General features: G+C 42.0%; 3 protein-coding genes across 4 annotated transcripts; 2 read left to right on the top strand and 1 right to left on the bottom strand.

Moving 5' to 3' along the window:
* Positions 1–17,691: 17,691 nt before the first annotated feature.
* Positions 17,692–32,941, bottom strand: LOC311129888 (insulin-induced gene 2 protein). 2 transcript variants are annotated; one of them, XM_084162412.1, is made up of 7 exons: positions 30,247–32,941; positions 21,619–21,896; positions 21,416–21,509; positions 20,666–20,790; positions 20,102–20,268; positions 19,026–19,125; positions 17,692–18,880 (listed from the first exon to the last, which is right to left on the bottom strand). In XM_084162412.1, the coding sequence occupies exons 2-7, from the start codon at positions 21,790–21,792 to the stop codon at positions 18,839–18,841; spliced, it is 702 nt and encodes a 233-aa protein (XP_084018538.1). In that variant the 5' UTR covers positions 21,793–21,896; positions 30,247–32,941; the 3' UTR covers positions 17,692–18,838. The 2 variants fall into 2 exon arrangements, with proteins under 2 accessions (XP_084018538.1, XP_084018539.1); XM_084162413.1 differs by lacking the exon at positions 21,619–21,896 and having other exon boundaries at positions 30,247–31,269.
* Positions 32,942–37,783: 4,842 nt separating this feature from the next.
* Positions 37,784–46,414, top strand: LOC311129879 (coiled-coil domain-containing protein 93-like). The gene is made up of 22 exons (XM_084162399.1): positions 37,784–38,114; positions 38,286–38,399; positions 38,554–38,648; positions 38,745–38,856; positions 38,952–39,050; positions 39,197–39,253; positions 39,390–39,490; positions 39,926–39,962; positions 40,215–40,316; positions 40,433–40,483; positions 42,167–42,253; positions 42,378–42,494; positions 42,620–42,756; positions 42,876–42,957; positions 43,099–43,173; positions 43,267–43,338; positions 43,488–43,596; positions 44,777–44,859; positions 44,970–45,007; positions 45,121–45,205; positions 45,364–45,477; positions 45,653–46,414. The coding sequence occupies exons 1-22, from the start codon at positions 37,992–37,994 to the stop codon at positions 45,707–45,709; spliced, it is 1,947 nt and encodes a 648-aa protein (XP_084018525.1). The 5' UTR covers positions 37,784–37,991; the 3' UTR covers positions 45,710–46,414.
* A 158-nt stretch (positions 46,415–46,572) lies between these two features.
* LOC311129877 (uncharacterized protein) lies at positions 46,573–55,884 on the top strand. Its single transcript, XM_084162397.1, has 13 exons — positions 46,573–46,715; positions 47,647–47,792; positions 47,951–48,032; positions 48,130–48,265; positions 48,394–48,596; positions 48,705–48,841; positions 48,958–49,099; positions 49,234–49,515; positions 49,767–51,089; positions 51,202–51,971; positions 52,179–52,604; positions 53,667–54,655; positions 55,091–55,884. The coding sequence occupies exons 1-13, from the start codon at positions 46,593–46,595 to the stop codon at positions 55,093–55,095; spliced, it is 4,764 nt and encodes a 1,587-aa protein (XP_084018523.1). The 5' UTR covers positions 46,573–46,592; the 3' UTR covers positions 55,096–55,884.
* The last annotated feature ends 16,205 nt before the right edge of the window (positions 55,885–72,089 follow it).

Here is a 72,089-nt window from a genome sequence, read left to right as displayed (position 1 = left end):
ATCTGAAGTTTGGGGCGCTAACATGTCTGCCAATATGGCTGCTATGGCCGAAGCAGTGTTGGTGTAACCAATGTCCTGCTGTCCACTGACTGGCTGAACATAAAATCAAATCAAATCAAATTGTATTTGTCACATACACATGTTTAGCAGATATTATTGCGGGTGTAGCGACAGTATATCTAACAATTCACAACAATACACACAATTCAAACAACCTAAAAGGAAAATAATGGAATTAAGGAATATATCAATATTACAAATATTCGGATGAGCAATGTTGGAGTGGAATAGACTAAAATACAGTAGAATAGAATACAGTATATACTTATGAGATGAGTAAATATGTAAACATTATTAATGACTAGTGTTCCATTATTAAAGTGGCCAGTGATTTGAAGTCTATGTATATGGGGCAGCAGCCAGAAGCAGCATTAACAAGACAGAGAATACTTAGAACTCGAAATGAACAGTTCAAAAACATACCTCACTCATTTCTAAACAGAGACCTTGTCATAGACAATATTGTAAAGAATAAATCGCAACTAAATCAAATAAAAAAAGTAAGATTAAGATTATTGATGCACAAGAATGTGTAGATAAATTAAACTCAATATAATTGTGGATGGAATTTATGAATTAAAAAAAGAATGTAATTCCAGAAATGTAGAATGGCTCCAACTATATTTGTCCACGCAAATCAAGACTTGTGCCACTGTCCCAGTCTTTTTCCTTGGGTATAGTCGTCCTCATGGGGAAGACCTCCCAACACACTGAAAGAGAGAGCGAGAGAGAGGGAGAGAGAGAGAGAGAGAGAGAGAGAGAGAGAGAGAGAGAGAGAGAGATTTTCAGCTGCTATGAGCGACGCTGTGCCAATCCGATAAAACAGTACACATCTGCTAATTACACAGACTGCTTCTGTTCACCAGCTCTCAGATTAATATAGCTTGTAAGTGCTTACAAGGAGCAACAAATCAATGAAGGGATACAAGTATTTTCTGTACAAAGAAAACATTTTTGTTGTTGTTGAAAAAGTCCAAATGTATTGTAGAAAATTCTAAATCACTTTTGTCCTTTCAAGGTTATGATCATGTGCTTATTGTGTCATATGTGTCCTATATGTGTGCAGAGAATACTTTTAGATATTAGACTAGAATGACGTAAACATCTGGAGCTGCAACATTAATATACAGTGGGTACATTGTCTGTGTTACATGCTGTCATATATATTTTTATATAATATTTTATTTTACTTTCTTTCTTTTTTACATTCCAAAAATAAACGTATACATATGAACGACAACTTACAGACACATACAAACAATGACTACATCTCATCTGCCCAGACGCGCCTGCTCACACCCCCATCCAATGACTACATCTCATCTGCCCAGACGCGCCTGCTCACACCCCCATCCCTACTGTTGTCATATTTATGAAAGATCTTTAACCATGCATTGTGAAATTATAATTTAACTCAATTCATATGGTTGGATAGTGACAGCATTTCATTTTTCACCAACGAACAGTCTCATAGATCTGGGAGGATTAAATATGTGGAAGCAGCATGGTGACATTTCTACCAAGCCAATCAGAAGGTAAAATGAAGCTATTACTATAATGTTGATCTAAAGTAGTGCCTATGGGCGTAAGGGCCGAGGAACGGTTTGGAATTTAGCACTAGGCATCTATGACGTGGCAGTGTCTTTTCTTTATATTATTATAGGAAAAAACGTGACTTGAGTAATTACCTTGATGCACTAGCAGACTGACTGTCATATTTCTATGTATTGCGTGTCAGTATATTTAGGACAAATCTTCAGATATGCTTCCTTGTATGGCACCCAGCTATTTACTCTTATTTCTAAAGGAAGCTCTGGAAATGAAGTAACACTGTTTGCCTGTCAGCCTGTACATTGTTCCTCCTCAGGTAGTCATGTAAACAACCTCCACCACGGGCCCCATAACAAGAGAGCTGTGTTTCCACCTCACAGCACACACACACACACACACACACACACACACACACACACACACACACACACACACACACACACACACACACACACACACACACACACACACACACACACACTGTTCCAGTTAGAGATGCATTCTCTCCACGCAGGTTTGCCTTCTAATCGGGGGTGTCAGAAAAAGTGAGAGCATCTCACAGGAGACGCAGGCTGCACACCACACCTCGTGTTCACAGCTTTAACTCTATATATGAGCAGCCGAGTGTCGCAGAGACGAGCTACCTGTCAATCTGGAGGCATCCGCCTGTGTAAGGCTGGCTGTGCTGGAGGAGGAAAAGACAATGTGCTCTGAGATCATTTACACACTCCAGTGAGAGAGACTGGTACGTCTGCAGCTGGAACAGATTGTTATATGTGTGTTCTGAAGGGTAGGAATTATTTGCTGTAGGAATATCTGTTACCTACGCAGCAGTAGCAGCCACGGTTGGTCTAGTTCAGACCCTGTTCTGAATCAGCTAGCTAGGCCATGGCATCTGTGGTTCACACAAAGGGTTGGTCTAATGCAGAGGTCCTTCATGGTTCAATGTTACCAGACTTCTAAATAAAGTAGAAACATAACAAGAGAGAACAGTTAAAGTTGGATGGAGAGCTTCACCACTTCTCCTCAGTTCTCATCAAGACTGAAATTAACAACGCAATAATTAGATAGGCTTACATTTAAATCAATAGTTGTCGTGTGGACAATCTCCAAGCTCTACACACACAATCACGATTTTTCAATTACCCATGGTTTTATAAGTGTGTTTCAGTCATCATTCATCACCCAAAAAGACAGCACCAGTATAACTATATTATGTTGTTGTTCAAAACAACGTGCGAATCAAAGCTCTTGAGTGGTCGGCCATTTTCTACAAATTATCTGATCTAATACCTCGTTATTGGCAACATCTGTTGAAGGGTGTATGTCTTAAGTTTGATCAGGCAGAAAGACTGGCCGATTTGTTTTTAAATTTAGGCTACCTCATTGTAATCATCTGTACTGTGAGTCAAGGTACAGATCAAGCCTAGTTAGCAGACAGAGATCTCCCCATCCATCCATCCTTGCATCCATCCATCCATCCATATCTGGAGAAAATGATTGACAGGTTGGGTCTTTATTTCCCTAGGGGTACCCCTCCAATCCCCCTCTAACCCCCCATCCTCCTCTCCACTCTTTATGTCTCCCTCTCATTACAGCCTTATCTCATCTCTGTGCCCTGCTCATAAGGTTTATCTTTTTAATTATGTCAACGCTAACCGGCTGAAGAGGCTTGCTGAGGGCCTATCAGGCCTATCAGTGGCCTGGTCTCTGACCTCTCTGTCTGGTCTCACCCCCAGTCCCCTGGCGCTGCTGTTTTTACACATACAGAGCAGCACCTTTGTTTTTGGAGATCTATTGACTGGAGATGATCACCTGTCTCTGTCACAACCTCAATTATACAGATTATCTCTCTCCTATCTCACCAAACATTCTTAATTGTTCATTTCTCAGAGGGGTGTAGACAGCGTTTCAACCAACGAGGTGCGGTCAAGGTGCAGCCAAAAATCACAAGAACATCAGAAAAGATTGGCAGGACTCTCAGGCACACAATTAGAAGCTGTTGATTTCATTACACGTTTTATTACACAAGTGCGTGCTACTTGAGGCATTGGGGGGTTTCACAGCTCACAGCTCATAGTTCAACATCAGTCAATCTGTTCTCTTCAGATACCTCACATTTATGTGGACAAGTTCTGGCTGTGGTGGCACCTGGTTGGTGTGAGGGGGATCTAGAGAAGGCGCTGCAGCTCCAGACGATTAGGAACTCTGACTCAGACCCTGTAAATGTGGGCCGTCCCACACATACAGAACATACGTTACCAAAGCAAACACACCCAAACAACAACTAGTTCCTGGAAAACATTACCTATTTTGACCCTGTGATAATTTCCCTCTCCACCTGATGATATGTGGGACCTGCAAAAGGTGTTTGGGCGCCAAGTGAGAGTTGAAGCCAAACTGCTTGCCCATATGTTCAGATTCAAGGCCTTTTGCACTCACTGGCTCAATGTTTTATTGCCCTCAGCTTCCTTGAAATACTCACAATACTGAAAACGGTGTGATATGACATCACTGTTGAACCGGTGCTCTCAGGGCAGCCAGGGTCAATTGCCATAGATGCAAACGGAACAGTGGATCTCCTGAGGGTACAGAGGCATCCATGGGGCTTAATGTCCGGGGTTTAGAAAAACTGCATGGGGCTTCAAGAAGAACACAAATCACCACCTACTCTATAGCCCTGTCTGCCACAGAGTTCCTACAATCCTCTTTAGACAATATCAATAGATAATATAAAAATAATTATGTTAATTTTGATATATATATATATATATATATATATATATATATATATACATACACTACCGTTCAAAAGTTTGGGGTCACTTAGAAATGTCCTTGTTTTCCATGAAAACATACATGAAATGAGTTTGAATAGGAAATATAGTAAAATGAATAGGAAATGTAGTCATTGGCAAGGTAGAAATAATGATTTTTAATTTAAATAATAATTGTGTCCTTCAAACTTTGCTTTCGTCAAATATTCCTCCATTTGCAGCAATTACAGCCTTGCAGACCTTTGGCATTCTAGTTGTCAATTTGTTGAGGTAATCTGAAGAGATTTCACCCCGTGCTTCCTGAAGCACCTCCCACAGGTTGGATTGGCTTGATGGGCACTTCTTACATACCATACGGTCAAGCTGCTCCCACAACAGCTCAATAGGGTTGAGATCACGTGACTGTGCTGGCCACTCCATTATAGACAGAATACCAGCTGACTGCTTCTTCCCTAAATAGTTATTGCATAGTTTGGAGCTGTGCTTTGGGTCATTGTCCTGTTGTAGGAGGAAATTGGCTCCAATCAAGCGCCGTCCACAGGGTATGGCATGGCGTTGCAAAATGGAGTGATATCCTTCCTTCTTCAAGATCCCTTTTACCCTGTACAAATCTCCCAGACCATCACATTGCCTCCACCATGCTTGACAGATGGCATCAAGCACTCCTCCAGCATCTTTTCATTTGGTCTGCATCTCACAAATGTCATTCTTTGTGATCCGAACACCTCAAACTTCGATTCGTCTGTCCATAACACTATTTTCCTATCTTCCTCTGTCCAGTGTCTGTGTTCTTTTGCCCATCTTAATCTTTTCTTTTTATTGGCCAGTCTGAGATATGGCTTTTTCTTTGCAACTCTGCCTAGAAGGTCAGCATCCCGGAGTCGCCTCTTCACTGTTGATGTTGAAACTGGTGTTTTGTGGGTACTATTTAATGAAGCTGCCAGTTGAGGACCTGTGAGGCGTCTGTTTCTCAAACTAGACACTCTAATGTATTTGTCCTCTTGCTCAGTTGTGCATCGGGGCCTCCCACTCCTATTTCTATTCGGGTTAGAGACAGTTTGCGCTGTTCTGTGAAGGGAGTAGTACACAGCGTTATACGAGATCTTCAGTTTCTTGGCAATTTCTCGCATGGAATAGCCTTCATTTCTCAGAACAAGAATAGACTGACGACTTTCAGAAGAAAGTTATTTGTTTCTGGCCATTTTGAGCCTGTAATCGAACCCACAATTGCTGATGCTCAAGATAATCAACTAGTCTCAAGAAGGCCAGTTTTATTGCTTCTTTAATCAGCACAACAGTTTTCAGCTGTGCTAACATAATTGCAAAAGGGTTTTCTAATGATCAATTAGCCTTTTAAAATGATAAAACTGGAATAGCAAACACAACGTGCCATTGGAACACAGGACTGATGGTTGCTGATAATTGGCCTCTGTACGCCTATGTAGATATTCCATTAAAAATCAGCCATTTCCAGCTACAATAGCCATTTACAACATTAACAATGTCTACATTGTATTTCTGATCAATGTTATTTTAATGGACAAAAAAATTGCTTTTCTTTCGAAATTTCTAAGTGACCCCAAACTTTTGAACGGTAGTGTATATACAGTTGAAGTCAGAAGTTTACATAAACTTAGGTTGGAGTCATTAAAACTCGTTTTTCAACCACTCCACAAATTTCATGTTAACAAACTATAGTTTTGGCAAGTTGGTTAGGACATCTACTTTGTGCATGACACAAGTAATTTTTCCAACAATTGTTTACAGACAGATTATTTTACTTATAATTCACTGTATCACAATTCCAGTGTGTCAGAAGTTTACATACACTAAATTGACTGTGCCTTTAAACAGCTTGGAAAATTCCAGAAAATCATGTCATGGCTTTAGAAGCTTCTGATAGGCTAATTGACATCATTTGAGTCAATTGGAGGTGTACCTGTGGATGTATTTCAAGGCCTACATTCAAACTCAGTGCCTCTTTGCTTGACATCATGGGAAAATCAAAAGAAATCAGGCAAGACCTCAGAAAAGAAATTGTAGACCTCCAAAAGTCTGGTTCATCCTTGGGAGCAATTTCAAAATGCCTGAAGGTACCACGTTCATCTGTACAAACAATAGTACACAAGTATAAACACCATGGGACCACATCATACCACTCAGGAAGGAGACGCGTTCTGTCTCATAGAGATGAACGTACTTTGGTGCGAAAAATGCAAATCAATCCCAGAACAACAGCAAAGGACCTTGTGAAGATGCTGGAGGAAACAGGTACAAAAGTATCTATATCCACAGTAAAAATGAGTCCTATATCGACATAACCTGAAAGGCCGCTCAGCAAGGAAGAAGCCACTGCTCCAAAACCGCCATAAAAAAGCCAGACTATGGTTTGCAACTGCACATGGGGACAAAGATCGTACTTTTTGGAGAAATGTCCTCTGGTCTGATTAAACAAAAATAGAACTGTTTGGCCATAATGACCATCGTTATGTTTGGAGGAAAAAGGGGGTGGCTTGCAAGCCGAAGAACACCATCCCAACCGTGAAGCACGGGGGTGGCAGCATTATGCTGTGGGGGTGCTTTCCTGCAGGAGGGACTGGTGCACTTCACAAAATAGATGGCATCATGAGGAAGGAAAATTATGTGGATATATTGAAGCAACATCTCAAGACATCAGTCAGGAAGTTAAAGCTTGGTCGCAAATGGGTCTTCCAAATCGACAATGACCCCCAGCATACTTCCAAAGTTGTGGCAAAATGGCTTAAGGACATCAAAGTCAAGGTATTGGAGTGGCCATCACAAAGCCCTGACCTCAATCCTATAGAAAATGTGTGGGCAGAACTGAAAAAGCATGTCCGAGCAAGGAGGCCTACAAACCTGACTCAGTTACACCAGCTCTGTCAGGAGGAATGGGCCATAATTCAGCCAACTTATTGTGGGAAGCTTGTGGAAGACTACCCAAAACGTTTGACCCAAGTTAAACAATTTAAAGGCAATGCTACCAAATACAAATTGAGTGTATGCAAACTTCTGACCCACTGGGAATGTGATGAAAGAAATAAAAGCTGAAATAAATAATTCTCTCTACTATTATTCTGACATTTCACATTCTTAAAATATAGTGGTGATCCTAACTGACCTAAAACAGGGAATTATTACTAGGATTAAATGTCAGGAATTGTGAAAAACTGACTGTAAATGTATTTGGCTAAGGTGTATGTAAACTTCCAACTTCAACTATACATATACAGTATATACATACAGTACCAGTCAAAAGTTTGGACACACCTACTCATTCAAGGGTTTTTCTTTATTTGTACTATTTTTTACATTGTAGAATAATAGTGAAGACATCAAAACCATGAAATAACACAAATGGAATCATGTAGTAACCCAAAAAATGTTAAACAAATAGATTTTATATTCTTAAAATTAGCCACCCTTTGCCATGATGACAGCTTTGCACACTCTTGGCATTCTCTCAACCAGCTTCACCTGGAATGCTTTTCCAACAGTCTTGAAGGAGTTCCCACATATGCTGAGCACTTGTTGGCTGCTTTTCCTTCACTCTGTGGTCCAACTCATCCCAAACCATCTCAATTGCGTTGAGGTCAGGTGATTGTGGAGGCCAGGTCATCTGATGCAGCACTCCATCACTCTCCTTCTTGGTCAAAATAACCCTTACACAACCTGGAGGTGTGTTGGGTCATTGTCCTGTTGAAAAACAAATGATAGTCCCACTAAGCGCAAACCAGATGGGATGGCGTATCGCTGCAGAATGCTGTGGTAGCCATGCCGGTTAAGTGTGCCTTGAATTCTAAATAAATCACTGACAGTGTCACCAGCAAAGCACCCCCACACCATCACACCTCCTCCTCCAAGCTTCATGGTGGGAACCACACATGTGGAGATCATCCGTTCACCTTCTCTGCGTCTCACAAAGACACGGCAGTTGGAACCAAAAATCTCAAATTTGGACTGATTTACACTGGTCTAATGTCCATTGCTCGTGTTTCTTAGCCCAAGCAAGTATTTTCTTCTCATTGGTGTCCTTTAGTAGTGGTTTATTTGCAGCAACTCGACCATGAAGGCCTGATTCACGCAGTCTCCTCTGAACAGTTGATGTTGAGATGTGTCTGTTACTTGAACTCTGTGAAGCATTTATTTGGGCTGCAATTCCTGAGGCTCGTAACTCTAATGAACTTATTATCTGCAGTAGAGGTAACTCTAGGTCTTCCTTTCCTGTGGCGGACCTCATGAGAGCCAGTTTCAACATAGCGCTTGATGGTTTTTGCGACTGCACTTGAAAAAACTTTCAAAGTTCTTGAAACCTCATGAAGCTGGTTGAGAGAATGCCAAGAGTGTGCAAAGCTGTCATCAAGGTAAAGGGTGACTACTTTGAAGAATCTCAAATATAAAATATATCTTGATTTGTTTAACACTTTTTTGGTTACTACATGATTCCATATGTGTTTTTCATAGTTTTGATGTCTTCACTATTATTCTACAATGTGGAAAATAGTAAAAATAAAGAAAAACCCTTGAATGAGTAGGTGTTCTAAAGCTTTTGACTGGTACTGTATATATATAGCACTTTTCCACCAGATGCTCAAAGTGCTTTACATTTTATGGGGGAAACTCCCCTCATCCCTTCCCAACGTGTAGCCCATAATCTACCCATGAACATATGGTCATGACTCCATGGCTATAACATTTGTTTATAATAGAATATGATCTTTCAAAGTCCACTATAAACCACCTTTCAGCACATTTCTTTACCTTCATTATTTTGTGTACCATATCTGTAGTCGACAGCACAGCGCACCATAGTTACACACAATAGAAGAGGTGAATGTGGAAAATTATTGATTTGACTTTGGCAGCGAGAGATACCAGAGGTTTGAACCTGAACAGAGGAGGAGCAGCCATGGGGTATGTAATCACAAAAAAAACTCTTAATAACCCTAATCTCCATTATCAGAGGGTCTGTCTGTCTCTCTGTGTGTGTGTGTGTGTGTGTGTGTGTGTGTGTGTGTGTGTGTGTGTGTGTGTGGACAGCTCTTTTATAGAAGCCAAATAGTTTTTTTCTGGAGGATTATGGGAGATTAAGCAGTGTTAAAGGTTGACTCAGCGATATGACGTAGATGCAGAAAGTAAACAGCATAGTGGGTCAATTTCCGCAACAACTAAGAGCGTTGAAGAGCGAGGCTCAACTTCTCCACTGTTTTGGTCCCGTGGCTACCACGCTGTAACAGCGTGAAGCGAACCTGTGCACATGAGCAGATACTGTGTTTGACCGTGTGAGAGCGCAGTCTAGCATCTCACTCATCTCAATATCTGTGGTGCTGCTCGTGGCAACGTCATTTCACTGAGTCTACATTTAAAAGTTCCGGAATTTATATTCATGAATGCAGGACATACCCACACACTTAGGTAACACTAAGTGAGAAAGAAGACCACTACTGCAATATTAACATCGTCCATATTTTTCATTTAAAGCTATTAAGAAAATATAACTAGGAATTTGTTAACAAGTGTTGCACTGTAAGTTGCAGCAGGCCTCTGAGCTCAAGTGCTAGTGTGGACCCTGACTGCTCCTCTCTGCTGTGGGTTAGCTCATCCCATGACCTACAGCCCACACACCACCGCCGCTCATGTATGGCTGCTTTAGTACTTCTGCTAGGCTGTGATATGTCGGACCACACACACAGTCTCACACACAGCTAAGTGGATTACACACTGATGATTTGTGTTTGACCAAAAGCATTTAGTCACGGAGCGCACAGCAATTCAAACCCAGGATTAGGATTCTAGCATGTCATCCGTTTGGTCAGCGACCATGGCTAATGGTGGGGGTGATTTACTATGTCATATGTGTCTGTCAGCATGTAAACTAACAGGATGGGATATATAGAGACTGTAATGTATGAGAGAGAGAAATATGAAGAGAAATATGAACTCAATCTGAGGGAGGTTGAATTGAAGTGCTCTGCTCTGGTCTTCAGTTCAAATTGACACCAGATGCAATGACGTGCCGTAAAGACAGAGTCAGTATGAAAAACTCATATACGTGTACACTCTTAGAAAAAAAGGTGCTATCTAGAACCGAAAAGGGTTCTTCGGCTGTCCCCATAGGATAATCCTTTGAAGAACCCTTTTGGGTTCCATGTAGAACCCTCTGTGGAAAGGGTTCTACATGGAACCCAAAATAGTTCTACCTGGAACCAAAAAGGGTTATCCTATGGGGACAGCCAAAGAACCCTTTTGGGACCCTTTTATAAAGCATGTAGGCTACTGATAGTAGGCTACACCTAAGACAGTTAGCAATGCCAATCCATGATGAAAGCCTATACCTGAAGGCTGTGCTAATTACTAACTGAAGAAAAGTCAAAGATGGAATGAAAGCAACAACATTTTGTCAGATGAAGTTAGAAATAGAAAACTATTTACAGGATAAACTAAGTGTCTGGGGTGGAAAAAATAATAATTTGAAATGGTGTTGTAATTCTAGTTTGTCATGTGTGGTTGCAATATCCCTTCTCATGTGGACCTATTGGGCTTGAAGACTCGTTTTGTAACCACTACCCTGCATGCTCCCCATGCCTTTCATACAATGGAGAGCTTTATTTTCCTTTGAAACGTAGTTTGGATCTTTCCTGAGGGAGATGTCATATCACCAAGGGGACCATGACAGTGGTTTGAATCTTCTGAAAATTCTGTTTGACCCCGTGACAGAATCACTGTAGAGTCTGTGTAAGTGCAGGAAATCACTGTATGATGACAACGCCATATGTGATTAGAAATAAACTCTCTGAGCTACAGAATACAGCCTTTGTCCTCAGACAGTAACATTATTGACTGTTATAATTGGTAGTATGCCTCCCTAGAAAAGGTGATTTTAGTAATATATTTAAATCATTATAACTATAAATAATAATCATTAGTGTTAGTGTGAATGTTTGGATTGTAAATTTCCCAAAGAGTATGACTGGTTTCCCCATCTTAAATGCATTCAATAAAAACATACATGTTCTGATAATTATTTATATTCTGTGTGTGTACGTGTGTGTGTGTGTGTGTGTGTAAATGTGTGTACATGTGTGAACCAAGTGTGGCTGGACAGCCACTTCCCCCCAGACTGTTAACCTTGGTCTTGATCTTAGTCAAAGTGTACCTGCCTGTTAGCCTCTAGCAACTGGGTTTCCGTGGAGACTCAGGGATTCACATCCTGCACAATACACAGCCCCCCATGTGTGACTCCGATATTGTTCCTCTCACACAAAGTGCTCACTTTGATGTGCGGTCCTCTCTGCTCAGTGTCCATCTCAAAACCAACTGGGTTCTCCATGCTATGCTGAGACCCAGTTGAACTTACCTTAATAAAGGTAATTCAATGGATATTAAGGGCTGCTTCTCTGTGAAATATTAGGGAGGATTTTAAAAAACACACCAAAGAGCTACCCAACTTTGATTATCATCTATGTTGATTTGTGTTGGGCATTCAATTCATTCAAATACCTCTGATTGGTTTCAGCTATAGGGGTGGAGTAGCTAGGGCCCCCTTTTCCCTACATCGTTCCAGATGCTGCCTGGTTGCCATGACAACATGGTGCCATATACAGGAAAGCCTTTGATTGACAGACATGCTCCCTGCCAACGGCAGTTAGCAGCCACAAAACAATACAGGGAGGAAGACAGCCATTAGTCTGGTTACAAGTCTTTAACCTCTCCTTGATCTCTCCAGGGATGCAATGTTTAGGTCTAGCTATGCGTGTGTGTGTGTGTGTGTGTGTGTGTGTGTGTGTGTGTCAAGAGCAACACATTTTGGTAAGCTATATTATACGACAGCAGCCCATTCACCAGAGTCGTTGTGTAATTTATTGATAATGTTGATGACAGTGAGAGGAAAGAGAGGGAGGAGGGGGAGGATGCAGTGGTGTAAAGTACTTAAGGAAAAATACTTTAAGTACTACTTAAGTAGTTTTTTGGGGTATCTGTACTTTACTTTACTATTTATAGTTTTGGCTACTTTTACTTCACTACACTCACAAAGAAAATAATGTACTTTTTACTCCATACATTTTCCCTGACACCCAAAAGTACTCGTTACATTTTGACATGAAAATTGTCCAATTCACACACTTATCAAGAGAACATCCCTGGTCATCCCTACTGCCTCTGATCTGGCAGACTCACTAAAAACAAATGCTTCGTTTGTAAATTATGTCTGAGTGTTGGAGTGTGCCCCTGGCTATCCGTCAATAAAAATAAAATAAAAATGGTGTTGTCTTGTTTGCTTAATATAAGGAAGTTGAAATGATTTATACTTTTACTTTTGATACTTAAGTACATTTTAGCAATTCCATTTACTTTTGATACTTAAGTATATTTAAAACCAAATACTTTTAGACTTTTACTCAAATAGGATTTTACTGGGTGACTTTCACTTTTACTTGAGTCATTTCTATTAAGGTATCTTTACCTTTACTCAAGTATGACAATTTAGTACTTTTTCCACCACTGGGAGGATGAATTTATTCAATCCACACCATTGGAAATTGTTATTCTCAATATGTTTTCAATATGCGTTTTATTATTTAATATATTTACGGAAGAATATGTAAAAAGTGGAACAGGGTAGTATGGTTTTCATCTAAGCTCATATTGTTTAGATATTTTTTTACCAAGGTAAAGATTGTGTAGCCCTGAACAATTGTGACATTTTAAAACAAATTAAATTACCTTTCTATACATCGGCCTATATAAAACAATAATAAAAACTAGATCTACACTACCAGTCAAAAGTTTGGACACACCTACTCATTCAAGGGTTTTTCTTTATTTTTTTACTATTTTTATATTGTAGAATAATAGTGAAGACATCAAAACTATGAAATAACACATATGGAATCATGTAGTAACCAAAAAGGTGATAAACAAATCAAAATATATTTTATATTTGAGGGGTGCTATGATGAAACTGGCTCTCATGAGGACCACCACAGGAATGGAAGACACAGAGTTACCTCTGCTACAGAGGATAAGTTCATTAGAGTTACCAGCCTCAGAAATTGCAGCCCAAATAAATGCTTCACAGAGTTCAAGTAACAGACATCTCAACATCAACTGTTCAGAGGAGACTGTGTGAATCAGGCCTTCATGGTCGAATTGCTGCAAATAAACCACTATTAAAGGACACCAATAATAAGAAGAGACTTGTTTGGGCCAAGAAACACGAGCAATGGACATTAGACCGGTGGAAATGCGTCCTTTGGTCTAGGGTCCAAATTTGAGATTTTTGGTTCCAACCGCTGTGTCTTTGTGAGACACGGTGTGGGTGAACGGATGATCTTTGCATGTTTATTTCCCACCGTAAAGCATGGAGGAGGAGGTGTTATGGTGTAGGGGTGCTTTGCTGGTGACACTGTCAGTGATTTATTTAGAATTCAAGGCACACTTAACCAGCATTGGCTACCACAGCATTCTGCAGCGATACACCATCCCATCTGGTTTGGGCTTAGTGGGACTATCATTTGTTTTTTAACAGGACAATCACCCAACACACCTCCAGGCTGTGTAAGGGCTATTTGACCAAGAAGGAGAGTGATGGAGTGCTGCATCAGATGACCTGGTCTCCACAATCCCCCGACCTCAACCCAATTGAGAGGGTTTGGGATGAGTCGGACCGCAGAGTGAAGGAAAAGCAGCCAACAAGTGCTCAGAATATGTGGGAACTCCTTCAAGACTGTTGGAAAATTATTCCAGGTGAAGCTGGTTGAGAGAATACCAAGACTGTGCAAAGTTGTCATCAAGGCAAAGGGTGGCTATTTGAAGAATCTCAAATATAAAATATATTTTGATTTGTTTACTATATGACTCCATATGTGTTATTTCATAATATTGATGTCTTCACTATTATTCTATAATGTAGAAAATAGTAAAAAAATAAATAAAAACCCTGGAATGAGTAGGTGTGTCCAAACTTTTGACTGGTACTGTACATGGAAACAATAATACATACACAAACTCGACCACAGAGCAATTGAGTATGATACAGATCAAGGTTGGTGTAATAGTCCTGTAGTTTTGTGCCCCCTTCTGGTCATCCAGGTCCCATTCACAAAACACAGTGATAGCAAAAAATAAATCACTATAATACTCATGGAAGACCATAAAATCTATCAACAGATGTGGAATATTGTAAGACAACCACACTAGTATCATCCCAACGTGTTAATTTTATGCACAGATGTTTTTGCAGTTGACTTAAAAGCGCTTGCATCCACAGCATAATGAAACCAAAACAATTAGTTGCATTCAGCACTAAACATCCACCTATAACATCCCACTTGACAAGGCCAGTTTTCATAATTTCACTCCCTTGGTTCAAGGCCTCCTATGAGTCTTTCTTTCACTGCCTTTTCTGATACCTTGTTGAAGAGAAGCTGACTAAGCAACGCCGTTAAATTCCTTAGCTGTAAATATGATAGGCCACAAAACTCCATTATTACCTGTGCTGTCCCTGCTACAGTGCTGGTAGGTAGATGGGAAGAGTGGATCGAGACACTGGTGGAATAGTGTGATTGTGATTGATGGCTTCCCATTAGATAGTGTGTTATCGCTGCGGGTGGAGAGAACTATCCAGCCACTGGGTTGTAACACAACACATTACCTGCTGCAGTCTCCAGCAGCCACAGACGTTTAAATAAAATGTAGACCCTTTCACGAGCTTCAGGCACTCTCACGTCAGCCTTGATTTGCTAAGCATTCCCACTCGATAAACACATTTAGTATTCACATTATCTAGCTGGAGTTTCAGTTCCCTGCCGGAGCTCTCAGCAGTGTACTGTAGCTCTCTCTTCAATCATCTCAGTCGTGGATATTATCTGGTGTAGCCTACCAATTGTCCGATTTTTTGCTCTTCCTGGTGCTCCCGGTCAAAGTGATGGACTGTGACTGGTATACGGTGTCCTGCATTACCTCAACAAATGATCTGGCCCTCGATGGCAGACCTTGACAACAGAGAAATCAATATCTCACCATTAAAATCTATCAGAGAGTTAGGGCAGCGGATGTCGGAGGTTCCACTATCACGCGGCCACAACATTAAAACCTTACACTGGCCGTACATGAGTAATCAATATAGTGGTTCACAGATCATTTGTGGTCACCTTTGCAGCTGTGATGGATGTCTGTGGAGGCCGTGATTCATGTTGTGACACCGTTTAACAGGATTTCGCTCCGATTTAGATGGTCATTCCTCAGAGACATTCAGGCGACGTGGCAGTGGAGCGCACACACTTTCAATTTCACTGAGACGTTATGGATTTTGTGCCCTGCCATGTGTGAAAACACTTCAGTGCGCAAGGTTAAATCTTGTCCTACAGTTTTCATGTGATGAGCTAATGCAATGACCATAGTTAACAGCAGCCTTGCTTTGAGGGGTGTTGGACACAACTGTACCATACTGGATCAGTGTAATAGGGTACTACTGGGTTCAAAACCAGCTACACTGGTGTCAGAAGTGGGAATAGTTTTGGGAATAGCTAACATGTGGGCAACGCAAGGTGAATGTTCCAAAGGAATGTGTTATGACAACAGCTATCTCTCTCTATTACTCAGTATCCACGACCATGCTAAGGAGCCTGTTGAATGGTTGGGGAAAGAGCCATCTTAGTTTTTTCTTGCAGTGCATCTGATTGCTCTCAAACTTGCCTCCTGACCCTCAGTCTCTGAGAGGAGATAATTACTTGTCAGGAAGAAATAGAGATGAATGAATTCATTAGCAGGAGGGAGTTCAGCTTTCACAGCACCACTTTCTGCTATGACACATCACGCCTATTGTTTTAGCTAGTTAGCCTTGAACAATAACATTCACACAGTAAATTGCCTCATACAGGACTGTAAAACCAAATTATAAAAACATCCATATATCCTGGAATTTAGCAAAGATGCAAACGAACGAGCCTCAACTCCAGATTATTAATTTTGTTTGTCTATATAAGCCTGTTACTGTGGGAGGCTGGTGAAGATGGGTGACATTAATCCACATTAGTAGAATACACCAGTTAGATTGGCCAGCCTTGCCATAGCAGGCACTGCATATTTGGACTGCAGCACTGGTAAAGTATATTCATGTCAATACACATTCATCTAACCATTTAGAATAGCCTAAGCATCAGGATCACAGACAAAAGATACTTTGCCCAAATGTTCCTAAAATCTTTCAGAGCTGTTTGCGTGTGTGACCAGGGAGAAAAAAAAAAGAGATTGCACATGTTCAAGTTCAAGTGTTTCTGTTAGTGAGATGAAAACATCCCAGTTCAACCCTCAACTTCCTGAAGAGATGAATTAAATAAAGCCTGTTCATCATATTTCTAGAATAATTCACCATAGCTATAATGCTGACATGCTAGGATATTCAAGTTAGTTATTTTTATATTGAGCGCGTTCTTCCCTCTGCAGTCATTGGCGGTTTGTTTGCATTATCATGCCAAGTAAAATTAATATTTTACAAAAACACTGTTGAGATATTTATTTCTAAAAACATTGAGTTTCCTCTAATTCAACCCGTTATGTTAAATGGCAAATGATAAGGTTTTACTAAAGTATTATGAAAAACAAACAAATTTGGGAAAAAATCCCTTCACAAAGCAGTCTTGCCACAATTTCTAGATATAGGAAGCCATTCCTTATTCTTCTTAACACTAACATATCCTTATAGTATATCCGTTAAAAAAAATGTCAATGCATAAGTCTGTTTAATTATTTTCTGTGAGCTCAATGCGCAGTTTCTATAGAGCGAAATCTGATCAAGCACGTGTGAGATGTAGTAGGGAGTTGTAGTTTCCAACAGGCCAATATTCTACATAGTTTAGTGCAGAAAACTTGGTAATTAACTACAATGATCCATTGCACGCCTACTTGTCCGGTATGTGTGTTTATTTTACGCCTGCTATGTTATGTTAGTGTAAGGCAGACACGGAGGGAGAATGGCGATCGAGAGGGATAGATAGCAGTTGCTTCAGGAGGTATCTCTACCTGAAAATACATGATTTAAGTGATTGATAGTTGGTATTCAGCATCATAAAAGTATGCCTTATTTACTTTCAACAACTACTAAAATAGTGATTGTGTTAGACCGCATAGGCAGCAGCTCTATAAAGTTGAGATGATGACTTGGAATGAAATAATAAAGTCATCAAATAAAACAAATGTAATATACACAACTGAAATATTTTAGTAAAGTTATGTGAATAAATTATGGTTAATAAGTGATAAACAGTAATGGGCAGCCATCATGGAACATTTATTAATTGTTTTATTCTGTGTTGTTACACAATTCAACCCACAATGCATTTATTGTTTAAAAATAATAATGAAAACCGAAAACGTGAGATTCTTTTAAATAAATCGAACCGAACTCAAAAAGCACTTATCGCTTATCAGCACTACCTCTGACCCAAGAACCCACTGATGATGTGGACACGTGTGTGCACCTGCTGGTTGGACAATGAAATGGGAAGCATGGTCTCTGATTGGATTTCATCAGGGTTTGGGTCAATTCAATTTTCAATTCAGGAAGTGAACACAAGTGAAATTTGCCCATAAACTTTTATGAGCATTTTTCTTTTAACAAAATAGCTATTTTAATTGAAATTAAACATTGAATGCAGGGGCAGGTAAGGCTGGTTGAAATACCAACTGGACCCAGTATGCTGGTTGCTTTGATATAACTCTAGGATGTCATAAATAAGTGCAACAATAAACACTTCACCCCTTCTCATGACTGCCAGCAAATAGACATTATCGACATGTAACTCCCCCCAACAAAAGTACTATAAGTGTGTATATAATTGTACATTTTAAAATCAAGGAATAAATGTATCTATACATATTATATGGGCTATATAGGTTCTACTAATATATCAAGGATATAAAGAATGGATGAATAAAGAAAATAATTCAGATAATCCTGTGTGTAAGTCTGTTTGGCACGATGGAGCCAAAGGTGTCACACCACTTGTGCTGAGGTGCCCTGAACAACAGCAGAGCAACACTAATATTGGTGCCTGTTGAGTTGCAATCACAGATTGCGTTGTAGATTGGGCCTACCTACCACACATGACATCAGCAATTCTTGTTATTCCTCTCATTAGGCCAGCCATCGAATGCTTATAATAAAGCTAGCTGTTGTCCGTCCACCTAGGCCCTGAATAGGCACATAGGAACCAACCAATCAAAACACAGTCTTGTCCTACAGCACAGCACTCCTCAGCAAAACAGAAGCACATAATTGGTTGCCTGTGCATGACTGCCCCGTCTCCGCCAAGGTTGACCAATCCCCATCAACGCTGCATACAGACGTCCTTTAACATCCTCCTTTTGGCTTTTTTGTTGCTAAAAAAAGTTATATTTTGAGCAAAAGTTTGATATAGCCAGAAGTTCTTTCAGTCTTGATGAGTCTTTCCTGACATTCGTTTGCATTCATACTGGAAACAAGAACAGAGATAATGTAATGTGCCAGTTGAATATTCAGAGTAAAAAGCTCTGGTGTGAATGAATGTATACATGTATATAGGACATTTATAAACCTATGACAAACTTCTTAATTCAGCATTTAAAAAATATCCTCACCAGGGCTAGCTGCCGTCCTATGTTCCCCATGGTTATCACACCAGCGAAGAAGATGCAAGGCAACCAGGAGCGAATGTACAGGAAATCTGGAGAGGTATACCTGAAACAAAAACGGGTATTAAAAACATAGGATAATCCCAAAATGAGCATGAAAATCAACAGAAATATCTCCTGTATCTTGAAAAACAAAATAATGAATTGCAATTCTGGCCCTAAAGAAAGATTTTTCCATTTAAAAAGCAGTGCATTGAGTTACAGGCATACCATGCTTTGATTGTAAGGGAGGAAACAAAATGCTCCCAATGTTTAAGTAGGTCTACTCACTCTTATCAATGTTCTTGAAGTTTAACACTTGCACGCACACACACACTTAAAGCTTCAGGCATTCTAAATGACTGTTCTCCCAATTTCTGATTGGAGAGGTTGACTACAGGGAAACAAATAACTGGCTCTATGGATACAAAGACCATTTAAACTTATCCAACAATTTTATGAATTCAACAGAAGACAATATCTCAGCCAGGTTTGAGTTCATGTAATACAGCTATTAGATCTAGCCTACTTGAACATGAACTAGTCACAAGCTGCTACTACTAGACTTGGGATCATTTGCTTAAATCTGTAGACCTGTGAACTAAAACAAAAACAGTAGCTAAATGGAATGGTTGTCCTAGTCTGATTAAAATCATTGTGGGAAGTTAGCTAGTTATATCAAAAGGCATTCAGCCATTGCATTATAAAAATTAATTTGGTTAGCTAGCTACTTCTGTACAAATGATGTTTTTGCTGTTATGTAAAGAAATGCCTGGGAATGTGTTTATGGTTGAACTTTCTGTACGTTTTCCTTCAAAATTATTTCTCGAAGCTGGATGTTTAAGAGACAGACAGCGATACATAAGATCAGCTGCCACCGAGTGCAGTGTCCGTGCGGAATAGGGTCCGTGCAGAAACACTTGTGATTAAAAAGAGTCTGAGGTAAAGAAATGGATTAACGGCGTCACATTTTTTACAGCATTAACATTATAATATATGTATGTCCTGTAAATTGTATTGTAAGGTATTGTAGTAGTACTCACTGAAAGACTCCGTTATAGACCAGGAGCTGAGTGGACAGAGTGGCCAGCAGGGCGATGACCACCCCCAGGCCAAAACCGGAGCGAGACCGGTCAAACGTCCACCACAGACCGATGGACAGGGCCGCCAGTGTCAGGGACAGCTGTACGTTGTTCGCAAAGTCCACTTTCTGAGGGGGCCTGGGTTAAGGACAGTTGAGCATGTTGTAGGATAGTCCACACAGGAACCATGGTTTCTACTCAGAGTAAGGTGCTTTCTTGTAAACAGACCATCACGTTTAAAACCCCCACCTTTTTAGCTTGGTAATCTTATTGTTTTACACACCCTTTGTGTTTTATGCACTTTTATTCATCCCTTTTATTGCTTCATTTGATTTTACTTCTTTCCTTTTATTGTTTTATTGTAAAGTATGTTGCAATAATAAATACACTCAAAGTTTCATTTGAATGTGGAAATGTAATGGGAAGATTTTGCCCCATGGTTAACAGGTTTTTATGCACATCTTGTATTATGGTATGCACGTAAATACAGTGAGTGTCAGACAGGCAGGCAGGCCTAGAGGATACAGCGCTGGCATGGTTGATGCCTACGAACACCGCCACACAGCGCATCACACTGGACCACTCCCGCTTGAACTTGTGGGGCTCGCCGAGCCGACTGTCAATGCACGGATACAACAGACCGATCATTGCTGGGAGATAGAGGTAGATGGAGAGAGCGGTAAATGGAGAGAGAGGTAGGGGATTGCAGGGTGAGAGGGTGCAGAAATAGGGAGAGAGGATCAGAGATCAACTATCAGCTTTACTGCTGCTGCAGCAGCACAGTCCATGCCATACATTCCTGTTAGTATTGTTGTGGAGAGAAAGGCTGCCATGCCAGCCCACCACATTGCATCAATGCTATTCTGATGATAAAAAATTAAATAAACACTTGTTGAGGTTGGCCCCCTTTGAAAGTTATAGTTTCAATACTACACAAGAACTGTACAGACAAGTTAAAGTAACTATGTACAGTAAACATGAAGTGCTGCTCTGGTCTTGACTAGTCAATAAAACCCAATAGCTACTGCATGATGCAAACAGCCCAGTGTGCAGTAACAGTGGAAACCTCAATCTCCCCAAGGCTGAGCAGTAGAGCACGGGAGTCTCAGTCTCAGGGGGAAACAGGCCTGGGCTGTTGTGCCTTTCTACTGGTCCACTAGGGAACAGCAGCTACATCTACTCTCTGTGCTGCAGACCCAGGGGACAACGATTTAATAATTATAGTAGTCAAGTCTGGCGGGTAAAAACCTGTGTGTGTTTGTGTGTTCGTCCTACCCGAGGCGGTCCCACAGCAGGGCGGCACCCACCAGGCTGATGAGAAGATGCTACTGATGACATCAGGGGGGAACAGAGTGACGTTCCTCTGTACCTGCAGCGAGAGAAAACAAAGATGAGCTACTTTAGTACTCTCCGTCACCTTCAATGTTTTCCTGCTCAAGTGATGTATCATTAAAAGTCAAAAGACAAACATCGTCCACCTGAAGCAGATTGAGCACCAGAGCCAGGAACACTCCTATAGAGAACAGCATGAACCCGCGGATCACCAGGTTGGTGTTTCTGTTTGTGATCACCGCGATGTACGGTCCTCTGGAAGGAGCAGTCTCACCGGACCCGGACCGCTGCTGGTTGCTGACCACTGTAGAGTCGGCCATGGCTGCCAGGGCCGGGGCAACCGTGGACGCCAGGACAGGAGGAAAAAGGGAAACGCTAACTTTATCCTCAAGTGATCGCACTGTCCACTGACATCACCGACACCCTGAAACACAAGAACAAATTTATGTATTCAAGTGTGGCTACATGATCCAATAAACAACCACAGAGGTGTGGACTGTGAAATCAGTGGACAAGAACAGTGCAGATGCAAAGTTTGGTAACAGAATGACGGTTTGTGCTGTTTATGCCATCATTCTGTCACCAAACTTTGCATCTGTACTGTTCAAGTAAATGTGTTTTTGTAAAAAAAATTGTGGAAAATGATAAAAGTAGTCCTTGTGCAAAGAGTTGTATGGTTTGTTGTCCCCCACAACGAAATCGGGGATGGAACAGTGCATCTGTCTCCGTCCAGCCGTACGTTAGTCACACGCAATCTCATAGCACTGGCATGATTTTGACGAAACTTGGCTGAATGATGCATCTTGCCATAGAGATCCAGCAATTACAAAATTACACTGATTGCCCAAATGGTGGCGCTCTAACAAGTTTGAAAATGCAAACTTTGAAAGGTCACCCCCATCACCCTGATTGACCTAAGTCATAAAATTTGGTACATAGGTCCCTCTCACAATGAACAAATTTGCCTCCAGGACCTCGCCATGACAGTTTTTCCACCATTTTGAATGACCAATCTGCACGAAAGTTGATATGTTGTATCTAGGTACAAAGATCTCAATGCAATTTTTTCTAGACTAGTACCTAAAACAACATGTCTTCTATTGACCAATAAACATTCACATGGGTGTGGTCTGGCACATTAATGCATATAAATCAGTTAAGGAAATTTGGTACACGTCGCAAACACTGTCAAGACTCAACATATGCAAGAACATTCATATCAACCAACCGGTGGCACTATTACATTTACATCATTTAGCAGATGCTCTTATCCAGAGCGACTTACAAATTGGTGCATTCAACTTATGATAGCCAGTGGGATAACCACCTTTATTTATTTTTTATTGGGGGGTGGGGGAAGAAGGATTACTTTATACCATTCCAGGTATTCCTTAAAGAGGTAGGGTTTCAAGTGTCTCCGGAAGGTGATCAGTAACTCCGCTGTCCTGGCATCGTGGGGGAGCTTGTTCCACCATTGGGGTGCCAGAGCAGCGAATAGCTTTGACTGGGCTGAGCGGGAACTGTGCTTCCGTAGAGGTAGGGGAGCTAGCAGGCCAGAGGTGGATGAACGTAGTGCCCTTGTTTGGGTGTAGGGTCTGATCAGAGCCTGAAGGTAAGGAGGTGCCGTTCCCCTCACAGTTCTGTAGGCAAGCACCATGGTCTTGTAATAGATGCAAGCCTCAACTGGAAGCCAGTGGAGTGTGCGGAGGAGTGGGGTGACATGAGAGAACTTGGGAAGGTTGAACACCAGACGGGCTGCAGCGTTCTGGATAAGTTGAAGGGGTTTAATGGCACAGGCAGGGAGCCCAGCCAACAGCGAGTTGCAGTAATCCAGAGGGGAGATGACAAGTGACTATAACGGGCACATGTTTATATCTCTTGATCTGTTTGACTCAGAGTGCTGAAATGTGGCACACAAGCTCAGGGATGAGTCTATTTAACCCACTCGATATCAGACACCACTGTCCTGATTTTGACTAAACTTGGGTGAATGATGTGTCTTGCCATAAAGAGCCGGTATTTACCAAATTTCATTGATTGACCTAAGGGTGCCTTCAGAAAGTATTCACACTCCTTGACTTTTCCACATTTTGTTGTGTTACAGCCTGAATATAAAATCAATTAAAATTGAGATTGTGTCACTGGCCTACATAATACCCCATAATGTCAAAGTGGAATTATGTTTTTAGAAATGTTTAGAAATTAATTAAAAATGAAAAACTTAAATGTCTTGAGTCAATAAGTATTCAACCCCTAAAATGTGCTTAACAAGTCACGATAAGTTGCATGGACTCACTGTGTGCAATAATAGTGTTCAACATTATTTTTGAATGACTACCATCTCTATACCCCACACATGTAATTATCTGTAAGGTCCCACAGTGGAGCAGTGAATTTCAAACACATATTCAACCACAAAGACCAGGGAGGTTTTCCAATGCCTCGCAAAGAAGGACACCTACTGGTAGATAGGTAAAAAAAAAAGCAGACATTGAATTTCCCTTTGTGCATGGTGAAGTTATTAATTACACTTTGGATGGTGCATCAATACACCCAGTCACTTCAAAGATACAGGCATCCTTCCTAACTCAGTTGCCGGAGAGGAAGGAAACCCCTCAGGGGTTTCACCATGAGGCCAATGGTGACTTTAAAACAGTTACAGAGTTTAATGGCTGTGATAGGAGAAAACTGAGGATGGATCAACAACATTGAGTACGTTTACATGCGCAGGAATAATTCTATATATAGTCATGTAAACTCCTTACTCTGCTTATCTTAAAATCGGAGTAAGGTCAAAATCAAAGTAAGCATATGCCGATTTAAACACCTGGTTTTCTGAGCAATCTTTCAAATTATTAAGACATGTAAACAACTTAAAATCGGCATTCCAGCTGTGTATTTGATCTGCAAATGTGCCAGCACCGGTAGCGCAAACCTCCCTCTTTAGCGCGAGTGAAGTGAGTTTGGAACAACTGAATATATCCATCTTAGAAGTAATTTTCACATACAAATGTTATATGTCCTAACTCAGAATCAAATATGCTCCCTGAAAATAGCATGGTTGCTGTGGTAGAACGTTTATTATGAGGAGCGATTTTCTGCATTTATTAGAGTGCCATCAGGTAGCCGGATTTCAGATGTGTCCATATAAAAACAGGATTATTAGGGAAATCGTTCTTCTTGCCAAAATCTGACTATCCACAATAATCACATTATTATGTGCATGTAACCATACTCAGTGTAGTTACTCCACAATACCAACCTAAATGATAGAGTGAAAAGGCCTGAACAGAATAAAAAATATTCCAAAACATGCATCCTGTTTGCATTAAAGTAAAACTGCAAAAAATGTGGCAAAGAAATTAACTTTATGTCCTGAATACAAAGAGTTATGTTTGGGGCAAATCCAACAACACATCACTGAGTACTACTCTTCATAATTTCAAGCATAGTGGTGGCTGCATCATGTCATGGGTATGCTTGTCATCGGCAAGGAGTAGGGAGTTTTTTAGGATAAAACGAAACAGAATAGAGCTAAGCACAAGCAAAATCCTAGAAGAAAACCTGGTTCAGTCTGCTTTCCAACAGACACTGGGAGACAAATTCAACTTTCAGCAGGACAATAACCTAAAACACAATGCCAAATCTACACTGGAGTTGCTTACCAAGACGACATTGAATGTTCCCGAGTGGCCTAGTTACAGTTTTGACTTAAATCGGCTTCAAAATCTATGTCATGTCTAGAAAATGGCTGATTAGCAATGATCAACAACCAACTTGACAGAGCTCGAATAATTTTTAAAAGAATAATGTGCAAATATTGTACAATCCAGGTGTGCAAAGCTCTTAGAGACTTACCCAGAAAGACTCACAGCGGTAATTGCTGCCAAAGGTGATTCTAACATGTATTGACTCAGGGGTGTGAATACTTATGTAGATTAGGTATTTTTGTTGAGAAAATAAATATCTATTTAATCCATTTTGAATTCGGGCTGTAACACAACAAAATGTGGAATAAGGTACTGTACGTTAGTCACACGCGATCTCAGACACCACTAGCCCGATTTTGACGAAACCTGGGTGAATAATGCATCTTGCCCTAGAGATGTAATTTACAAAATTACACTGATTGGCCCAAGGGGGGCGCTACATCATTCGTGGGGGACTACATGTTTACTGTTGCATTTATTTATTTTTAATATCATGGTTAGTGATACAACCAGCAGTCATATGACACAGAACTTACTTACCAAGCTGTCACCAAGCTCTCCTCTCTCTTGCAAGACTGATTGTAGAGGTCGTGTGCAGGGCTCTGTCCTTTTTCTTTCGTTTATTTATTTCTTATTTCTATTTTCACCGTGGAGTGCTAAAACATAGTTATTGTCCCCACGATGAAATTGGAGGGGGGACTACGGATCTGTCTCCGTCCGTTCGTATGTTAGTCACACGCAATATCTCAGACATCACTGGCCCGATTTTTACAAAACTAGGGTGAATGATGCGTCTTGCCATAGTGATCCAGCATTTACAAAATTACACTGATTAGGCCCAAGGGGGGCGCTATAGTAATCAACTGAAATTCCAAACTTTGAACAAGCTTATCTCTTGGGGGCCAACATGCTGCACATTCATTTACTGTTTCCTTGTTTAACTTTGCAATCTTTGATTTTTGTTTTAACAAACATTTTAAAGTGAAAAATCTTACAGTGGAATTTTCCCTAGCTAGTCAACAGAGCCCCACAGTGGAGGTGTCATAATACCCATAAAACCTAGCGGTCAAACAGAGAAATGGTTCCAATCCTTTTTTCCACCATTCATTTTTTCCATAGGGGATTTTAGAAACACTTAAAATACGGCCTGTGTTTCGTGTAGGCTTACCCTGGCGTGACGTTTTAATAACCATGTAACTTTCTCCGAAAAAGTGACTTATGAATATTTCGGCTTTATTTACTCTGAGATTTGAAAATGCTAATTACCATCAAAGTAGACATCATGAAAGACTACAAATCCCTGTAAGCTCCAGCACACCATCTCTAGCTGACAGCTTTGCTAACAGGTAGTGTCAATTTAAAACTTCCCCAAGACAGTTAACAGAAATGTCAATTTAAAGAAATGTACTACATTTGGCTAACAGATAGTTAATCCAGAGATTCTTACCTTTGCCTCAATTCTTCAGTCTCGTACAGATCATCATGGCATTTGTAGTTCTTTATGATAGTCACATTAGCAGCTAATTAGCATTTCATTTTTGGGGGGTAAATACAGGTGAATATATTGATAAGTAATCTTGTCCTAGAGATTTACACGGTTATCAAAACGTCACGCCAGGGTAAGCTTACACGGAACACAGCCCTTATTTTACATCATTCCAAGCCGCGTCCTCAGAGCATGCGCAGACCAGCTGGCTGGTGTGTTTATAGACATATTCAATCTCTCCCTTTCCCAGTCTGCTGTTCCCACATGCTTCAAGATGGCCACCATTGTTCCTGTACCCAAGAAAGCAAAGGTAACTGAACTAAATGACTATCGCCCTGTAGCACTCACCTCTGTCATCATGAAGTGCTTTGAGAGACTAGCCAAGGATCATATCACCTCTACCTTACCTGTCACCCTAGACCCACTTCCATCTGCTTACCGCCCCAATAGATCCACAGACGATGCAATCGCCATCACACTGCACACTGCCCTATCCCATCTGGACAAGAGGAATACCTATGTAAGAATGCCGTTCATTGACTATAGCTCAGCATTCAAGACCATAGTACCCTCTAAGCTCATCATTAACCTCAAGGCCCTGAGTCTGAACCCCGCCCTGTGCAACTGGGTCCTGGACTTCCTGACAGGGCGCCCCCAGGTGGTGAAGGTAGGAAACAACATCTCCACTTCGCTGATCCTCACTGGGGCCCCACAAGGGTGCGTGCTCTGCCCCCTCCTGTACTCCCTGTTCACCCATGACTGCGTGGCCAAGCACGCCTCCAACTCAAATCATCAAGTTTGCAGACGACACAACAGTAGTAGGCTTGATTACCAACAATGACGTGACCGCCTACAGGGAGGAGGTGAGGGCTCTGGGAGTGTGGTGCCAGGAAAATAACCTCGCACTCAACATCAACAAAACAAAGGAGATGATCGTGGACTTCAGGAAACAGCAGAGGGTGCACCCCCCTATCCACATCGACGGGACTACAGTGGAGAAGGTGGAAAGCTTCAAGTTCCTTGGCGTACACATCACCGACAAACTGAAATGGTCCACCCACGCAGACAGTGTGGTGAAGAAGGTGCAACACAGCCTCTTCACCCTCAGGAGGCTGAAGAAATTCGGCTTGGCACCTAAAACCCTCAAACTTTTACAGATGCACAATTGAGAGCATCCTGTCGGGCTGTATTACCGTCTGGTACAGCAACTGCACCGCCTGCAACAGCAGGACTCTCCAGAGCGTGGTGCGGTCTGTCGAACGTATTACCGGGGGCAAACTACACATACAGCACCCGATGTCACAGGAAGGCAAAAAAGATCATCAAGGACATCAACCACCTGAGCCACTGCCTGTTCACCCCGCTATCATCCAGAAGGCGAGGTCAGTACAAAGCTGGGACCGAGAGAATGAAAAACAGCTTCTATCTCAAGGCCATCAGACTGTTAAATAGCCATCACTAGCACATTAGAGGCTGCTGCTGGCCTATTGAACTCACTGGCCACTTTAAGAAATTGAACACTAGTCACTTTAATAATGTTTACATATCTTGCACTACTCATCTCATATGTATGTACTGCATTCTATTCTATAATATTCTACTGTATCTTAGTCCATGCCGCTCTGTCATTGCTTGTCCATATATGTATATATTCTTAAATCCCATTCCTTACTAGTTTTGTGTGTATATGTTGTGAAATTGTTAGATGTTACTTGTTCGATATTTCTGCACTGTCGGAGCTAGAAGCACAAGCATTTCGCTACACCCGCTATAACATCTGCTAAACACGTGTATGTCACAAATCAAATTTGATTTTTTTTTTAACAATGGGAAAAGTTATGGTGGAAAAAACAACTGGAACCATTTCCCAGTTTGACTGCTATATTTTATGGGTATTATGACTCATAATGTGGTAATCTACGCTAATGCCTTAAAAACACTAGCCAAATAGTCTAACTAAGAATATTCATATTTCTACTGTTGATTTCTTTATAGTCTCAAGAAGATGCAAATCAAATCGTATTGGTCACATGCGCCGAATACAACAGGTATAGACTTTAGTCATTTGGCTTTACACACACCAAACCACATACACAATAGTATGTGGACACCCCTTCAAATTAGTGAATTCGTCTATTTCAGCCACACCAGTTGCTGACAGGTGTATAAAAGTCCCCTGTAGCTCAGTTGGAAGAGCATGGCGCTTGCAACGCCAGGGTTGTGGGTTCGTTTCCCACGGGGGGCCAGTATGAAAATGTATGCACTCACTAACTGTAAGTCGCTCTGGATAAGAGCGTCTGCTAAATGACTAAAATGTAAATGTAAAATCGAGCACACAGCCATGCAATCTCCATAGACAAATATTGGCAGCAAAATGGTCCGTACTGAAGAGCTCAGTGACTTTCAACGTGGCACTGTCATAGGATGGCACCTTTCCAACAAGTCAGTCCGTAAAATTTCTGCCCTGCTACAGCTGCCCCTGTCAACTGTAAGTGCTGTTATTGTGAAGTGGAAACGTCTAGGAGCAACAACGGCTCAGCCGTGAAGTGGTAGACCATACAAGCTCACAGAACGGGCCGCGTAAAAATAATCTGTCCTCGGTTGCAACACTCACTACAGAGTTCCAAACTGCCTCTGAAAGCAACATCAGCACAATAACTGTTCGTCGGGTGCTTCATGAAATTTCCATGGTCGAGCAGCCGCACACAAGCCTAAGATCACCATGTGCAATGCCATTGGGCTCTGGAAACGCGTTCTCTGGAGTGATGAATCATGACTCACCATCTGGTAGTCCGACGGACAAATCTGGGTTGACCTCAACCCCATCGAACACATGAATTGGAAAGGCAACTGTGAGCCAGGCCTAATGTCCCAACATCAGTGCCCGACCTCACTAATGCTCTTGTGGCTGAATGAAAGTCCCCGCAGCAATGTTACAAAATCTAGTGGAAAGCCTTCCCAGAAGAGTAGAGGACGTTATAGCAGCAAAAGGGGGACCAACTCCATATTAATACCCATGATATTGGAATGAGATGTTCAACGAGCAGGTGTCCACATACTTCTGGCCATGTAATGTATGCTCAGCCTCAGAAAATTATTGAATACATCATGTTTGCCAGATGCCTCGCTACTTTAAGACCTAGCTATCTACCTGCATTAACGTTTCATCTACTAAACTGGGATATGATATAACAGTAACGTGTGTTAGTATTTGCACTGTCAGAGCAACGTAACGTTAGTAAGCTACCTAGTTAGCTAAGGTGATTAAAAAGAGCCAACGTTAGTTAATGCTAGAAGATAGCCAGCCAACTACTGTAGCTAGCTAGCATAATACTTTTCAATACACAAGGTTGGATACAAACAATTATTAACTGACGTTAGCTAACTATATCGTAAGATTACATAATAAACGAATTTGCTACTTAGTCATTTGAACATAGTTGACTGATGATAATCAGCAAACACATATTTTGTTGATTAGCATAACTAGCTGACTAGTTAGCTAGCCACCAAGCTTCGTCAGTCAGCTGATATGATATCCACAAGCTATTTGCCTTTAATTAAATAAGAAATCTTACCTTCAATGTTTAAAAAGTATATTTTCTGAAATTGTAAAATACACATTCCACGTTATGTTTTTATGTAGTTAGCAGGAGTTCGAGACCTAGCTTCGAAATTAGCCTTCTCGCTAACTTCCGATTAAAAGGCTTGGCACTGGCTACGTGGCCAACCAATCAGCTTCTAAAACCAGAGATACTTTCAAGGAGATGTGAAACTCAATTGGAATCGTATTAACGCCAATTGTGTACGTTTCTAATGCGTCGTCAATGGGCCGCACAATGCATTCTGGGCTATTCTGGGACAAGGAGAGCTCTCCTTCAAGGTTTGAATGGGAGTCAATTGGGTTTAAGTACTTAAGTACAAATACTTTACTACTTAAGTAGTTTTTTGGAGTATCTGTACTTTACTATTTATATTTTTGACTACTTTTACTTTTACTTCACTACATTCCTAAAGAAAATAATATACTTTTTACTCCATACATTTTCCCTGACACCCAAAAGTACTCATTACATTTTGAATGCTTAGCAGGACAGAAAAATGGACTATTTTATTTTATTTTACTAGGCAAGTCAGTTAAGAAAAAATGCTTATTTACAATGACGGCCTATACCGGTCAAACCCGGACGACGCCGGGCCAATTGTGTGCCGCCCTATGGGACTCCCAATCACGGCCGGTTGTGATACAGCCTGGAATCGAACCAAGTGGTCTGTAGTGACGCCTTAAGCACTGAGATGCAGTGCCTTAGACCACTACGCCACTCGGGAGTTCCGCACTTAACAAGAGAACAACCTTGGTCATCCCTACTGCCTCTGATCTGGTGGACTCACACAAATGCTTTGTTTGTAAATTACGTCTGAGTGTTGGAGTGTGCCCCTGGCTATCGATAAATAAATACTAGACAATTGTGCCATTTGGTTTGCTTAATATAAGTAATTTGAAATGATTTGTGCTTTTACTTTGATACTTAAGTATATTTTAGCAATTACATTTACTTTTGATACTTAAGTATATTTAAAACCAAATACTTTGAGACTTTTACTCAAGTAGTATTTTACTGGGTGACTTTCACTTTTACCCGTGTCATTTTCTATTAAGTTATCTTTACTTTTACTCAAGTATGACAATTGGGTACTTTTTCCACTACTGAAAATGTTGGGAAGGCATAAATTCTTCTTCTTCTTTGGTATTATTGCAAACAAATATTATAGGTGCATGTATTGTCTGTGTATCAGCCTATTATTCTGTAGTATGAATTCATTACACTTTGTGAAAGAAAAACATATTTTAACTCTTCTGCAGTAAAATCTCATACACCCAAGTACTTCTCTGCAGCTACCACCACAACATCTATCCTCTGTGATTTACGTTCCATTCCTGCGGTAAAATTGACAACCATGGCCATGAACGCCAAAAAAAAAAAAAAACTACTGAAGCACTTTACTCCTATCACTCTCCATTGGCCTCTGCCTACTCACACAGGGATCCTCTTATGATCCCTCACCTTGGACCCGTCCTCTACTACTACTCTCTTCAGTGCCTCAGCATATGACACCTTCTGTACTACTCCTATCCTGGGAACCCCAACCTGCTTTTCTCTCACCTGACACCTCTGATCTCCAGGACCATGGGTACCCCTACAGTTTACACACACACACAACTTTTTCAACCGATACTACACATTCCTTTGTCTCATGTCCTCCTGCACACTTCTCACATCTAGGAATCTCCCTCCAACACACTGCTGCCACATGACCATAAGCTTGACACCTAAAACACCGTAATGGTTTCAGGACAAAAGCTCTCACGGGATAACTGACACATCCTAACTTGACTTTATCTGGTTAAGACTCTGCATCAAAATTCAGTAGTTCAGACAGTGTCTTCTCTGTTCCACCATGCTCTCCACCACGTCTGCGTCGCACCAAACGGTGGACGTCACAGACACCGGGAATCTTCAACTTCAGTTGATCCTCCTCAACACATAACGCCACTCCAGTTATCACTCCTTTCAACTGCACCATGCTCTGGAGAGGAAAGCAAGTCACAGTTCATGCTCTGGAGAGGAAAGCAAGTCACAGTTCTTGTCCCCAGTTGCGTGGTGTGGAGCTCATGCTCCCTCTGGACGGCAGAAACGCAAAAAATAATCACGATTCCACTTCGTTTCACTTTCCCCGACCCAACATTTCCCAAACTCTTCTCCACCTAACCTGACACCACATATGGATCTGCCAGAAACAAGGATCCGTTCTCTCCAAAAATCTCACTCCCACTGGGCCAGAATCATCTTTGTCATCACCAGGACGAGGCTCAAACTTGGCGGTATTTACCACACCTGCCACCACAGTTAATTCATCCTCACTCTCGTCACATTCAATTTCCTTCTGTAGCTCTTCCAAAAGTGATGTGTTATCCACCTCTCCATATTGACTGAAAACATGTTCCACTTTTCTCACTTTTTTCCTGTCCGCCATATTCTCCTTTATCAGATCTTCCAGAAGGCTTGTGCATTCCCCCATTCCATATTTGCTTGTATTATGTTCCACTTTTCTCCTTTTTTCCCCCTTCCACCATCTTATCTCCCATCTCATAAAGTGGAAATTATCAGTTGTGAAGCTATAAATACCAGTTGCATGCATGTGCTTTGAACTCGTTGAGAAACGCCGATTGGCTAATGGCCAACAAGCTCCGTCGTCAACCATAAACTAAAAGTACAGCTATCATGTTTGTTGTTGCATTTAACTGCCGAAAATGCTGTTATCGAGGTCATTTCCTGAGTTGGTGACGTCAGAGGTCAGCATGTGACGCTAGTTTGATCTAGGGAAACTCATAAATGTCCAATTTGCTAATTCCTTGAACGCGGTATGTGATTAACTACAACCATTTAGTAAGTCAAACATTTTCAATTTTCCTAGTTCTGACTAGCACGTGAACGCGGCATTAGAGCAGTCGGCACTCAGGGATGATAGACGACTTTCCCACTAGTAGCTAATTACCAGTTGGAGTGGTATTCAAGTGGATTTTTCCCAGTCTTATCTGGTAAATACCACCTTCCCACTTGGTTTTGAAAGCAGGTAGGATAAAAGCAAAGCCTGTCTTTGACATATCACATTATAAAATGGTTTAAATTAAAATACATACATTATTTTATTAATTTATTGAGAAAACGTTTCAATTGTTTAGCTATTGATTGTCAACAGACATAATTCGATTTATATATCAAAGCAGTGTTGATTAAATAATGTATTTAATATAGATCACATCTGACTAGGGCCTATTTACATTTTTGGTCTATCCATTGCATAAAATCCATTGCATGAGATCCAGAGTTGTAGTAATAAACATAACAATAAATCATAATAAACTGAGTGAGTGTGGATGGTCTGTGAGACTTTGAGAAGGCATCATGAGAGCTGTATAATCCTTTAAACCCCAGCATGAGCACTAGGCCCTGAATACTGAATACCAAATTCAAGTGTAAATGGGAATGGGGATTAACTATGATCCACTCCACACTGTGACTGCCTCACCTCCATAGCATAAGCCTATTAGATCACTTGCTGGAGCAAATCGAATGTGTTGACTGAACAGTGATAAGAAACTTGAAAGGAGAAGTCATGCAGCCATCGTGAATGAAAGATGACAGGAGAGAGAAGGGGATCACGTTGCTGTTTGAGTATGCAGTGAGGAGCAGGACAGGGATATTTGGCAGCTATACTTTTGGGGGACACAACAGCCTTTTGACTTATTTGGAACATAGATAGTTGAACTAAGGGATATTTCTTTCTTTTTTTCACATGTAATAGGAAAAGCTGTCACTAAACTACTTTCCAGCACACCAGTGAAAACACTTTCAACATCAACAGTATCTTTTTCCACTGGATGGCTAGGACGTAAAATCACATAGAGGAGAAGAAGAAGACACATGTGGCTAATTAATTAATTTAGAACTGTTATCATCTTGGGTATTCTGGATTCAATTGGCTGACTCTACAAGTCCCATCCACTGCAGTAGTACCAACAATCCCCGGGGAGATGTCCTTAACCCTAATAATCAGAGTGATAGAGGGAGCCTGCTAGGTACAGGCAGGATACGGAGGGGGTTTCAATTAGTTGTCAAGGGCTATTTGTAGGCCCCCTGATGCTGAGAGAAAATGGCTGGGGACCCAATTCATCATCCTGACTGGCTTAATGTTAAGGGCATTTTCATTACCAGTCCTGTGTGTCCCAGTCAGACACAACCCTCGTATAAATGTGACTGATGGTGAAGGTGCAGGGTGGGGTGGGCTCTCGCCTCTCTTTAAAGTCACCCCCTATTGGCCCGTTACAGGTCTCAGCTCACACATAATAGGCCCCCTGACCTTTCTGTTGTCTCTAATTAACCCCTAACCCCCTCCCCTCCCTGACTCACCCACCAATCCCCAGACAGGGATAATAGATGCGTTTTGCAGTGCCACTGTAACTCTCAGCCTCTCAGAGGTGTTATTTAATACTGAAAACCACTGAGGGCAACAAAGGAAAATGGCTGAGTATATGTGTTTCACCAGGGCTGCCTGACCAATAAATACTTGTAACATATTTTATGCCGTTGCGTGTGGGGGACGATGGTGGTTGTCTTCAATCATTTGAAACATAATATTACTAAAGCTGTTGTCTAAATGCCATAGCGAATTGAGAATATAATCAAACATAAACTCAGAAAATTAAGAAATGCCTTATTTGAAATTCCACCTACGCACATCTGTGCCAGAAAAGGTCTATGTTTTTGAAAACAGGTTTGCATGTTCCAGCGTGCCCCCAGGTCCCCAGGGCTTACAGAGTGGATCAGGAATAACTCATAAGGGCTTGACATATTGTCTCTCTCTGTGCCTGACTGACATACTGTGAATCTCCATGAACATCTGTACTGTGTTGTATTCAGAAGACAAGCCAGGAATGAATAGAGAACCGTGCAAGTACCTCCCTCAAAAGGTTTATTGACATTTACAGCAACAATGAAATACTAACCATCACATTTGTGGTATTGCCTAATGAACCAAAGTACTAATCGAAAGTAAAATTGTCCATAGTTGCATGATTAGACATTCTGTGAGGCTTTTAAGGAGCACATATGCAGGCACACAGGGACACACACTGCTGTCTATAATTCTAAATAAATGAGAAAGAAACACTGTATGGGAAAGAATACATACTGGAGCTTTAGAAACAGAGGGTGGTTATTTGTGGTTCCAAGTCTACTAATTCATCATTGTCTAGGAACATTCTTGCAACTATGGGCAAAATGCTAATGCCATTTAGCTGGCAACACAGAAGCACCAACACCAGCATGTGTGTGGCATCTTGATTGATAATGACAAAGCATGCCGTATCCCTTGTGAGCAAGTCTGTGGAATGCTGATTACAGATTGGCAAGTGTGTCCTCACCCCCATGAGGACCAGGATTCTAATGCTAATCACTGTTGGCTCCCATTGAAATATAACGTTTCCGATGTAGCTTTAAAGCAGGGAAATAAAATGAAATACACCAGTTACACTATTGTACAGATCTCTGTGTTTTGTCATTTTTAGCCCTACTGCATTTTGTATCCCACTTGCTCACTGCCAATTTTAGCCAATTGCACCATCTACTGGCACCATCATAGATCTAGCCTGTTTTTGTAAGGAACCAGTCACTGGTCAGAGCTTTCAAGTTGAATGTACATTCTCAGATTCTAACAGGAGGAAAGTTAAGATAATATATGAGGAGTGCTATATGATTATGTTTATTCACACCTATAGTATATTTACCAGTCATCATACAGGTATCATCAGTTCACTCTCAATTTGAAATGGCCTACATGGGATTCATCATCAATTACAAACTGCGAGACACTCCATAAATATCAGACAGCAGACACTTTATTTTCATTCAGGAGAGAGAAACATGTCGGAGCCGAGCCCAGAGATGCTCAGCTGCACATCTAATATAGGTTAATTGAAAGGAGGGAGATTCAGTGCATCTGTTCTCATTGGCTGGCTGTGTGCAGCTCCTCTGTAGCACAAACTGTCTGTGTTAATCAGCAGCCATCTCTTAAACAGCGGCCACGGCTATCAGTGAGGTGAGTCCATTGCTATTCAGGACCGAACAGATGATAAATCATTTGTACATAATTAGTGCTCAGCAAGGTTACAACTGACACAGATTTTCATCTTAATTAGGAGGGAAATTTGTTCCATTAATTTAATTTGCTGCGCATGAGTGGGTTAGCGGCTAACTAAGTTAATCTTACACCTGTCAGGGTGGGCGAAAAGAGACCCTTGGATCACGGGCAAACTGAAATTCTTCTATGAAACAAACTGGCTTGTTTCATTTGTAGGCTACCATTGTGACTGTCGTTTTCACAGTAAGCCATAATATTGTAATCATCCTAAGAAAAACATGTAGCCTATTTTGTTATTCTGTTATAAGTAACTTGCAATATGGCTCCAACTTATAAGAAAAACCTTTGGCTCAAAACCCTGTTTTGAGATGGCTGCAGTCTATACACCTCTTGTCAGGTGATGTACTGTTGTAAGTGTCTTATGTTTGAGTGAGAGACAGTGTCTGTAATGGTCTCAGCCGGGTGGGCATGGGTAAGTCCAAGGACTAGGTTTATTTTCATTGTTGAGGAGGCAGGGGAGTAGAGAGTGTATAAAGCTGTAGTAATTACCTGATAGAAGCAGTTCAATACACATAGAGAGAGAGCGAGAGAGAGAGAGAGAGAGAGAGAGAGAGAGAGAGAGAGAGAGAAATAAAATGACTGATTTAGGAGAGAGAGAGAGAGAGAGAGAGAGAGAGAGAGAGAGAGAGAGAGAGAGAGAGAGAGAGATAAATAAAATGACTGATTTAGAGAGAGAGAGAGAGAGAGAGAGAGAGAGAGAGAGAGAGAGAGAGAGAGAGAGAGAGAGAGAGAGAAAGAAAGAAAGAAAATGACTGATTTAGGAACTGTGGGTCTCTAATGGAATCCTCCACCTGGGCGCTTAACCTGACAACTGTTACCTGCACTGATGCATAGTCCATTATGGGATCCTCCACTTTAATAGTGTCCATCATGTGAAATACAGAGATATCAGGTGCCAAAGCACTCACACATATTTGAAGGTGTAACCCGCTCTGTAATGGTGTTCTTTTAGACAATGCTGCAGTATTACTTACACATATGGTGAATCTATTCTTTGTAACAAAAAGCATACTTGAGACAGAGGCAAAAGGAATTAAAACACAGGTTTTTAAATGTGAGTGTTGTAGTGTTATCTTTCTCTCTCTTTCTCACACACACACACATTTTACATTTATGTGACAAAGCTGATGGTTGCATTGTGTCCTTGGTGGTGCTGCTTCCTTGCACTTCCACAATTGAGGATCATTAATCTCAACTTGCATGATTTCTTTGTCTCCAATAAGATTGACAACCCTGTTCAAGTGAAAGATATATTGACGTTGAAAGGCTTCAGACCAAGAGCTTCATCTTGTCCAGGAGAAGCCTTTTCCACAGAATCTTTAGTGGCATTAGCTCTCCCTCCACTGGACAAAAGTGGTATTGCAACTTTTAGAACAGCTTCATCGCTTCAAATGCACCATTCTTGTGCCCTTTTGTTTGTCTAAATGTAGACTCAATACTCACTTTATCAACTCTCTCATCACTACTGTGGCCGTGGTGCAGTCGATATTTAGGTGAGGTTTGCCTACGTGTTGTGTACAAATAGTGAACACACCATTTCTCACGGAATGCTCAAAGTCATATGCTTTCGTCATGTGACTACACACTACATCAGTTCAACATGGCGGCCACGTCTGTTTTCCAGAGAGTGAGAACAGGGTCGAAAATAGGAGCTCAATATGATCAAGAGGGAAATCTTATTCAGGTAACATAGTTTAATGCTACGCTGTAGTCTTTCGTTTTTCCAAATATGGTGCGGTTTGTGTCATTATAACAAGACAACATTGCAAGGTGAACATGGCTAGGTTTACCAGTTAGCTAGCCAGCTCACTGTTTGCTAGATAAACCAACTGATGTTAGCAACTGTGGCTTGCAGGTTGAAACACGGGAGGACGAGGAGCAGAGTGTCAAGCTAGCAGAAATCCTGGAACTTCTGCTTGCTGCTGGATACTTTAGAGCCCGTATCAAAGGACTGGGACCTTTTGACAAGGTGAGACCCAACAACTTACATAGGGGTGGCCAAGGCCAACCCTCCTCCTTGTTAGCTGCTGACTTTCGATTCATGGTATACCATCTCCTTGCTACCCAGTAGATGACACATCCATGTTTCTAATTCCACTTCCCTGAACCATGTCTTTTAATAGGTGGTTGGAGGGATGACATGGTGCATCACAACATGTAACTTCGACATTGACGTGGATCTGCTGTTCCAGGAAAATTCAACTATTGGACAGAAAATGTAAGTAGTTCACAGCCAGCATTATTGTGTTGACAGTTAGTGATGTTGCTGGACCAGTTTAACTGATGTATATTGACCTTGTGCATCTCCTTGCAGAGCTCTCACAGAGAAGATAGTGTCTGTTCTGCCCAAAATGAAGTGCCCTCACCGCCTGGAGCCCCATCAGATCCAAGGGCTGGATTTCATCCATATATTTCCAGTGATACAGGTGTGCATTCCTAGACTTTTGAGTTTTGTAGTAGAGTACTGCACTTAGTTTGTGACCTCATGTCTGATTCATTGCCTGTGTTGTATGATCTTCAGTGGCTGGTGAAGAGAGCCATAGAGACGAGAGAGGAGATGGGAGACTATGTGAGGGCCTACTCTGTCTCTCAGTTCCAGAAGACACACAGCTTTCCTGAGGTGAGCGCTGTTATTTTAGGGTGGCTCCATGGCAGGGATGTTAAACTCCAGCGCTTCTCATTACATTTCTAAGTGCAACATTCTGAACATTTCACTAAATAAACCCCTGTCTCATGCACCCTGTCTGTGTTGTCCCTCCATCCTAGGATGAAGACTTCCTGCAGAGGAAGGAGAAGGCTGTGAAAGCAGTCCTAGATGTATCGGTGAGTGACTCGCTAACATGCCATTTCTGGGTCAAATTATCCCATGAGCCTTCACAATACAGGCCCCCCTTGTAATAGTATAGAAACATTAAAAGCACATATACAGCATTTTGTTTTTCTCCTATGGTATTGACAGGAAGTGTATAAACCTCAGAGGAAGTACAAGAGACAGGTTGAAGCAGGAGAGCTGCTGGATGAGGAGTCCAGGGTTCACTCCACCCTGCTGGAGTACGGAAGGTAGGCTAGCTCTCTACCTCACTCTTTCTTTCTTTCTCGCTCTCATTCTCCGTATTCAGTCCTTCATATCCAACTTTCTCCACAGTTCATGTTATGTTCACATTGATAATCAGAACCAATGTGATCTCATCCCATTTGATAAATGTGTTCCTTCCATTTTCCTATCCTTTTCCTGCTTATCATCCATCCTTGTATTAGAATGTCAGATTACCTTCTGTAAGTATGTGAATGGACTCGTTCACTGCAAGGAGTGTTTTTCACATAAATGCTTGTTATGTGTGTGTTTGAATACAGAAGAGAGTACAAAACACTTAAAATAAGCATGTAGTTTGTGTGTGGTGCGCATGGATGCATGCATGTGTTAATGTGTTCCTTTTAATGTACCAGTATCCTAACAGTGATTTAATTTAAGCACCTATTTCTCCTTGATTTTAGACGATATGGATTCAGCAAGCAGACAAAACAGGACAAGGTGAGCTTAATTGAAATCGCATCAAGTTACACAAATCTCTTTCATCCCTGACATGTGAAGTTAATTGTAGAATTATATGAATTCAAAGCCTATAACTACAACCTTCTACAGAAAGATAAATACAGGGACAGTAGGTTGATCATTACATCCATTATTACAGGGATGGAGACTGGTGGATCATAGTTGTTCTGTGAGCTGCAGTAGAAAGTGAAACCTTCATAATGAAAGACGGTATCCCCCTGTTCCTTACAGACAGAGGAGCGGAAAGCCTCGTTGACCCCGGGCTCTCAGGCCACACCCCCAGGGATGACAGATGTGTCGCAGGAGGAGGAGGACCTGCAGGAAGCGGAGGAGGTGAGGTCACATCCCACGTGTATCTCTCTAAACCCAACCGTAGCCACATGTCCATTGTCCAATACTTCATGAATGCATCCCTCTGTATGATGATGTCCTGTCATATTTCCTCTCAGCTGCGCATCAAAACACTGATGACCAGCATGGCTGCCATGGCGACTGAGGAGGTAGGCAGGACTTTAGTTATTTTCTTTGCCTGCGCCTTTACGGTGTGGTTAATTTGTGTAAAAGGTTTTTTATTGAATGTGCGACATCTATATATGGTGCCTTGCAAAAGTATTCATCCATCTTGGCGTTTTTCCTATTTTGTTGCATTACAACCTGTAATTTAAATTGATTTTTATTTGTATTTCATGTAATGGACATACACAAAATAGTCCAAATTGGTGAAGTGAATATATATATTTTTTTACAGAAAAGTGGTGCGTGCATAAGTATTCACCCCCTTTGCTATGAAGCCCCTAAATAAGATCTGGTGCAACCAATTACCTTCAGAAGTCACATAATTAGTTAAATAAAGTCCACCTGTGTGCAATCTAAGTGTCACATGATCTGTCAAATGATCTCAGTATGTAAACACCTGTTCTGAAAGGCCCCAGAGTCTGCAACACCACTAAGCAAGGGGCACCATGAAGACCAAGGAGCTCTCCAAACAGGTCAGGGACAAAGTTGTGGAGAAGTACAGATCAGGGTTGGTTTATAAAAAAAATATCAAAAACCTTGAACATCCCATTATAAAAAAATGGAAATAATATGGCACCACAACAAACCAGCCAAGAGAGGGCCGCCCACCAAAACTCACGGACCAGGCAAGGAGGGCATTAATCAGAGAGGCAACAAAGAGACCAAAGATAATTCTGAAGGAGCTGCAAATCTCTGCAGCGAGATTGGAGTATCTGTCCATAGGACCACTAAGCTTTTTGGCCATCAAGGAAAACGCTATATCTGGTGCAAACCCAACACCTCTCATCACCCCGAGAACACCATCCCCACAGTGAAGCATGGTGGTGGCAGCAGCATCATGCTGTGGGGATGTTTTTCATCGACTGGGAAACTGGTCAGAATTGAAGGAATGATGGATGGCGCTAAATACAGGGAAATTCTTGAGGGAAACCTGTTTCAGTCTTCCAGAGATTTGAGACTGGGGTGGAGGTTCACCTTCCAGCAGGACAATGACCCTAAGCATACTGCTAAAGCAACACTTGAGTGGTTTAAGGGGAAACATTTAAATGTCTTGGAATGGCCTAGTCAAAGCCCAGACCTCAATCCAATTGACAATCTGTGGTATGACTTAAAGATTACTGTACACCAGCGGAACCCATCCAACTTGAAGGAGCTGGAGTGGTTTTGCCTTGAAGAATGGGCAAAAATCCCAAGGGCTAGATGTGCCAAGCTTATAGAGACGTACACCAAGAGACTTGCAGCTGTAATTGCTGCAAAAGGTGGCTCTACAAAGTATTGACTTTGGGGGGGTGAATAGTTATGCACACTCAAGTTCAGTTTTTTTAAAATCATTTCTTGTTTATCATTCTATTTTGCATCTTCAAAGTGGTAGGTATGTTGTGTAAATCAAATGATACAAACCCCCCAAAAAATCTATTTTAATTCCAGGTTGTAAGGCAACAAAATAGGAAGAAATGCCAAGGGTGGTGAATACATTCGTAAGCCACTGTATTGTGGTCATGTGTGGCTCAGTCAGTAGAGCATTGCGCTTGCAACGCCAAGGGTTTTGGGTTCAATTCCCAATAGGGCCACCCATACTTTAAAAAAAATATTCACGCATGACTAAGTCTCTTTGGATAAAAGCGTCTGCTTTATGCCATATGTTATTAACTTGTGTTTGCCTGCAGGGGAGGCTAACAGCTAGCACTGTGGGCCAGATAGTTGGGCTACAGTCTGAGGAGATTAAACAGATAGCATCTGAGTACGCTGAGAAGGTAAGCGACTCCCACATCAGGGCTCACCTAAATGGTTAACTGCAATCAACAGGTTTCTGTCATATTTTAAAGGATAAGTCAATGCCACATTGTGTAGTTAATTTGTTCCCACACGCATTTCCAGCAGTCGGAGTTGTCTGCAGAGGATCGTCCAGAGAGGTACGGGCCAGTCCAGCAGCACCGTAGGATGGTGACCTCTCTGAACAAACAGATCCAACAGAAAACCAAGCAATTGGAGGAGGTGAGGACTGGACTCTGAACTTTACTGAACTTTGTGTGAAATAGCCATATTTTTTTAATGGAACGATACAATGCTCTTTCTTTTAATGACAGAAGTAACTAAAAGTATGTATTTTGTATTTTCAGCTACAAGCCAAGCGCTTGGAGGTAAAATCAGGGTGTGAGCAGGCTAAGAGCAAACTGATGGAGGCCACAGAGCAGGCAGAGAGACTGGAGAAAGAGCTGAGTACCCTGGAAGAGGCTGAGAGCCAGGCTGACACTGGGTGAGTGCTGCACATGCAGACCAACCATAGGGCATTCATTCAGCGGTTGATAGTATAGATAAACCCTGAAATTATAAATGTGTTTTGGACATTTCTCATCCTCCCTGTGTGTGCCACAGTCTCTTGGATAAGCTGAGGGCTCTGGTAGGCATGAATGAGAACCTGAAGCACCAGGAGCAGGAGTTCCGGACACACTGTAGAGTGAGGCTGTACACTTTCCCCTAATACGTCATAATAGTCCATATGACTTGTTAGACATACTTCGTAGATGTATTTGTGATGTATTTCACTCATTTCCTAGTAAGAGCACCACAACTAATATGGAGTGCTATTTGTTTCCAGGAGGAGATGGTTCGCCTGCAGCAGAACATTGAGGACCTGAAGATGGAGTCAGGAGATGATACGGAGGACGAGAAGGTAGCACACTGGCCCTGCGAGGAGCCCTCCCAAGACCAGCTAACTCTCCTTCGTCTATGTGTAACACTCTCTCTTTCTCTCTCTCTCTCACAGGAGAGGAGTCAGCTAATAGACAAGCAGTACAACATAGACAGAGAGAAGCTACAGAAAATCAGACTACTGATGGTAAAATCTCCAACGCACACTGCTGTAGCAGGATTCAGTCATGCTTATTCAGTTTGAATTGACTTAGGCATTTTGTTTGGAGCATGCAAATAGTGGTCCTCTTACCACGTCCATTATTTGCTCATGACCTGAGGTCTACTCTCTGATAGGCTCGTAGGAACCGTGAGATCGCCATCCTGCAGAGGAAGATGGACGAGGTGCCGAGCAGGGCAGAACTGACCCAGTATCAGAAGAGGTTCATTGAGCTCTATGGCCAAGGTGGGTGTCTTAGGCTCATCCTCTGTTCTGGGCACAGTGTTTGTTTAACAAATTCTTGCATCAAACATAGTTATACACTGAGTGTACAAAACATTAGGATCACCTTCCTAATATTGAGTTGCACCCCCTTTTGCCCTCAAAACAGTTTCAGTTCGTTGTGGCATGGACTCTACAAGGTGTCTAAAGCGTTCCACAGGGATACTGGCCCATGTTGACTCTAATGCTTCCCACAGTTGTGTCAAGTTGACTGGATGTCTTTTGGGTGGTGGACCATTCTTGATACACACGGGAAACTGTTGAGCATGAAAAACCCAGCAGCGTTGCAGTTCTTGACACACTCAAACCGGTGTGCCTGGCACCTACTACCATACCCTGTTCAAATGCACTTAAATATTTTGTCTTGCCCATTCATCCTCTGAATGGCACACATACACAATCCACGTCTCAATTGTCTCAAGGCTTAAAAAAATAATTATTTAACCTGTCTCCTCCCCTTCATCTACACTGATTTGAAGTGGATTTAACAGGTGACATCAATAAGGGATCATAGCTTTCACCTGGATTCACCTGGTCAGTCTGTCATGTTTTGTACACTCAGTGTATATTTTTTGTGTTTCAAGTTTATTTGTCCAGGATACACATGGTATACACAGTCCAACGAAATGCTTACTTGCAAGTTCCCGCTCGTTAGTGTGACAACAATAAGAAATAATAAAAGATAAGAATAACAAATTCAAAGTAAATGAGCTCAGTAGAATAGAATACCATTTTTGCATAAGTATAAATATAGGAAGGCACTCAACAATTTACAGTACAAAATATTTACACGTGTCTGGGAAGGGGGATTGGAGGGCAAGTGTTTAAATTGTGCAGTATTTAGCAATAATAAGTCTAGTAGCAGCAGTCGTGATGTGTATGTACCATGATTGTATATGTGTGGTTGCATGTGTGCTAAGGTGTGGAGAATCAGTCCAGGTGGTCAGTCCAGTTCAAGTGTTCAGCAGTCTGATGGCTTGTGGATAGAAACTGTCTCTGAGCATGTTGGTTTGAGACCCGATACCGTCTGCCCTGCGGTAAGGGAGTGAACAGTCCGTAGCTCGGGTGTGTGGGGTCCTTAATGAAGCTGTGTTAATAATGTTCTTAATGATGCTGTGTTAATGTTTGCTTTTTCGTCCTCTAGTTTCAGCAACACATAAAGAGACCAAGCAGTTCTTCACCTTGTATAACACATTAGATGACAAGAAGGTTTACCTGGAGAAGGAGGTAAGAGGAGAGGGCATACTATCTCAATCCGTTTCATAGAGCCATTGCAGCTGAAATCAGCTGGTTTACTCATGATAGTCATCCTCCTCTGTCTTGATCTGTTTCTTTAGGTGAACTTGCTGAATTCCATCCATGACAACTTCCAACAGTGAGTATTGTCACAATTAACCCTCTCTAAACCTATCCTGCGTTTGGTATTATGGGTAATGGAGTCCAGCAGATTTACTTCCTGTCTAAGCTGTGGTTTCCTGTCTTGCTCAGGGCGATGGCATCTTCGGGGGCCAAGGAGCAGTTCTTGAGACAGATGGAGCAGATAGTCGAGGGAATCAAACAAAGCCGCATCAAGGTAACCATCTCTTATTATCTTTAATGTCTACTGCCTAATGACAGCATTCACTGAGCATGCCAGGTGCTCACCCCCTGGCCCTAGTGAAAAACCTAAATTAGACAGTGATGTGTAAAAAAAATGAAGCAGCGCATATTGGTAATGTGATGTGTGTACAGATGGAGAAGAAGAAGCAGGAGAACAAGATGAGGAGAGACCAGCTGAACGATGAGTACCTGGAGCTGCTGGATAAACAGAGGCTCTACTTCAAAACTGTCAAGGACTTCAAAGAGGTGAGGCCTGAGAGTAAACAGTGTTCTGGGTCTGTACAGTAAAACATAAAGGAACTAGTTAACTGTTTTATGAATATGTTCTACTGTAGTCTCCCAGAGCTGAATATTGTTTTCTAAACTGATAAAGAAGTGAATCACTGAGGTTGTTTTACTGATCCAATACTCTTTCTTACAGGAGTGTCGGAAGAATGAGATGCTGCTATCCAAGCTGCGAACCAAGGGTGCTTCGTAACCCAAAACACTGCCTCCAAAATAATTTCTTACTGTTTATAAAAACTCATCTCAAAACAAATCTCATCAGTCAACGACTTTGTCTTGCTGTCTGCATTATGTATTCTCCTCTATTGGAGGTCATCTTCATTGTACTAACTGTAAGTCGCTCTGGATAAGAGCGTCTGCTAAATGACAAAAAATGTAAAAAAAAAAATAGTCTTATTCTGCCTATTGTGCTTTGACATTCTTCGTTTATTTGCAGCATGTGGTTAGGGAAGAGGGATTCTTGAGAGAGGGACATTAACTGCCCTGTGCACTTTGACATGAGGAATGTTCGCTCTACTTATGTGCCAATTACCTGTGCCTGGGCCCCTGTGGCATTAACCATTACAGTAGACCTAATGTTGTAGATAGGTACTCCATGAAATCCCAAGTGTGCAATTGGCACTAACGTGCAGGGCTGTCTGTACAGTTGTATTAATTAGCTTTCTCAGATGTCAATTTAGATGTTGAATAGAGTAACACTGCATAATGAGGCATGGTTGACACTGTTACTAAACTATAGCATTTCAAATTAATAAATGCTGTGCTGATATATGGTTCACTTTTATGCAGACTTTTTTTTCAACCCAAATCAAATGTTACCCGTGTTTTATTCTCTGTCTATCCTTTCCAACAGTTTACTATCAAGTTGGCACTTAATAAAATATACTATGCACAATCAGTAAGATTTCCTGCTGTTCTATTCCTGATAATTTCAGAAGCTACATTTAAAATGCCTTATGATCTTAATACAACTGGATGTAGCTTTAATCCAATCAAAATCCAGGATATGAGTTGTTGTAGTAAGTCAATTTATCCGCTAGTTGGCGCTTTGATAGGTGCAAGGTGAACAAGCCAGTATGGCGGAGGGGGAAAGTGATTTGGAAACAGACAGACTAGAATTGAAACTGGAGACTTTGTTCATATACTCTAACGACAACTGTTCAGTACAAAGCAAAGAATATTGCTCGGAGTTTTGTAAGGTAAGCTAAATCAAGGCAATTTCTGGTTTTATTTGGGAGAGGCAAGGAGTCGTGTGCTTCGCCAAGCTAACGTTAGCGGCTAGTTAGCCAGCTGCTCATCAGTACAAAGCAAGGTACAGTTGCTCAGCTAACTATTTAACGTTAGTAGCTAAAGTAATGACCTAACTAGCTAACTTAATTACTACATTTACTAGCTAACATTAATAACACATTTAGTCAACCCACACCGGCCTATAGTTACTATTTGTTTTAGCTGACTTAACTAGCTAGCTAACTTTAGCTTGCTAACGTTCCCATTTCATCAATGTGAAGTTGCAAGCTAGCTAACTAGAATTACTAGCTAACGTGCCCATGCAAAACTGTTTGCCTATTAGTGTGAAGTAACGTTAGTCTACTGATTGTGTCTGCTAGGATAACAATAAACTGGCTTAAAGTATAGCTAAGGCTCGAATTCGTTTTTCCTCGCTAGCATGCTAAACCAGTGTTGTTTACATTTAGCCAGTTAGCTTGCGCAGCTGTCACATAGGCATAACATATATCGTATACCTGTTTGCAAAGAAAGCTAACTAGTTAGCTAGCTAGCTTGTCTAGCTAGTTATTTATGTGTTAAGCACTCAGGAGGACCGGTTGAAATCTGCAACTATCTAACTAGCAACAAGCAATGAACCCCAATTCCAGCTAGCTACCGTAAAACAGTCCACCACACTTCACCGAAGCATTCCTGTGACATATGGTTTCAAATTCAGATAACTAGCCAGCAGCTACACAGGTCTGCTCAGATCTCTACAATACCGCACCTGGAAAAAGGTTGAACATATCAGTATTCAGGAACCACATCAACACATGAAATAATGATCAATAATCTGGACAGACATTTGTATCTGAATCACACCCCCTGTATCTCTGTCTGACTGTCTCTTTCCCTGTCTAGCTGGTGGAGGAGCATACAGAGAGATGGCAGGTGCCGTTGCCCCAGCTGAAGGTGCTGCGGACAGCTCTTACCTGCTTCACCAGAGCCACTGCTGCCTACCCCGATGACTGTCAGCATGTCAGCAACGCTCTCAGCAGTCTGGCCTTGTAAGCACTTATTTATATGGTTCTTACACTTTCATGCAGACCCAAACTGTACTGTGTTGACTCAGATATTTATTTTCTACATTGTACAATCCTGCATGACTCTTCTCTAAAATCGAGCTCAACTGGCCCAATTACATATCATAATGTCACATTTTCAGGAGCTTCTTTGAGCTGATGCTGTTCTTCAGTAAAGAGGAGTTCCAGGAGGCCCCCTTGAAGGACATTCTAGCCTCTTTTCAGGTGAGGCCAACCGTGATGTAGCCTATTTGTTCATACTGAGTGCCACCATGGTGATCCATGTGGTGTGTTAACGTGAGTCCCATCTCCTACTCTGTAGGCCTGCCACCGCCGCCTGCTGAGACACAGGAACGTCTACCTGCTACAGGTGAGGCAGGTGATCAAAGATGGCGGCCCCTGGGAGAGACCTACTCTGCAGGCCATCCTGAAAGACACAGTCCTCACACAGACAGAAGGTACACACACATTCTTTTTTTTTTTTTAGCTTGTGAGTTTTCTATGCTTTTCTTATTGTCTCTCATCTTCTCACTCTCTCCCCTCCCTTTTCTCTCCCTTTCCCTCTCTCTCTCTCCCCCCGGTACAGTGGAGAAGTATTTGAGCTCGGAGAAGCCAGTGTTCTTTGAGCTGCGTGTGCGCTACCTGCAGGTCTGTGAACGCGTGCAGGAGGCCATGGCCCTGGCTAAGAGTTGTCTGGAGCACCCAGAGGTGGGGAGGCACCTGTTCTTCCACCAGGCCTACCTCACCTGCCTGTACAAGGCCTCGCTGCATGAACACCTGCTCAAGGAGGTACGGTCACTACCTTTCACTCTGTATCTTCAGACAGACTCTCTAATCTGAGTGGACTGAAAGACAATAAACATCAGAGAGGATTCATGGTTGTGTTTCCTCCCTCAGATGGCTGAGATAGATGGCAGAGAAGCAGTAGAGATCATCTGTAATGCAGAGAGCCAGGAGAAAGATGAGCTGCTGCTGTCTCTTTGCAAGGCCTTCCTCAGTCAACAGCTAAACAACGGAGACATGTACTACATCTGGTCAGTAACACTGTGATATATACTACATGTGCTAAATCTGGTAAGGGCTCACCACTATAAACAGGGCTTCATAATAATACAGTACTGTAACATAATATAATGTTGTGTTCATACAGGGATCTGGTGTTCCTGTGGAGCAGACTGCACCTCAGGGCCCATCCCTCTAAGCAGGGCTTCCTGTCTGAGTGTCGCCAGCTGATGCTCTCCGCCATCAACGCCAGAGCCATCTTCCCCTTCATCAAAGTCATCACAGCAGAGGTGGGTGTACAGCCAACCACCAACAAATTTGACCCACTCCTGTTCGCTTGTAGTCCTAGTTTACCTTGACTTAGAAACGTTGTTCTGTCATTTACACAATTCAATGTAACACATTGTTCTTATTTCTTTGCCAGATGGGTAGTGAGGGAGTGCCGCTATGTGTGGAGATGTGTACTGCAGCGTTGCAGACAGACCTCCAGTCTGACCCTGTGACGCGCTGCCTGCTGTGTAAGACCATCGCCTTCCTGTTCCCCCGCGACCTGGAGGTGTGCCGCCTCTGTGCCCTGCTGGTGTTCTGTCTGGAGCGCAGTGTGGAGGCCTTCAAGACCGTTTATCTGCTCTACATACACCCAGACGAGGAGCCACACCCCCTCCACACCCCTGTCAAAACCAACATCCGCTTCTATATCTTACAGGTCAGAGAGGCACCGGGGAGCTCGGAAATATGATGCCAAATACTTTTGCTAAATATGTTAACTAGAAAATACAGTAGATTATTGAAACATACTTTTAGTCATAAAAATAGTTCTCTCCTGTCGAAATGTCATTATGATAGACTGTTGGCCTGTATTTTGACAAAAAATTACCTGGCTTTGAATTTCCTCATTGAGGATGCCTCTTAATAATGTAATGTCTGTAATTGAAACTCTGCCTGTCCCTGGTCCAGGTGCTGAAGGAGGGGCTGTTCTTCGACCCAGAGTTCTGGAACCTCCTGACCCTGAGAACCCACTGTCTGGAGCTTATGACTGACAAGGCCATGAGGGAGGCTCTCAACGAGGTGAAGGAGGAAGAGGAGTTGGAGCAGGTGGAGGAGGAGTGGATACCAAGCTACTGGATGGAGGAGGAGACATGCAGGATACACACAGACACCTCACACCTCCATTCACACACTGACACAGCACCGGAGAACTCTGAGACTGCAGGTCAGGAGCATGAGGAGGGAGAGTTTGGGGATGCTCCTGAGTCACAGACAGAAGACTTCCCTGTGATGAGGAGGTGGAGGAGGAGAAGGTGTAGGTCTGATGTTGACAGTGCTGACGACCCAGACATGAAGTACTCCCTCAGACACAATCACAGTTCTGAAAGCTCCACCAAGCTACCGGCCAATCGGCAGAGGGAATACCTGGCCAGACACGTGAAGAACAAGATCCTGAAGAGACGCGGCAGGAAACCAAGATGGCTGCTCCTGGAGATGACCAGACAGACAGAGAATGTGTCCCCGGGGAGAACAAGGTCGAGAGGGAAGGGAATGAGAGAGAGGGGAGAGGGTAAAAGAGAGAAATGGGAAAGAGGAGATGGTAAGAGCGAGAGATGGGAGAGGGGGAAGGGGAAAAGAAAGCGAGGCGAAGGGGACGAGTGTAAGAAGGAGAGGAGGCATGAAAAGTTGGATAAGAGAGAGAGGAGGCAGGGCAGGGAAGGTAAGAGACCTTACCGCAGAACTATACGTGGCATGGAGCTGTCCTTCCCTGAAAATGAAGTGCTTGTGGAACAGGAGGTGGTAGAGAATCATGTAGAACCCAGTGTTGGTCTTAAACAGCAGCACGGTGACGCAGAGAACTATGTCAACATGGGACTGCCTAATGGCCTACATGGTGAGAGACCGTTTGAGTATGAACCAGAGACAGAAATAGAGCTTTCAGAAGTAGATCCTTCAGTGGTAGCGCCTTCAGACATAAATCCTTTAGACTTGAAACCTTCAGTAGTAGAGCCTTCTGTTGCTGAGCCTTCTGTTGCTGAGCCTTCTGTTGCTGAGCCTTCTGTTGCTGAGCCTTCTGTTGCTGAGCCTTCAGAAGGGAAGGTCTTCGAAGGTCCCAGTGAGCAGACCGACCCAGAGCTGGACGGCCCAGCCTTGGAGATGGAGGAGTGTCCACTAACACTGTTCCACATCTACGCCAAATCCTCTAAAGGGACAGATGCTAAGGAATTACAACATTTGACGGAAGGTAGTGATGTCACAGCGTCAGAGGTGGGACCGGACTCAAACACTCAGGTTAGTATTATCTGAGGCAACATTGTTGTTTTGAGAAATTAATGATTGATGCTTAGCTACTGCAACTGTCCTATGAATATCACCTGTTAACAGCTTGTTTATCCTACTCCAGGGTGAAGACACAAAGCCAGGCAAGGCTCCAGTCCGTTCCAAACACCTGTGCTTCCACTGCAGCCACTGCCAGAAGCTCTACAAGGGAGGCAACGTGGTGAGACACACCCTGGCCCACCTGAAGCTGAGGAAGACTAGGCTCAGCTGTGTCTTCTGTGGCAAACACTTCCAACGGTATAACCGTGCCAAGGAACACATTCTAGAGCACATAGAGGAACTGAGAACCACCACGCTCAATAGTAAGATCAAACCTGCTGTCAATGGAGATGCAGAACCGTCGGAGAACGTTAATCAAGCTTCGGAGAACGAGACTAAACCCGGTGAGAATGTGACAGAGCCCCCTCCTCCGACGGATCAGCCTCCTAATCCCAAACGTGTTAAACCCAAGCCGGTGGTCAGCAAGCAGAGTAGAATCATCCAGAACCTGAGAAACCTGATCAGAAAGACCCAGAAGTGGAAAACTGACACGGACAACCAGGTGTCAGTGGAAGTGAAGGATGAACAGGTGACTGTGAAGGATAAAGTGGTGATTGTGAAAGAAGTGGTGCCTGGGGAGGAGACGGAGGGAGGAGAGAAGAAAGCGTGTGAAGGAGGAGAGCAGGAGGGGAAGCAGAAGCAGTACCACCTGTGTCCTGCGGAAGGCTGTGACAGCATCTTTATGAAGATCGGCCCATCGCTGCTGAGACATGCTGTCAACTACCACATGGAGGACGCAGCCGTCCTGGAGAAGACCTTTCAGTGGGGGAAGGGGAAGTGTCAGATCTGCCAGAGGTAAGAAGGGTCTTTCACCACAGATTATTTTCCAGGTCAGGTGCAAAGGCACTCAAACAACATGTAGGCCCCACATAGACCAAAATTGTAAATTGGAACCAATAAAGACTTTCTCGGGTGGGCTGCAACTGATCTAGGTGGGGGCGTGGGGTTCTGACCGTACAATGGTGTAATTTATGTCTCCATCTTTTTGTTGTTGTGCCCCAGGCACCTGTTGGTGTTCGAGCACTACAGAGACCACATGAAGCTCCACGATGCTCCTCTGAAACAGGTGTGTCTCCACATGAACTGTGGCCAGTGCTTCAAGACCGCCCAGGAGCTCAAAGACCACATGGACACCCACCGACCACTCCAAGCCCCCTGTGGGTACTCCGGCTGTAGTAAGAGCTTCTTTAACCTCCCCTCTCTCCACGACCACGAGTGGAGACACTACACCCAGCCCCAGTCTAAAGATGAGGTGGAGCAGGGCGTTACCAAAGAGCTGAGTCCTACCAAAGAGCTGAGCCCTGAGGGTGAGGCCTCCTGGAAACAGAGGGTGAAGTGCCAGGATGTGACAGTGCACGGGTGGAGGGAAACGCCTTCTCCCAAATCCAGGCGCTCTGATCCTCATGAGAAGTGCATTTACTGTAACAGGTAAAAGAGTAAGACACAGCAACATTTCCACGGTGAGGTCTTCATCATGCTAGGCCTGAGACACAACTTGCAGAAGCTAGTGAGAACACCAATTTTTACTGCTCTCCAGTATTAGGCTTCATCTGTGTCTGGGGAACTAGTCCATAGATGGTTTAGCCGGTAAATGAATTTAACCCCCTATGGTCGATGTCTGTGCCCCCGCATAAATCTAATTATCATAATAAGAAATAAACCCAGAAAAATCTGTCAGTTTAAGCTAGAGATTTCTGCGTCTCAATCCACCGCATCCGCCTATATAACACTTCCGCATCTGCGGTGAAAGGTGACAGCGCTAGAGTGGTGTTTGTCAGACCATGAAACATCCCGAAAATCGGTCTTCTCACAAAATCGTCTGTAGCGTCCGAATGGTTTGGCCTATAAACTATTATGACCCCTTCTATGACGAGACTCTCACGATGACGTTCTCTGTTTTGCTCTATGACCCCCACAAGCGTCTTGGGACTCGTCTGAAGTCGGTACAGCCAATCGGCCAACTTCTGTCTGTAGCGTCCGAACAGTTTGGGCTACGCACTGTTTTGATCTAGGGCACTCACAGACCTCACAAGACACGTCTGAAGGTCCACTGGTACCAGTCCCAAAAAATAATGGAAGTACAGTATATGGAGACTGTTTAGTGACAATAAGGGGTTAAATACATATAAATAAAATATGTTTCCTGATCGTCCTTATACTGTATCTCTCAGATATAGGATGGACACTATAGAACAAACTTCCTTTAGATTTTTGGGGGGAGACTATCTGTTCCATGTAATGAATCTGTTATTCAATGTGTTTGTATGGGCTAATAGCAGTAAGGCCAAATAATTTTTAAATATTTTTTTGGGGATACCTCAAGGAGTCTTAAAATTCTAAATCAAATAGCAAAATGATCCTTGGTATGACCTTCTTAAAACAATTCCATATAGCTTGGTAGTACCTCCCACCCCCCTCACCTGGCTTAGACCATGGGTTAAGGCCTGGTGAAAATGGTGTTGCTTATGTCCATATCTTTTTCTGTTCCAGGTACCTGTGGAACTACCAGCACTTCCTAGACCACATGAAGATCCATGATGATCCTCTAAAACAGGTGTGTCTCCATCAGAACTGTGGCCAGCGCTTTTCCATGACCCACCTGCTCTGGGAGCACATGGAGACCCACCAGCCTCTCCAGGCCCTCTGTGGGTACGCCGGCTGTAGGCTGATCTTCTCTCGCCTCCCCTCTCTCCATGACCACGAGTCGAGGCACTACATTCAGCCCCAGGGCCAGCCTAAAGATGAGCCGACGGAGGAGCAGAGCGCTACGAAAGAGGAGGGGCAGACTCTGGAGTCAGACACCAACAGTAACAACAATGACGGCCCTGTGGAGACTCCAGTCACTAGTGCTGTCACCACACCTCCCAGTGACCCCACACAGAAACTCATCAATGGTCATGATGGAGAGGACAAGAAAGACCAAGCCCCTGAGACAGACGTCCCTGCCACCACTACCACCTCCCCTACACCCACATCCCAAACCACCACACCCACACACCCCCATCCCAGTCTCTTCCAAAACCTCACTGAGCCAATGACCATGAGGGACGTGGACAATATCGTCACTTTGGCTCAGGTGATGCCTTGCGGAGAGGAACCAGTCATCGCGGAACACAAGACCTTCAAACCAGAGGATCCTTCCTACTTACCCCTGGCCAAAGCTCCCCTCATCCGGCCGCCCCCCTCGACATACCTGACCGAGGCAGCCCTCAGCATGCGCAAGCGCAGGAAACCCAGCGAGGTCACTTCCAGCGGGGCTGGCAAGAAGAGTAAGGCTAAAGTAAAGATGCGTGTGGTGGGAAAGAAGAATGCAGTGCAGAAGGAGGTGGCGGCTGAGAAGGAGGTAGAGGAGGAGGCCCCACCTCAAAGTCGGCGCTGCTCCAAGTGTTTCTCCTCATTCACTAGCCCAGAGGAACTGAAGAGACACCTCTCCCAAAACACCTGCTCCTCCCTCTTCAGCTTCGACTCTGATGATGACAGTAAGTAGCACACATGGAAGTCTTATTCACAGAATCTGTCAAGAAATAAATACTTTATTTTAATTGGTATGTTAACACTTTTATTCAGAAATTAAGGACATTCGGTGTTGAGAATTTTAAGGAAATTAGGTGGGGAGACCGGCAAGTGGGAGAAACAGTGAAGGGTGGATGCAGGAATTGAACCCTCTCCAGTGGGATTTTGCATGTGCCAGGGAGTGTTACCACTACATCACGGCTCTGCACAAGAAATCTATGTTCTTACAACAGAATATCGAAAGGGAGAGTTTTGAAATGGCATCAACTTGGTCAACAAATGTTTTCGCTCATTTGTAGCAGCTGCTTATATAAATAGCATTTGCATAGTGATGCAACACTTTGTTTGTAAAGCAAGTATTTGTTTATGCAAATATTTATTTTTGATATTTTCCTTCCCAGGTTAGTGGTAAAGAGGAATGGGAGTGAAATGTTCAGCCAGGCTGGTGGAAAATAATGTTTTGTTGGGGTTGGAGCACTACAGAGACCACATGAAGCTCCAGGATGCTCCTCTCAGACAAGTGTGTCTCCACCTGTGTTCTATCTGTACTGTCTGAACTGGGCCTGAGACAGGCACTGTTAGCAGCCAGTCAGCTCTAAGAGCTGTAGGGCCAGTCTCATGGTATACTATAATACTGGCAGCCTGAAGTCCGCCGGTCACTAAAGATACAATACACAACTCCGGAATAAGTGTTACTACTGCAATAGACTGTATATAGGTCTAGACCGAACAGTACTGCATTTCAGTCATTGCCACGACTTTGTTTCAATAAGTCTTATTTGCTTTAAAATCACAGTATGAAGAATCACACTGTAGGTTACTAATACAGTGTTTCAAAAGTACTTATTATGTTGTTTGGCATACATTTTTGTTCAGTATTTTAACAGAATTGTTCTAAAAACAAAAAAGAGCAATGTTTTCACAATGTATTAGAAATTGTTCATCTATGCATTTGATGACAATAAATATTTTGTAAAAGAGCATCAAAATGAATTTGAGAATAAAAATCACTGAAGGACCCATAATGTGATGAACGATGTGCACTTATCTGCATTGGTCGTTTATTTATATGTACGAATGTTGATATATGTATTAAGTTTGTACTTAAAATGTAAATATCCTTCTCAATTCAACTCTATTTTTCTTAAAGAAAAATGTATGACTTGTTTTCATTAAACAATTTACAGTATGAACCAAATAAATGGTTAACTGTGCTGGTTATTTACTAACAAATTAATACTATGTCAGTCAACAAGGGAGAGGGTAACAACCAGTGATCTATAATAACTTATTTATTTCAAATGACAAATTGCATAATTTCCATCATAACAAAAGTATTGTTTCAGAGTTGGGTCATAGTTCGATCCAGGCAAAAGCCATGACAGTGTTGATCTCTACAGGTTTGCATCATGTTTTACAAAGAGAGATGAGTTAAGTTTAGGGATGTACAGTTCTTCTTTTAAGGATTCCTCCAGAGGTCAAGCTCTTATTGCAGATACATGAAACACCACTAAAGCAATGTTCTCCATTACTGGTCCTGGAGCTACTGTATTCAAGGTCTGGTTAAGAAGCTCAAACATATATGGCAGTGCTGGAACAAAAGCCTGCACACACTGGCAATCCAGGACCAGGAGCAAAGAACTCCCAGCAACATGTCTACAAGTGTAGTACCTACTCCAGTAGTATGGAGTGCTAGTAGCTGTGCCACAACAGGCCCTGTGGTTAGCCGTAGGGGTTAGGGGTAGTTGTAATAGCAGTGCTAGTAGCTGTGCCACAACAGGCCCTGTGGTTAGCCGTAGGGGTTAGGGGTAGTTGTAATAGCAGTGCTAGTAGCTGTGCCACAACAGGCCCTGTGGTTAGCCGTAGGGGTTAGGGGTAGTTGTAATAGCAGTGCTAGTAGCTGTGCCACAACAGGCCCTGTGGTTAGCCGTAGGGGTTAGGGGTAGTTGTAATAGCAGTGCTAGTAGCTGTGCCACAACAGGCCCTGTGGTTAGCCATAGGGGTTAGGGGTAGTTGTAATAGCAGTGCTAGTAGCTGTGCCACAACAGGCCCTGTGGTTAGCCGTAGGGGTTAGGGGTAGTTGTAATAGCAGTGCTAGTAGCTGTGCCACAACAGGCCCTGTGGTTAGCCGTAGGGGTTAGGGGTAGTTGTAATAGCAGTGCTAGCTATAGATGTGGCCAGGGTCTGAGGTACTCTCTCTCAGGGTTAGAAAGCACTGGCTAGAGAACAGGGTCATATCATATCCTAACTACAGGCTTCATGATCAGAGCATACAGTATTCCAGGCATACAGTAATGCATGCATCAAACAAACTAACACATTCCAGTCATTGTGACATGCATGTCAGTGAGTGAACGAGACACAGTAAAAGTAGTAACGCCTAGTAATAATTATCAACAGTATCTAGGGTCGACTTTGACCAGTTCAGTTATTCCTCTCACTAGACTAAAGTAGCAGCAAGTACAGCAAGGTACAGCAAGTCTCTCACAGACAGAAACCCAACAAACAAAGCCAAACATAGGAGTGGGAGATGGAGCAAATGGTTACACTACATCAGCATTTGACATAAAAATAGTACAGTACACACTGCAGGTATATGAATGGTACAGACTATCGTATCTGAAGATTATGCCTTTGTTAAATGTTTTTCATGACGAAATGGAATGTTGGTTGTTCAGGCCAAAGGGGGGAGGTTTTATGATGTTATTTGAAATGTGCCGCTTGGAGGGTGACGGCCGAGGGGAGACTGGTGATTGGCCAGAAGAAGGGAGTAGCCCCTCCCTTTGCATTGTTTATAAATAGGGGGTAAACGATTAGACGGCAGAACGACCATATCAATCTGGGGAGTCGTTCTCCAGGCAACGCGTGTCTGTAATTTATGCTGTAACCTCGTGGTATGAATAAAAACTTCTGACACGATGCAGCATAACGGACTTTTTGTTGACAGCGATAATGGCCACCATTCATCATATACGACATAATGGCGCCCAACGTGGGGCCTGGGTTTGCGTCTCCTCCTTGTTTCAGTCAACCGCCGGCCTAACTCTCTCTGAGGGAAAAGGGTGAGTGTTCTTACCGCTTCGGAGGTTGTTAGATTGGATATGACTTGTGTACATTGAGGAGATGTTCCATTATAACCTGGCCTCAGGTGGCGTTATGGCTGTTAACTGGGAGTCTGAACGAAAATATTTTAAATTTGGTTGATGTGTAAACGCTGTTTACAACAATGGATTGTACAAATGGATTGGTAGAGAATATATGTTGGGAGATATCTGCATAATTAGGGCACCGGGAATACGGAAAAGACCTCGAAACGAGGCGACTTGTAATAATAATTATTATTATTATTAAGTGGGCTACAAATCCTGTGTGAAGTGTTAGGCTTTGGCAGGTTGATTTCTTAAGCGGGAATTATGAAGTGAATTGGTGTATTTATGTTATACTCCTCCTCTGGCCGACGGGAAATTGGTTTGGGGATAACCGCTTGATATGAGATTCATCTTTCAAGGCAACAAAAAGTTAGACGGGGAGAGAATTGGACGATTATTTATTTGGCCACGGTGCAGGATATTGATTTGTGTAGTAGGCCGCTGTTGGCTAGAGGCTGAAGCTAAGGCTGGATTGTTTCAGGCCACGTGGTACATCGTTGCTCAGGCTAATTTTTGTAAGGCTAAAGTGTGAATCATGCTACATCATGGTGGCTGAGGTGGATGCTAGTGCTAATTGTGTTTTGTGCCACGGTGTACCGTAGGCTAAGCTAACTGCTAAGGTTGAATGCTAATTGTGTTGCGTGCTACATGCTAACGGATATCCTTAGAGATTCCATTGCGATGGATTAAAGTCTCTTAAATTTGTCACTGTCTGTAAGTCAGGTTGTATGTTTTGTGAGCGCTGGTAAATGTTGTTTGATTATAAGGGGGAAATGGGGAATTACAGCTGGACTGTTATTATGTTTGGGGAGAGAGAGTAGAGAATCTTCCTTCCACGGTGAAATTGTATTGAGGAATGGGTATGCGCATGCGTTTAATTTTGCGACACTACACTACAGAAAGGGGGAGTTTATGACACGAGATTAGGACACGTTTTGGTTTACGGCACTAAATCTACGACATGCGGTCGACGAAACAAAATGGTGGCGTTAGTAAATGTATGGGGATGCGTTTAATTTTAAAATGATATTTGCGCATGCGTGGGATTCTGCAAAACAACACATTGGTTAAACTGCAAGGGAAGACAGACAGAGGATACATTTTAACACGATGATTCTAGTTTAAACTGCGATTGGTTAAAGATGAAACTTGTTTTGTAGCCTATTGAATTTATAAATTAAATATAGGATAACGGATTATAATAGATTGAATTAAATAATTAAATGACGGATTGAAAGCAAAAGGTTTTTGGGTGATCTATAATTAGTCCTGAGTTAAAGTCTTACAGTGAATCATGTAGAACAAACGAATATTGAATGGTTGGAGATACTCAGTGACTGCATTAACGACTAAAATGTTATGTTGTGTCTTTGTTCTTCTGTCATATGAGAGGAACGCTAAGTGAGAGGAGCGAGGAGATACAGGAAGTGATCACGTCACGTGGCAGAGGATCAAATCAAAAAGGTTTTGGTACTGATTATGGTTACAAAATCTTTCCCTAACAGGATATGTGATGTTATGACGATTTTACAAGGCGCTTGGCAAACTGATTCATTAAAAATTGCATTTTGGAGGCTATGTGCATCACTGGGGTTTAATTACAGATGTGTTGGGAATCCAGGATGGATTGAGGATTCTTCTGTAAATTTATGATAATTAGGGGTTAGAGCAAGGGGTTAAAGGCTTTGTTTATGGGTATTGTAGTATGAAGTTTACTAACTTCATTTACTTGCAGTTGATGGGTTGTGGTAAGATAGCTAACACTAATGGATGAGTTGGTGACATAGGATATAGGAATAAAAATTGGGTTTAATTATTCAGGATTTATTTGGAGTTGTTAGGGTTATATTAATAATTACAGGGGGGAAGTCTATATAACTTATACAGTCTAGAATAAGATAGTTCACAATAAAGGAATATAAAGGGCTTGATATAGGGGAAAATTGATTATAATAGTCATTTTTTAATCAAAGTAGGGTTAGAGTAGTGTTAGGAGAGACTAATGACAGATGTTAGTACACCTTTCTCACATATGGATTCAGCAGAAAGACATCATCCAGCAGGGTGATTATGGCATCAGAGATGAAGACGAATACGAGCAGAAACAACGATGAAGATGAATCCAGAAGAAGGAAGGAAAATCGGGATGTCTGGGAACTTAAGGAGAAGAGGATGATGATGATGAGAGGTCATGGGTGGAGGTGACTCTGTGATCAGAAGGAAGTGGCAAGAGAGGAAAGAAGAAATGGATACTAGAGATTTGATCTCTGATGAAAGTTGAAGGTACAAGAGAGGAAAGAAGAAATGGAGAAATGGAAGAAGTAACACGACTGGATGAAGACCTCAAGAATTGAAGGAAAATAATAATACAGTGAGGCTAAAGGAAAGGCCACTGGTAAGAAGATGATATTTCAAGAACAGAACTTAGAAGATAACCGTTTGAAGAATACTGATATGTCAATGACGAGAAGGAACAGGACGAAGAAAACTCTATCAAATACAACTTATAACTGGTGGTGGAGAAGAAGAAAATAAGTGTTGGTTATGAAGAATCAGAGTGAATCAAATCAACAATCACTGTTACAGCTTTAACTGAACAATATCAAAGGCAATTGTACCAACCAAGGGGGGACCAGATGTTCCATATCGACTGTCAGTTTCTGGACAGACACAGAATTGGAGAAGAAGAAACAGAGGAAGATCAACGAGCAAGTGAAGATCACCTGTGCTTCAGGTGAACACTAAATATTCTAGAGTGCCGAGAATATCCGGAAGGGGTGCATTGCTGAGAGCCTTGATTAGAGAAGAAGAGAAAATAGCTAACAGTTGAAACAACCAACAATTAGAAGTGATAGTGAATAGGGGAAAACTTATCTGTGTTCAGCCTAAAGAGGTTAAACATCTCATTAATTGATAACTAATTAGGATAGGGATTTGAGGTAGTACTTACTCTTAAAGTACTAATATTAGAAGATACTGTTATTGTAGTGTTGGGAAGAGAATTGAAGCGTACAATAAAGTTGTACACTAGACGACTGACTGTCTGGTAGCATATTTTAAAAAGTAGGGTTTTTGGGGAATCATTTGCTTAAAAGATAAATATCATAGGAAGGATGATAATGTATTAGATTGCCTGTTAGACAATCTGTCTGGGAAAAAAACTTAATACGGGTGACTGTTATTTTGGGTTACATTCTTACACTAAGAGATTTGAGGTTAGGCTAAAAGGTGTTTAGTCGGTTTTGCCAAGTCTGTGTGTAATGAGTCAGAAGCAGGTGGGGAACTTTCCCAATCACATATTCTGAAATTTGGTGGTAAGAGATGTTGTCAATAGGTCAGGGGAAAAGGTTTTAAATGTTATGAGAGAAAAGATTAGATTAAAATAAGTTAGGGGTAGGTTAGGTTGAAGGGACCCTGAGACAGTAAGCTAAGTTTCAAAGTTAGTAGTAAGACAGAGAGAGAACAGTGAGGAAGGACATTTTAAAGTTTAGTGGGAAGATATGGTAAGAGTTTAAATCGGTTAGGAGCAGATGCATTGAGAAAGTATGTGTTGCTGAATGATTTGAGGGTGATTGAGTATCTATATTTACAGTTTCCAGCAGGGAAATCAATGTCATTATAGGTGTATTTTGTGTAATCAAAAGTTTAAAGTTTAGAGGTAGAACTGAAGGGGGAAAAAGTGACACTAGTGGGGATGGATGGAAGTACAAGGAAGGAGTTCAAAGTCTTGGGGGAAAACTAGGAGTAAATAAGGACATTAACACTTCAGTCTATTAGAACAACAGGGAGAAGCAATTTAACTCTTTCAACATTGATAGGTATTAAAGTCATAAACATATTGCATTTGATTAAGGGTCCAGCATCAATTATAGGGGAAAAAAACTGTTATGAGGGGTAGGAGAATAATAATTATAATATGCCATTTAGGATGATGACGTTTCTTTCACAGAGAGAGAGAGAGAGATAATTAGGGAGGATAAGTATTGTTAGCAGGATCAGAAGTAGGAGCTGTTGCACCTACTCAAATAAGGGATTATTTTGCGTAATATTATAGAGAAAGGTTAGGGAGAATATATGTGTACTTATCTAGTGCAAGCATTAGAATTTGTTCCGGTTAGGAATTATTGGTTAAAGGGCTATGTAATTCATAAAGTAACGCTTATAATGGAAGATTTGAAGTCTGTAGAAGTTTTCAGTCATTGAGGGAGTTCAGGAGGAGTAGAACTGAATGGACAGTAGTCACTCCAACAGTAGATAATACACAGAGGATAATGGGAATGGGAACTTTTGCACTAGAAGTAATTAGGGTTGATACAGCAGCTAAATCAACTACTTTAAGGGTAACTTTGAAAGGGATTAATGATACTATGGCAATAGCAAATATAGGAGTATGATACTGACAACAATTGTTCTGAAATTAAAGAGGTAGCAAGAGGGACTCAGGAGGTTATGGTACGAATGGGGTTAAAATAGAGCAGATAGAAACAATATAGATTAATCTGAAATGGAGAATAGAGATTCATCATGGAAGCTGCAGTATGGGGTCTTTTGATTTTGATGACAGAGGGGGGGGGCATCTGATCAGTGCTGCTCGTTCCTCTGTTGTGAAAATTAGAGATAGATTAACTCATTCTGTAAGGTCAGTGAGGAATCTTGAGGGTTGATGTCTGTTGGGGATGCCAGCCCAAGGCGTGTTAGACGGTCGCGCGGCCTCTGACAGGTGTGGGTAAATGTTATGCTTTGTCATGACTGTGGTATCGGCAACAGTCATTGACCGATAAAATAATGTAGTTGTCAGACCAGTAGGGTTTAAGTGTTCTTGGGTGAAGGGATTACCCTATGGGAATTGTTAGATGGAAAGGAAAATCAGATAACAACGGAACCCTGAAGTATTCAGGTGAAATATTGAGGGCTAAAAGTTGTGTTTGTTCTAATAAAACATATGAGGTAAGGGGTATGTTTATGGAAAGATCAGATTGGGATGTTAGATGATAACTTTGGATAAGCATGACCTTAAGGGTAGTAATGACAAATAATAGGTTACTTTTTATATATCAGGTAGTAAGAAGAGCAGGACTTTGATGGTTAAAAGATTAGCTTTTGACTGACAATGTGACTATGGGAATTTTAGAGGATAAGGGGAAATTATGATAGAGTATATTCTTACCCTATGGGGATAGGATGTTGTTACAGGTCAACGTTGAAGCTTCCATATGAGGTTTTACCATTATAAGAGGGATAGCATTGGACACAGCTAAATCTAGGGTTAAAAGGGTGACATTACATTTACATTTTAGTCATTTAGCAGACACATGGCGACATGTCATAGTCTTCAAGCCTATCATTGAAGAATAAGTTTAAGGGAGAAGGGGGGACTTCATTCATGGTATGGTGTAACATTTGGGAAGATAATATTGATAAATATTAGTGTATTACTGTGAGTCCAGATAGTTCAGATAATATCACTGGGGTTATAGAGGCATTATAAGGGATGCATTTGAAAGGATTTGGTTGCAAGATCAATTAGGCCAGTAGGGGCAGTGATGGGTCAGATTCTAGTTTAAGCTTTGATAACACTGTGTGATGTTTGTACTGACTTTTGAGAAAGTTATGAGATTGAGATAGGTTGGAGAAGTGGTGCCTGGAGACAACACTCAGATGCCGGTGTTGACTGTTCCTGATCTGGATAAAGATGGACAAGTGGAACTGAGGGATAAATATCATTTTGGATTATTTGATGATTTTTCAAATTGTTTTTTCAATATTTGTATAATTTTTAGTATGATTTATGAATCAAAGGGGGGAATGGATAATGTGATTCATGCATCATTTATGTATCATTTTTTAAATTCTTAGGTGAAATGGAGGTTTAATTTGAAAGTGGTTGTTTTGCAAAGGATACTGTTTGGTCGGTTATTTTCTTGTCATTCCAGAAGCATGTGGGAGAACATGTGGGAGAACATGTGGAGATTGGAATACTCAAACAAAGACAATATGAAGGGACAATATGACTGGAGGAGAGGAAACAAGGATGGTGTGGCTGATTCCATCATCAACAAGTCCATTGGAAGAGGACACTACAGGAAGAGGAAGTGTAGTGGACTACATTCCAGTGTCTGCAATGAAATATAGACATATTTGATGTGTAATACATAATTGTGTCATATTCTTAGGTATTGATTTTAGTAGAATGATGTTTGATGTTATTGAATGCAGATGAGGATCGTAGATGCTTTTGTTTATTTCGATGGGGTTAGGGACAGAAGGTTTAAGCAGGGAGAGATTCCCTTTCAGGTCCTATGGGTTGACCAGCCTGAGAGTGGATATTTATGGATAGGATTTTGTTTACATGTGTATTTAATGGCATCATAGTTTCAAATGCATTTACATGAGTTATGAGGTTATCTGGAGTACCGACGGTGGTTGCCTGGGGCAGAGGGACGGTGAGAGAATTTTACTGTCTTGATTGATATGGATGGATGGCTGCTGGACAGTTTTTCGCTCTCACACTCCATAGAGATTTATTCATAATTCATAGTAATGTGTTCATACTTCCTAAATAGTTGTTCATATGTCATAGTAATGTATTTACACTCCATAGAGATTTCTTCATGGGTCATAGTAATGTATTCACACTTCATAAACAGGTATTTCATAGAAAGGTATTTACACTCTAGAGGAGAATGTTTTTGGGTTTAAGGTTAAGAATATTCAAGGAGATAAATGGTTAATAGTCATAATCTTATTCTGTTTGGTTTCGAGACGTTTATTTCGTCTCGAAAGGGGGGAATATCGTATCTGAAGATTATGCCTTTGTTAAATGTTTTTCATGACGAAATGGAATGTTGGTTGTTCAGGCCAAAGGGGGGAGGTTTTATGATGTTATTTGAAATGTGCCGCTTGGAGGGTGACGGCCGAGGGGAGACTGGTGATTGGCCAGAAGAAGGGAGTAGCCCCTCCCTTTGCATTGTTTATAAATAGGGGGTAAACGATTAGACGGCAGAACGACCATATCAATCTGGGGAGTCGTTCTCCAGGCAACGCGTGTCTGTAATTTATGCTGTAACCTCGTGGTATGAATAAAAACTTCTGACACGATGCAGCATAACGGACTTTTTGTTGACAGCGATAATGGCCACCATTCATCATATACGACAAGACACTGACAGTACATGTTACAGTGATATCATATTTTCCAGATTTTGCTCACACAGGAAGCCCTCTCCTCCCATTGCATCATGGCGCAGCTGACCTGAGATAAACACAAGTGCATTGTGGGAAGCAAGGTAGACATACCCCTCCGTTGTCGTACCATGGGAGAGTTCTCGAAAGAGATGGGCTTGAAGAGACTGTGCTGCTACACAGTACAAAGCTCTTTATACAGCGCAATGTACTGACAGTGAACTGGTACCTGGCTATACAGAGAGCAGCAAAATCTGGTGTGCATAAAACAGGAGATGAACAAACAATTTGGGATAAAAGTTTTACTCTTGTTAGAAAAAGTACAATTGTGTCCAGTAAGTGTTCAATTGGATAATAAACATGCATTGAATTATTCAAGCCTTCCTATCAGATACAAAATCAATAAATATATTTTTAATCAATGCAAAAACTAATTTATAATAAATAGGTGCATGCTAAAATGCAGCATTAGCACTTTCAAGGCTTGAAATGGAAGACCCAGTAAGAAGAAGTAAAACCAGCATAAAAGTGTACAGTGCATTCAGAAAGTATTCAGACCCCTTGACTTTTTCCACATTTTGTTACGTTACAGCCTTATTCTAAAATGGAGTAAATTAATGTTTTCCTTCTCAATCTACACACAATACCCCATAATGACAAAGCGAAAACAGGTTTTTAGAAATGTTAGAAAATGTATGAAAAATAACAACAGGAATACCTTATTTACATAAGTATTCAGACCCTTTGCTATGAGACTCGAAATTGAGCTCAGGTGCATCCTGTTTCCATTGATCATCTTTTGAGATGTTTCTACAGCTTGATTGGAGTCCACCTGTGGTAAATTAAATTGATTGGACATGATTTGGAAAGGCATACACCTGTCTATATAAGGTCCCACAGTTGACAGGGCATGTCAGAGTAAAAACCAAGCCATGAGGTCAAAGGAATTGTCCGTAGAGCTCCGAGACAGGATTGTGTCGAGGCACAGATCTGGGGAAGGGTACCAAAAAATTTCTGCAGCATTGAAGGTCCCCAAGAGATCAGTGGCCTCCATCATTCTTAAATGGAAGAAGTTTGGAACCACCAAGACTCTTCCTAGAGCTGGCCGCCCGGCCAAACTGATCATTCGGGGGAGAAGGGCCTTGGTCAGGGAGGTGACCAAGAACCCGATGGTCACTCTGACAGAGCTCCAGAGTTCCTCTGTGGAGATGAGAGAAACTTCCAGAAGGACAACCATCTCTGCAGCACTCCACCAATCAGGCCTTTATGGTAGAATGGCCAGACAGAAGCCACTGCTTAGTAAAAGGCACATGACAGCCCGCTTGGAGTTTACCCAAAGGTACCTAAAGGACTCTCAGACCATGAGAAACAAGATTATCTGGTCTAATGAAACCAATAATGAACTCTTTGGCTAGAATGCCAACCTGGCACCCTCCCTACGGTGAAGCATAGTGGTGGCAACATCATGCTGTGGGGATGTTTTTCAGCGGCAGGGACTGGGAGACTAGCCAGGATAGAGGGAAAGATGAAAGGAGCAAAGGAGCAAAGTACAGAGAGATCCTTGATGAAAACCTGCTCCAGAGCACTCAGGACCTCAGACTGGGGCGAAGGTTCACCATCCAACAGGACAACGACCCTAACCACACAGCCAAGACAACACAGGAGTGGCTTCGGGACAAGTCTCTGAATGTCCTTTAGTGGCCCAGCCAGAGCCCGGACTTGAACCCGATCGAACATCTCTGGAGAGACCTGAAAATAGCTGTGCAGCGATGCTCCCCATCCAACCTGACAGAGCTTGAGAGGATCTGCAGAGAAGAATGGGAGAGACACATCATGTGACTTTACTCAAACAACTCCATTCTCAGAAAATACTGACCCTGGTCTTTAGAACAAATTAATCTGTGCCACTACATGTGCAGTATTTGCAGTGTAAAACTCCAGTGTGTTACCTGTGGTGTGTAATGTTTTGATGGGTGGACAGCCCTTAGTGTCACAGTTCAGAGCAAAATGGATGAGAAGCTCAGCGTCTGGGAGAGCCTCCTAGTGGACAAACAGAGAACAACCACAATCACCACTGCAACCACTGCCACAGATAGTTCCCAGAAACACATATTTCACCAGTAAATCAGAGAAGTAAATGGAGCCAGAGGAATGATAATGAACAGAGTATTATTTGTTGTCTTTCCACAATCCTACATGGTTCTCTTACCCTGCATCTCTGCCACATGTTGGTTGGGGCTCCCAGCCAGAGGTTTTCGTGAATGACCAGAGCATTGTAGATGTTGATGAAGAAGGCTAGTTTCTCCTCTCTGGTCAGAGATAGCAGCTCTACTCTCTGTAGCTGAACAGCCAGCTCACAGTAGCGCTCAAACACTGAGCTCAGGGATATGGCCTTGTAGTCCACACACTGTACGGACATACACCTATTATAGTAAAACTGTAATCTCATAATAAATGTGTACTGGAGGGTTCAGTTTTTTCAGTGTCGTTGTAACCTTTCCGTCAGCAGAGAGACACTTAGAAAACAACTTCAGGATCATATCCCTCAGAACGGCAGACAACTCAGCAGTTGAGAGAGAGAAAGAAGAGACATATTTATACTGAACAAAAATATAAATGCAACATGCAACAACTTCAAAGATTTTGCTGAGTTACAGTTCATGTAAGGAAATCTGTCAATTGAAATAAATTCATTAGGCCCTAATCTATGGATTTCACATGACTGGGAATACAGATATACATCTGTTGGTCACAGATAGGGGCATGGATCAGAAAACCAGTCAGTATCTGGTGTGACCACCATTTGCCTCATAGAGTTGATCAGGCTGTTGATTGTGGCCTGTGGAATGTTGTCCCACTCCTCTTCAATGGCTGTGCGAAGTTGCTGGATATTGGCGGGAACTGGAACACGCTGTCGTACACATCAATCCAGAGCATCCCAAACATGCTCAATGGGTGACATGTCTGGTGAGTATGCAGGCCATGGAAGAACTGGGACATTTTCAGCTTCCAGGAATTGTGTACAGATCCTTGCGACATGAGGCCGCGCATTATCATGCTGAAACATGAGGTGATGGCGGCAGATGAATGGCACGACAATGGGCCTCAGGATCTGGTCATGGTATCTCTGTGCATTCACATAAAATGCCATCTTATGTCTGCCCATACCATAACCCCACTGCCACCATGGGGCACTCTATTCACAACATTGACATCAGCAAACCGCTCGCCCACACAACGCCTACACGTGGTCTGCGGTTGTGAGGCTGGTTGGACATGCTTACAAATTCTCTATAACGACGTTGGAAGCGGCTTATGGTAGAGACATGTACATTCAATTCTCTGGCAACAGCTCTTGTGGATATTCCTGCAGTCAGCATGCCAATTGCACGCTCCCTCAAAATTTGAGACATCTGTGGCATTGTTTTGTGTGTCAAAACTGCACATTTTAGAATGACCTTTTATTGTCCCCAGCAGGTCAATAAGGTGCACCTGTGTAATGATCATGCTGTTTAATCAGCTTCTTGATATGCCACACCTGCCAGGTGGATGGATTATCTTGGCAAAGGATAAATGCTCACTAACAGGGATGTAAACAAATTTGTGCACACCATTTTTTTGTGCACATGGAATTGTATTTATATAATTAATCATATATTTTTTTAACCAGATAAAGAGCACGTCCTAACTAGGAAAGACAATCTGTTCCAGAAGGTATTTTCTAATGCAAGACAAGAAGAGGCATGCAGAAATGCCAGACTCATGCAATGACAGAGACACACACACACACACTTGTGTGTTTAACTAGCAAAAAGAGAAGTGGGATTTATCTGAAAGTGCCTAAACAACCTAAGAGCAAGCAGAAGTGACGGTGCAAGGAAAAGCTCCCTAGTAGGAAAAAACCCTGAGGAGAACCAGACTGAAGAGGGAGTCCTACCTACCTACCCTGTAAAGGGGAGCATGCAGCAGTCTGTCCTGCATTCAGGGAAGAGTGAGGGTCATGTGCCATCAGCCTGTACAGCCTGTCACTCACTCCAAACCCCTCCCCCTGCCCTGCCCCGGCCATGCCCACCATGTACTTCTTGTCCAGTAACACCTGCCCAGTCTCACACACCTTAGTTCTCTCTGCCAGAGTCTGAGAATTTGAATCATAGAGTAAGAATCATAGAATAGAATCATAGAATTAGAATCTGTGTGTAGAATCTAGGAATGTCTGTTTACTCATTCTCATTCCATGACTGCAGGAGGACTTACCCATGCCCCTCTCTTTCTGCAGCCAGCCAACCAGCTGTGCTCCTGTGAAGCTTTTTCTGCACATGCTCAGTCCCCTCCACTGACATCCAAACACATCGCTCCGCTTGAGCTCCTCTATCACGTCCGCTAACGCATCCCTCTCACACTTACACTCTGAGGAGAATGCACACAAGGCTTTCACTGGGGGATACAGTTAAAAAAAGAGTCAATCATCTCCTGTGTGAATAGATGCCACTCACCAGAAACCAATACTACAGGAATGTGTAAGAGCAAATGGTTGGAGCAATTGACAAATGCTTCATTCATATTTCTCTACAGTGCAGCTATGAAATATAATATGTATTTCTTACTCTCTAGTCTATATTAATGTATTTTATGGACATGAGCTGTTACAGGGGAGCCTATAACTCAGACACACATATTGGAGCTGGGCAGAGAGGCCAGGTGCTGGCTGGTCTGGGGCTATCAGGTAACACTGATCCACTGTCTCTGCATGGGCTGTGGTGACAGGAGATGGGCACACACACCCACACACACAGCTGCTGGGGATGCTGAAACAAAACCAGCCTGTCTCTCATGCAGCAAACTCCAGCATTACAGACAGACAGACACACACACACACACACACACTCACAGAGACTTCTTCCCCAAGTCTTATGACACTGATATTACAGCTGATATTCCAACAGTAGCATGTCTAAATAACTCTGTCGAATCAGAGCTTAAGGTCTGTTCCATGATTAATACTAGAGGAAGACTAGATTAGTCTCGCTATGAGGGTCTGGCCTGAATGACAACCAGGGAAGACGAGATATCTGTCTTTTAGAGCAGGGTTTCCAAAACTCGGTCCTTGGTTTTCAGTGACAACACCTTTGTGGCATCCGTCTTCCGTTTACACACAGGTGTTGGGAGACGCAGATAGCTAATTAGCACAGGTAGTCCACTTCCATCTGTTTTCTGTAAACAAGCGCTGTAACATGGAAATATGGCCGTGTGGGAACCCTAACCCTATAAAGGTGTGTATCAATTTAACCTTTTGTTTTTTGAAAATTATTTCTCACTGATAAGAAAGATAAGGTATATATGCTTACAAAACCGTACGGCAAGCGATGCATGTTAATGTTCAGACCGAGCGTCGAGGCTCTTAACAAAACATCCCCTCTTCAGAAGACGCCTTCGTCCAATGACTCTTATGTGTAATGTAATGGAACATGATAAAGGGCTAGCTAGCAAAAGGGATTCAATTCCAAGCACAGAGGAGTTATTCTATTTGAAAGAGCAACATTGTTAGTTTTCCTACAAGCCTTTCATTCTAATAGTAATATATAATATTCTTGTTATATTAAACACACAAATCACTGTATATGCATTACATATTGGCTTAAAGAGAAAAACTGTTATTTGTGCCGATGTAAAAGTGGGGTGGGGAGTACACAGTAGGGTCTGTAGAATCTATGGTGTCAATCAACCTGGTCTCAGAGCATTTTGTATTATTCTGTACGTAAATCCGAGACACTCCATTTAGTATATGTTACGTTTCATATGGTATATATTAATTTGTGGATGTCCATCACCCATTTCATATGATATGTTAAGAATTACAATTCGGATTATATGTTATGAATTTGCAAAACGTATGATATGTTACGAATTCTAGCTAGGCTAACGTTAGCTAGGCTTGGGGTTAGGGTTAAGGTTAGGGTTAAGTTTAGGAGTTAGGTTAAAGGGTTAGGGTTAGGGGAAGGGTTAGCTAAAAGGGTTAAGGTTAGGGTTAGTGGAAGGGTTAACTAACATGCTAAGTAGTTGCAAAGTAGCTAAAAAGTAGTATGTACTTGAAAAGTTGCTAATTAGATCAAATAAAAAGTTGTCCGTGATGAGATTTTAACTCGCAACCGTTGGATTGCTAGACAATCGCGTTATATGCCAACCCATCCACCCCGACCAGGCACCCACTTTCGTTTTTTGCCTTAAGTAACCATCTGTCTTATGTAACCATATCGAACATAACATATACAAGTTTCAGTGAATCAGATGTACATTTACTATGTTACGTCTAGTCTATGAGACCAGGCTGATATCTTGGGTGTCTGAGATTTGATTGAGCTGCACCACTGACACTTCCTCATATGAACTCTTGGCTACATCAGGATGAAAATCAGAAGCAGGTTCTTTATCCTCAAAAGTGTGTACATTTTGAATTTTAAGTTGGCAGTCTTCTCTGAGCAGTTGACATTCCCTCATTTTAAATATCCACAGGTAATAGATTTAGAACCTGAGCCTCATTTACATTTTCTGTTTCTACCATTCTGTTTAATTTCATCTTGTTGTCACTAGCAATGGAATGTATAAATATGTCACAGTAATACAGGTATGACAGTCCATCATTGTTGCAGTCTTTGAAACAGTTGGCTTCTTAATTAATCACCTGCTAATAACCTGTATATGGCACCTCCATTAGCACAAGTGAGAGTGCATAAAAGTTGTGTATGGAATGCCGTTTTATATACCCTTTTTAGTTTTTTCAACTGATGTTCAACACAAAAACAGTCCATTAATGTATTGTTTTGGAATTAATATGACATGCAGGATTAAATGTAGGCATTACAAGAAAGACTGAGTAATAACCAACAGGCTGTTCGACACAGCCCCCCTGAAAAACGGAACACATTTGGTTAGTAGAACCTCAACTGAGTATTTTTCACCCCAATTTATTTGAGACAGGTAGTAACATTTTGTCTTTACCAGTCTTGCAGTGACTGAAATACGAAATCACATTAATATGCTTTTGGGCCACATACACTACATTACCAAAAGT

This window comes from Coregonus lavaretus (genome assembly GCF_964263955.1).
Source record: "Coregonus lavaretus genome assembly, chromosome: 5".
NCBI lineage: Eukaryota > Metazoa > Chordata > Actinopteri > Salmoniformes > Salmonidae > Coregonus > Coregonus lavaretus.
This window is presented reverse-complemented; position numbering and strand designations above follow the sequence as displayed.

What these genes read in the sequence shown, in the direction of transcription:
- LOC311129888 (XM_084162412.1), bottom strand. Translation starts at nt 21,792, where the DNA reads ATGGCCGACTCTACAGTGGTCAGCAACCAGCAGCGGTCCGGGTCCGGT. An exon ending in GTCTATAACGGAGTCTTTCA is followed by an intron (nt 19,126 to 20,101) that starts GTGAGTACTACT and finishes TTTTTGTTTCAG; the next exon opens with GTATACCTCTCCAGATTTCC. An exon ending in TAGGACGGCAGCTAGCCCTG is followed by an intron (nt 18,881 to 19,025) that starts GTGAGGATATTT and finishes TCTTGTTTCCAG; the next exon opens with TATGAATGCAAACGAATGTC.
- LOC311129879 (XM_084162399.1), top strand. Translation starts at nt 37,992, where the DNA reads ATGCTTTCGTCATGTGACTACACACTACATCAGTTCAACATGGCGGCC. An exon ending in GAGAGCCAGGCTGACACTGG is followed by an intron (nt 42,757 to 42,875) that starts GTGAGTGCTGCA and finishes TGTGTGCCACAG; the next exon opens with TCTCTTGGATAAGCTGAGGG. An exon ending in TCAAACAAAGCCGCATCAAG is followed by an intron (nt 45,206 to 45,363) that starts GTAACCATCTCT and finishes ATGTGTGTACAG; the next exon opens with ATGGAGAAGAAGAAGCAGGA.
- LOC311129877 (XM_084162397.1), top strand. Translation starts at nt 46,593, where the DNA reads ATGGCGGAGGGGGAAAGTGATTTGGAAACAGACAGACTAGAATTGAAA. An exon ending in ACATTCTAGCCTCTTTTCAG is followed by an intron (nt 48,033 to 48,129) that starts GTGAGGCCAACC and finishes CCTACTCTGTAG; the next exon opens with GCCTGCCACCGCCGCCTGCT. An exon ending in AAGTGCATTTACTGTAACAG is followed by an intron (nt 52,605 to 53,666) that starts GTAAAAGAGTAA and finishes TTTCTGTTCCAG; the next exon opens with GTACCTGTGGAACTACCAGC.